Source organism: Octopus sinensis, linkage group LG6, assembly GCF_006345805.1.
Source record: "Octopus sinensis linkage group LG6, ASM634580v1, whole genome shotgun sequence".
Classification (NCBI taxonomy): domain Eukaryota; kingdom Metazoa; phylum Mollusca; class Cephalopoda; order Octopoda; family Octopodidae; genus Octopus; species Octopus sinensis.
The window spans coordinates 73,330,935-73,394,633 of record NC_043002.1 but is presented as its reverse complement, the minus strand read 5'-3'; the positions used below and the strand labels follow the sequence as shown (position 1 = coordinate 73,394,633).

The 63,699-nt window shown below is 37.2% G+C and overlaps 1 protein-coding gene across 2 annotated transcripts; it reads right to left on the bottom strand.

The window, feature by feature from the left end:
• Positions 1–10,408: 10,408 nt before the first annotated feature.
• On the bottom strand, positions 10,409–31,148 carry LOC115213052. Of its 2 annotated transcripts, XM_029781957.2 has the most exons (7): positions 30,995–31,148; positions 28,232–28,276; positions 24,022–24,036; positions 23,480–23,685; positions 14,332–14,532; positions 13,108–13,329; positions 10,409–10,757 (listed from the first exon to the last, which is right to left on the bottom strand). In XM_029781957.2, exons 1-7 carry the CDS (start codon positions 31,065–31,067, stop codon positions 10,566–10,568), a joined length of 954 nt encoding a protein of 317 aa, XP_029637817.1. In that variant the 5' UTR covers positions 31,068–31,148; the 3' UTR covers positions 10,409–10,565. The 2 variants fall into 2 exon arrangements, with proteins under 2 accessions (XP_029637817.1, XP_029637818.1); XM_029781958.2 differs by lacking the exon at positions 24,022–24,036.
• Between the last annotated feature and the right edge of the window lie 32,551 nt (positions 31,149–63,699).

Below are 63,699 nucleotides of genomic sequence, written 5' to 3'. Positions count from 1 at the left end.
TCTCCAGATTAGGCACCGTTTTCCTGTACCTTGAACCATATGTTTTATAATATACTGCATAATATTGCGTATTGAACACAACATTGCAAATACTGAAACTTACAAAAAACAAAACAGAAATTTAGTTGGTATAACAAAACATATATTGGTTATGAATTAAAAACACACCTGTCAGTTTAAACAACTTTTGTCCTTCTAAACCTCTTGTGCAGAGTATGATCTTTTTTTATACCCCAGCAGTAGTCTGCCAACATGCCAGGGTTCCATTTTCCTTTGAATCATCGCTCCATCACTGAAATATCCTGATGGAATCTTTCGCCATGTTTATCACTCACATCACCAAGATTTCCTGCAAAAAAATCCAAATGAGAGTGAAGCACGTGAACTTTTAAAGACATGTTACATCCCATATCATGATAATGACTCAGCAGATCATTCACAACTTGCACATACGATGATTGCCCAGGAATTTATCGCAAACTTTCTTGAATGACTCAAAGGCAAGCTTCTCTTTTCTTTTCTGATGTGTGATGAAGGTTTCATCAAGTGTGTGTGTGTGTTTGTGTCTGTATTTGTCCCTCCAGCATCGCTTGACAACCGATGCTGGTGTGCTTACGTCCCCGTAACTTAGCGGTTCGACAAAAGAGGTAACGATAGAATAAGTACTAGGCTTACAAAGAATAAGTCCTGGGGTCGATGACTGAAACGAATAAAAAAAATAACCTATGGATATGGTAAGGTGGCCCCATAAATATATTGTAGTACTAATTATTTTACTGCATATAACGTTGAAAAGTTAACTAGAAGTAGATACATAGAGAAAAAGTAAAATATATAAAATAATATGTTTGGACATATTTCGACTTTATTGTGACCTCATCAACGAAACATAACCTTTATCGCAGTTGCCGACGTTTTGGTGATAAATGCATGGCGTCGGAAATCAGAATCCTTTAGGTTTTATAAAATCATGAGACTCCAAGTTACCATTAGTATTATCTATGTTAAATAAAATATATTTTAAGAAATAATTAAATCTAAGTTTCATTACCTGATGTCTTACCTTAATGAATGTGCAACAAATTGTTTACCTGTAAATTGCGATCCATGTGTTTAAATATTTCTTTGGTCAGATTACTTTGGTCAGGTTAAAGCTAGAGCACTCTTGAAAGGAACATTCGTTTTCAGAGCATCTTTGGATTTTGTATTTTGCAAGAATTTTTTACCTTCGTTAACAACGTCCGAAATTTCCTTTAGTTGTCGAAGACTAGAAAACGCTGTTGCTTGTGTTTGAGCATCTGGTTATGAATAAGAAATTAAATTACAAATAAAATTTGTCTTACAGATATATTTGGTTATAATATTACTACTTACATAACTACACGTAGAAAGCTAGAAATACTGGTTGCAATACACAAACATTTACTCGAGAGAAAATGTCAACTCAACTGACATTGGTACAAGTACCTTTAGTAACAATTTTAACATCCTTGAGTTATATATATATATAAATATATGCGTGCGCGCATGCACGCGTGTAGACACAGATAGATAGATAATGGATAAATAAGTGTGTGTCTGCATGCATTTATATATTTTTATGCATAAAATCATTTAATAATCCATCAAACAGAAAAACAGACACTCGTGTATTTGTCAATAGAATAGGTGTATCAATTATCTATTCAATACAATATCATAAACCAATTTCAACCGATTTTACCAACAGGTTTCTTACATTAGACATTTGGAGACTCGGTATTCATCAGAAAAAAAATATATAGAGTGGGCTTTTTGCTCCTGGAGGTCAGAAAGTATCACATCCGCTTTCTAGGTGTCGTGCAAAACCGGCACGAAAACGAAAATTAATAATAAAAATGTGAATGAAAACACAGAAGAAACTATTGAAACAGCGGATGTGATACTTTCTAACCTCCAGTGGTAAAGAGCCCGCGGCATACTTTTCCAATCATATTTTTTGATAAATGGTGAAACTTTCGTTCATGATACCAATTGGTAAAATCGACCGAAACGGTTCTGTAGCATAGTATTATATATATATTATATGTAGCGTATCTGATATCCTCACTATTTGAGAGATATATTAGAAATGATCTCGTGTTATATAACAACCATCTTCGGCTATTTTGACCCTGGTGTGTCCACTGCCCTGACTGTTTGACAGTGGCGCAGTTTGTCTCTTGACTTATTTCGCGCCAGTGTGTAAGCCAACCAATCACGGCCTTCGGATAAGGTCCCATGACACAGTCTTTTGGGGGTTTCACTGAAACCCACCTCAGGTTATAAAAAGGCCCCAGAATTCACGATATCTCGTCTTAGGTTCCAGTCCTTTTCAGGACTAACCTCTGACCACAGAGCGACTCAACCATGTTCCAGCAACACCAGTCTTAGGTGCCAGTCCTTCTCAGGACTAACCTCTGACCATAAAGCGACCAACGTTCCTAACATACACCAGTAACACAGAACGTTCTCCACCTCCGTCGCCTTCATCTCGACGACGTCTTTCTCTGCCGTCACCAACACCATCGTCGTCCTTCAACTTCACGTCGTCTTCATCTCCAGCAACACCAATACGTTCACAGCACTCGCTCAGGTTTAGCTTTCTCGCTGTTGTGATTTTCACCGAGGTTAACAGTTTCAGCACTACCTGCAAGAATTCTTGTATCAAGAGACCTGGCACAGCATTGAAGCCCCAACCGCTACAAGACATGTGTTCAACCGGTATTCTGCACTTGTGACCCCAACATCCTGTTACAGAACTATTACTATTGTGTAACCTTATTACGAACTGGTAAATTAACTCCATCTTGTCTAAAACACTCTGAGAGACTCTTTCCTATGCTCTGCATTGTATTTTGCTTTGCCTGCATACACCTTGCTTGTACTTCTGTCGCACACACAAACACACAGACACAAACACTTGTTGCACGCACTTATGTTCACTCTTACGACGAACACACAGACACACATGTGCACGCACCCAGACACTCCACTCTGCTAGCACCTATACTTTATTGTATTGTACACATCTGTAAATAAAGTCTTCTCTTTCAAACAGTAGAACGGTTTTCGTCCTCATAATTCCTTTTGGCACTTATTCTTTATACCATGTAATTTTGGCTTATTCTTTTAGTGAGGCAACCGTGCGGCGTTTAAAGGAGACACTCTGTCACCAACTCCTTACCTATGGTCGTTTTTTCCTATATATATATCCGTGTGTGTATATATATGTATGTATGTGTGTATGTATGTATATATGTATATATGTATGTATGCATGCATGTACGTATGTCGAGAATGGCACTTCTTTTATATGTGTTTTGTTAATGACACGAAAACACGTGATATTTATTAGTGATTTTTTTCATATTTTCGTATCAGTCTTTTGTAGTTTGTTCATAAATCCATATTCGACCTTTCCAGCCCTTCACAGTACCCTTACAAAGAAATGAATATGGATTTGGGGGTCTGCGTTGCTCTCACATAGCAATAGTGTGTTAAAATAAACACACAAACAACAAAACAAATAAACGCTTGACTTATGACGATGTCAACAAAAAAGTTCGACCGGTGTTAAGATTTCAAGTAACCCCCACATTTCATGCTCCATCCCGGTAATCTGATTACCGGAAGTGGGGGCTGAACCCGATTTCAAATTATCCCCGCGCTGTTCACATTACCTCCTTAATGATTTTGCTAAAATAATAGAACTGATATTTTTTATAATATTAAACACGGTTTACATTCAAAATTGTAAACTAATCTTACAATACGTAAATAAGACAAAACTATTTGATTTTTATCTGCATTTTATGATGCCCTGAAAAAACATGTCGAATATCAGAGATTCTGTGTATGCAATTTTTTTTTTACATTTTTCTACAGATATGTAGCAGATATGTTGTTTATAGTGGACTGAGTTGAGTTGACAGAATGTAACGATAAGAGATTGATTTGAGGAACGATATGTGCTTTACATTGAAACCAAAATTTATTTCTACACTTTAAATTGGTAACAAAATGTATTTATATACATTAAAACATTACTACAGTATTTTTTTTAGCTTGGAGCTTGGGTATCTTGATTTTCGTAATTTGTTTTTCGTTTTTTACTTGTTGGTGGCTGCTCAATATATCGAGTGAGGTTGGTTGCACTTACTTTGTTTCTAGCACTTTATTGTTATTTGAAAGTCGATGGGTATTTTTGCCATCAAACTTCTGCAACAGTGTAAGGACCTGTGCGGCGTTCCATAAAATGTCCTTCTTTTCTGTCCTCTCGAATTAGGTTTTTGAGCAGAACTTTATTTCCAATACTGATCTGCTGTTGCTCGTATTTTCTATCGCATTGTTCTTTTTGAATGGGCTCAGCTATTCTAATATTGGAGACAACTCGAGAAATCATACTATCCCGGATAGCTGTCATAACATCAATTTTTCTGGATACAGCTTGATCATTTCCAAAATTGTCGCGATTTTTGGCAGTTGGGATGTGTTGTAGTTCAACTGGAAGTGTAGCTTGCTTGTTGTATAAAATTTGAAACGGGATAAAATATGTTGAAGAATTTTTGGCTGTTCGACACGTATTCATCCCAGTTGCCACGCTCCTCAAAGGATTTGATGAAATCATCTTTTATAGTCCAGTTCTGTTGCTCCATGAGACCATTTGCTTGAGGATGATAAGCACTTGTTATGTTCTGCTGTGTTCGTGTTCCTGTCAGAGTATTTAGTTCTGTAGACACTCTGTTTAGGAATTCTCTTCCTTGGTTATTTATCTGGATTTTTTTTACAGCCATGCCGACAAATAACATCGTCAAATGGAAACTTTCCCACACATTCCGCTGTGTGATCTTTCAAAGGTCGAGCCTCATGCCATTTGGTAAGGTGATCCATTGCAACAACAATGTAACAATAACCATTATCTGTTTTCGGCAATTTGGTGATATCGACACCAATTTGAGCCATCGCTTCATTTGGCACAGGAATGGGATGAAGCTCTCCAACATTAATTTTGTGAACATGATTCATTTTTGACACCGATCACAAGACAAAACGAACTCTTTTGTGTCTTTTCTCACACTTTTCCAACAAAACCTCTCTAAAAGTTTACCCCTTGTTCTGTCGACACCAAGATGACTTCACAAGCGGCGGACAGTACCACTGTCTCCACAGCCCATGTGGATACTTGAAATAATACTCTTCTGTTCATCCGGATTGCGAATGGCCAAGACTTCTCTGCATTCATTTTTAGAATTTCTTATTCTCTCTCTCTCTGCTCAGTGGCACTAGTAAAGTTGACCACTCCGTGTAGCATAATGCTTATAGAGCCTACATAGGTTTGCCTCTTCGTTTTGGGACATGTAAGGTCTATATTTGTTGTTAACAACACAGTCAAATATCAAATCAATGTTGTCAGTTTTGTCCTATGTACTAGGTACCAGTGACATCGCAACTCATTTCTACAGCTGAGTGAACTGGAGCAACGTGAAATAAAGTGTCTTGCTCAAGAACACAACACATAGCCCAGTCCGAGAATCGAACTAATTACTTCACGATTTGGAATTTCTAAAAGTTTCTAGATAGTGTAAACTTTAGTAATTACTTTCTCTAAGTAAAAGCTGCATTTACCAAACAAACTAATTAGCACTTTCCTTCATTATAATATAATGCCTTGTGAGTGAATTTGGTAGACGGAAACTGAAAGAAGCCTGTCGTATATATATATATATATAATATATATATATATATATATATATATATATATATATATATATATATATATATATGTGTGTGGTGTGTGTGTGTGTGTTGTGTGTCTGTGTTTGTCCCCCTAGCATTGCTTGACAACCGATGCTGGTGTGTTTACGTCCCCGTCACTTAGCGGTTCGGCAAAAGAGACCGATAGAATAAGTACTGGGCTTACAAAGAATAAGTCCCGGGGTCGAGTTGCTCGACTAAAGGCGGTGCTCCAGCATGGCCGCAGTCAAATGACTGAAACAAGTAAAAGAGTAAAAGAGTATATGCATACATACATATATAATTTATTCAATATACACACACACGCGCACACACACATATATAGGTATGTATGCGTGTATGTATATGTGTGTATATGTATGTATACACACATAGTTGTGTGTATATGTATATGTCACAGGCGCACGTACACCTACCCACATGCACACAGAGCCTCTCTCACCTATCCGACACATTACCGTCACACATCTATACATACACATAGGCACATTATACATATACGCGCACATGTTTTCGGAAATGTGGGTGGTTCTTCATGATCTCTTTTACTCTTTTACTTGTTTCAGTCATTTGACTGTGGCCATGTTGGGACTTCACTCACAAGGATTTGGTCGGCCCGAGGCTATAGTAGAAGACACTTGCCCAAGGTGCCACGTAGTGGGACTGAACCCGGAGCAATGTGGTTGGTAAGCAAGCTACTTACCACACAGCTACTCCTACGCCCGATCTGTTTATCAGTTTGTATTATAGTATTTATGAATGTCCTTTTATTCATTTTAATGTCTTCATTCCTTCGAAACATACATTATTTTTAATAATATACATGGCTTTTCGTTTCTCTACGAGCAACTCTTTATGCTCTTAAAATACAATAAATGGTTTTTCTGTTAATGTTGAATCAAAATTATCCATCCAGCTGATACACGATTTCTATAGTTTACACCGTTGGCGAGGGAATCAGTTATTGTAAGAACATATGTTTTGCACATTGTTTTACAATCTTAAGTCCAATATAATAAGGTATGTCTATAGAATATGTAGTGAATACTTCTTGTATGTATTCCCACGTAAAAATGATTAAATTGTGAATTATTTACTAAGAATATGATATAAAGCTGTATGGAAAAGTTCTTTTACTAGTTTGGAATTAAATAGAAATTTCTTTTCTCGACGTAACTCGTGCAGCGTATTGTCCTTTCATGTTCGAATGTACACGAACATGTAAAATATGACTGCATATCTACATTTCATTCAATGCTGTTTAATGCACATCCGATTAATTTATTCAGCTTGACAAAAGTACTGTTTGCTGTCCTAAGAACGACCAGCTCTTAGCAGCCACGAATGACAGTTCGGTAAACGTAGCTGATGAAGCGTAACAATGCAGAAACTCTTGTGTCCTACGGTCCGCTGACGTTATTCAAGCCCTACTGGTGTGACGTCATTCATGGCCTAATAGTGTGCTTATATCCACATTGTCTACAAGATATTCTTCTCGCGAGACAATTCGTGCAGCATGTTGTCCTTCCATGTCTGAGTGTCATACTGTGAAGTATGAAGTACAGCTATAGAGAAATTTATTTATTTTAACGTTTCAAAGACAATAATAAAATATGTGATAAACGAAATTACAGAAAACTGTTGCGATGAAACTTAGATAAAAAGGGGAAAAGGCAATTGTAGTGAAACTTGGGTAAAAACAAAACCAAAAACATAATGAAAATTTTATTGTAAAAAAAATGTCTAGCGTACATTTGTTTTTGAACATCTGACAAGAAATTGATAAAATGAGTATATATTTCTTTATAGCCCACGAGGGGCTAAACACAGGGGGGACAAACAAAGACAGACAAAGGGATTAAGTCGATTACATCGATCCCAGTGCGTAACTGGTACTTTATTTATCGACCCCGAAAGGATGAAAGGCGGAATTTGAACTCAGAACGTAACAGATAAGCATTTCGCCCGGCTCGCTAACGTTTCTGCCAGCTTGCCGCCTTAAATTGATAAAATGAGTATAGTTTGACAAACTAAAACGATGTTTCCTTTGGATGTAGAGCACGAAACAGCTTAGATGTTTGACATAAAGGTTTAGTTACTAAATGTAAGGTTTCTAGTTCGATTCCTACTTTTAGACTTTGCATCATCCCTATGAAACCATGAAAAGTTGGCAAAGTTTGAGTTACTTTGTATGAAAAAGACAAAGACATCTAATGATGTGCATTATTGTTCCTATTTCGTGTAGTATTGTTTTAAATAATTTCCTTGCGTATCTTTCTTTTACCTGTTTCAGTCATTGGACTGTGGCCATGCTGGAGCTCCGCTTTGAGGGGTTTTAGTCGAACAGATCAACTCCAGTACTTATTTTTTAAAGCGTGGTGGTTATCATAACGGTCTCTTTTGCAGAACAATTAAATTAAGGAGATGTAAACTAACGTACCTCGGTTGTCAAGCGATTGTGGAAGGGGACAAACTCAAAGACACACGCAGATACACTCGATATACCCGAAAGACTTCTACACAGTTTCCGTCTACCAAATTCACTAATAAGGCTTTGGTCACCCTGGGGCTATAGTAGAAGACCCAAGGTGCCTATCTATCTATCTATCTATCTATCTATCTATCTATCTATCTATCTATCTATCTATCTATCTATCTATCTATCTATCTATCTATTCTATTCTATTCTTATCTATTCTATTCTAGTCTATCTGTCTGTCATTTTGTTTGTCTAATTAACTATCATATCCACTTTCCCCTCTGCCGATGTATATACATCTGTTTACTTTCATAATACCGATGAGCATTTAAACTTAATAACAAAAACAAAAAGAATAATGTCAGTGCTCTAGCATGGCCAAAGACTTTGGATTGGAACACGTAAAATATAAAAGTATAACAGCCACAACTATTTGCTACCATTTGTCACTTGAATCTAAACATCTGTCGATATATCTTTTAATTTATTGATCTTCGTGGCATTGTTTCATTATACTAAACTAGCAGTATCGCCCGGCGTTGCTCGGGTTGTAAGGGAAATAACTATATAAGCATTTTTAGAGAGTTATAGCCAAAAAATAGAAAAAAAATGCATTAAAAATTGAAAAAAAATTAAGGTAATTTTTTCTTTAAATCGTTGACACATCGTAGATATTTTTAGAGAGTTACTTCCCTTATATAAAAGCGAAAAAAATGCATTAAAATGGAAAAATATGATGGTAAATTTTTTTAAATCGTAGACTCATCGTAGACGCGCGCTAATACCCAGAAGGGCTCGATATGAATCACGACTATAAGATACCCGCTTTTGGTTAAACTGCACCGCAAAATGTGGGAGTAGTTACGAATCTAAATCGTAGGAGACAGACACACAACTTCACTCTTATATAAAGATGCTTTTTTTTTCAGTCATAGAGTTAGATTTATGAAGGTCTTCAGTAGAAAATCCTTCGAATTCTGACTCGCTGCTTGATATAATGAAATTCGTATCCATTTTTTGTCAGAATTACAAATTTTGTAAACACAATAGGAACAAATTTCGGAAAAAAATCTCCCATAATTCACGGAATTAAAATTACACTTCGATTTTTGTACAAAACTGTATTTGAAGTGTTTACGAAGTATAATACGTATTTTCACGAATGTACTAAAGAGATTTACTCTGATATTCTCATTTAAATATGAATAGGTAAATTCGGGCGGTTTGGTAACGAAAGGGTTAAACGGATGCATACATTTATTAATAACTATATATAAGTGTCGTCTGTTTATACATAGACACTGTTTCATACTTTCAGTTTAGTCATCCTCAAATCACTCTGTCGCTATTTACTCTCTTCCAAGAACATTTTTCACTCACTCTTATCTCCTAGCTTGCCATACATTTTACTCATGTATCTATCAGCGTGATAGACAGAAACAAATATTACATGGCCATCGCCATCGCCATCGCATTCTATTGTCTACCTGTCAACACACAGACAGTGAATTAGTTTCACTTTATTCGTTGCACACTGTGTGTGTGCGTGTGCGTGTGGTGTAAACCACATTAAGAAAAGCATTTCACATACACACCAGAATGTGAGTTTTCTGTAAATTTTGCTTAATTGGAGTTTAAATTTTAAAAACTGGACCTGGCATGACCCGATGCATTCTACTCTTAAAAATGCTAGGTAAATTGTAATTGAAGAAATCCTATATTGTAGATTTCTATAAGTGACAAAGGGAGGCAGATAAAATCTGCCTTTTATAATAAGAGATATTTCGACAATGCCTGTTATTTGAACTCATTATTGTAGAATATAGAGACTCTCTCTCTCTCTCTCTCTCTCTCTCTCTCTCTCTCTCTCTCTCTCTCACTCTCTCTCTCTCTCACTCTCTCTCTCTCCCTCTCTGTACATATACATTTCTACATTAGAGTTATTACCTTCCTTGGCGTAAGCGTAACACATGGACAAAATTGACAAGAACGGTGATGATGATAATAATGAAAACAACTCAGCACAAACGGTTATAGATAAATTTATTTATTTATTTATTGCCCACATGGGACTGAACATAGAGGAGACAAGCAAGGATAGGAAAAGAGATTAAGTCTATTACATCGACTCCAGTGCATAACTGGTACTTATATAATCGACGCCGAAAGGATGAAAGGAAAAGTCGACCTCGGCGGAATTTGAACTCAAAACGTAAAACGTAAAGACAGACGAAATACCGCTAAGCATTTCGCCCTGCGTGCTTACCATTCTGCCAGCTTGCCGGCTCGCAGTCCTTTATAGATAGATTTATTACAAGGGACCAAGGGAGTCCAGTGCAGAAGTAATAAACCTATTAAAATAATTGGGATCAATTTCCGCTATGATGCCTCCACTTGGAGCAAATTTATACATTTCAAATTTTCCAGAAATGCCACTGCTTGTGTTTTCGATAAATAGTATACGTTCGGTGTGTTTGTACGCAGCCAGCTTGATACGATACATCTAGAATAAGATCAATAAAAACCCCAGAGAATTTATATAGTGAAATACAAAATTAAAAGGACATCTACAACGCTCATTTGATAAAAGGTGAATAACTGTTCTTTTTCCATGCTAGTATTATATGAGGAATGCAAAATAAGACTATTACGTTCTACAAGAATTTAGATTTTATGGGGAAAAATCTGAATAAATCGACAAAATGCAACAGATAATTTGAAAATAATTTGCAATTGATGCGTTCTATCATATTTTCACACTGTCGTTATCTATCCTCAAGATTATTCCTTATCGAGCAGCTCTCTGGTTCAAAATGTACTGGTTGTGGTATTGTATAATATTTTCAGGCACAGGATATTTGTCACCTCAATACACTTGTCTGTGTGTTTCTATATTTAAGTAGGAACGAAATAGAATAGAATTGATGGTTTGTTACAGTGAGTCAACTGAGATCATTTCGGCAAGTCATTTACTACTATAAATCATTTATTTATTTTCGGGAAATCAATTACGTAACAAGACGCAGGCGTGGCTGTGTGGTAAGAAGCCTGCTTCCCAACCACATGGTTCAAGGTTCAGACCTAGAGCATGATACCTTGGACAAGTGTCTTCTCCTATTGGCTCGGGCCGACCAAAGCCTTGTGAGTGGATTTAGTAAACGGAAACTGAAAGAAGCCCGTCCTATCTATCTATCTATATCTATCTATCTATATATATATATATAATATATATATATATATATATATATATATATATATATGCATGTGTGTTTCTGTGTTCGCTCCCCCATCCCCGTTTGACAACCAGTGTTGGTGTTTACGTCCCTGTAACGTAGCAGTTCGGCAAAAAGAACCGATAGAATAAGTACTAGGCTTTAAAAAATAAGTCCTGGGCGGAGGGGGTGATTTGTTCGACTAAAACCCTTTGAGGCGGTGTTCCATCATGGCCGCAGAAACATGTAATTAAAAACCACAAGAAAATGAGTACCGCGGTGTTCTGGCAAGGTTATTTTCATAGGGGTTTGACCCATAGGGGTTTAACTATGCAAACCGTGAATTTAAATTTCATCTCAATAAAATATGATTTTCAAGAAGGAAAAAGCTTATATAAAATGGAAGATTTCTGGGAAAAGCAACTGAATGATATTAGCACTAAAATACACAAAGTCTAATGGATCCCTTTATGCGTAGCTTCCTATTTTAAACTTCTAAAATTACTTCTAAATTTTACTTAAAATAACACATTTCTTCGACTATGGAATGTCAGGGGGGAAATGCTTGTTTTTACTTTCTCGTGCCTTTAACTTCATTAAAATTTATTATTTCATTTCAAATAAAAATACATTTAGAATTAATTTATTTAAATTCACAGCCTTTGTGATAAAATATCCTTGACCTGTGTTATTTTAAGGTTTAAAACAAGTGTGGTTCGTTTTAGTTTACAGTACTATTATTCCTCGCGTAAAAGTAATATTTCCAGTGGCAATAGTTGCTTGGCTTGTGGCCTACTGATCTTGAATCTTCTAAAATTATCAGTCATAACCCAACAGACCATGAGACTTCTAAATTTAGAAATCTGTCCTATCGGATTTCGTTAAGATTACGATAATTGTAAAATGTATTTAAACAGTAAGATGGATGATTGCTGAATGAGTGAGAAGAGTAGTCATTCGCTTTCAATTCATTATCTATTTTATTGTTGAAAGCTTTAATGAGACGCGACGGTCCCCAAAAAAGAAAAGAAAGTAACGTAGGAAAATTCTGTGTATAGTAGTAGAATGTCCGTTATGAGAAGCAAGGTTATTTTCGTGAAAGTTGTGAGAGTGCTACTATTAGTGTAGGCAGTTCTTTCACTACACAGCATTTCAACAGTTGTAACTGTGGAGTCTCCGCGGAATGTAAGAATTTACCGGCCATTACACTTTACTACAGACATCGTTAAGCTCTTGATGTCCAAACTCTCTGCCTCTCAATCTCTGACTTTTCTCTTCAAATTTTGTCTCTTTTTATATACTTCAGAAAAAACAACCTGACTGAGCAGATCTATTGACGCTATCACTCGAAAATCCGGGACACGTTTACGTAGTTTCATTGGTCAGATTTTTGCTGGTGTCATTACTCAATCTGTCAAAATTCCGCTAGTTGTTTAAAAAGAATTTTCCGATAGAAAAATCAAAAGGTCTGGTATTCGAATCAGCGTGTAGATCTATATGTTTATCAGAAACATCAAATTGGAAACGCCTATAATAATTAGTGTTAGTATCATAAAATGAAGCAATGAAAAGATTTTTGTTCTTTTTTAAAACATTTGGGGTGGGGCGTTGAATATCTTAGAAAGAAAGTTTTTAAAATACCTGAAAATAGGGTTTTTTTGGTTCAGGATATCGCAAAATTCCAAAGTTTACTACTTCACGAGTTATATATTGGTTGACATAAAAAAAGGTTTCAAAACTCCGGATGGCTGCACCAGTAGTACTAACAAGATTTTTAAAATCCTCTAAGTTGATTTCAGCTGCTTCATAAACATCTTTGTCACCGAGTAAATCTCCCTTATACCAGGATTCAATTCTCCTCGCCTAAATGATAATAAAAATAGATTAGCATTGAAATAAATAATTTGTTTTAATAAAACATTTTAAACTACGTATTCTGGTTATGTGCGTGTGTGTATGTGTACTATGTTTTTTTTTAATGTTATACATACATATAAAACATATTTCCTTTGGCTAGATTTGAACGAAGTTTCCGTTATATAAAGTCACTTAGTTCTTCATTTCTCTGTGTTCTGATTCCATCGAAAGACATTCTATAATGGTGATAGCCTACCTTCCAGCATTCTAATTCGGCTATATTTCATTCTCCAGTTATCAATACCAACACCATCATTTTATTTTTACAATAACAACAAACTCATTTTAATTGTAATGTGTAGGTTTGCTGAGATCATTCTTGATATTATAAGTCTTGTCTCTTAGATTTCTTTAAATTTCAACACATGTTTTCATTAATACTTTATCCTTTAAAAGTAGATTATTTCAATACGAAAGCTATACGACTATCTTAACCACAAGTTCGCAAATGCATTTGTTAATTTTTTTTCTATTTTTTCTACTACTATTAAAAGTAGCTTCTGGTCCCTTAAGTTAGCTATCTGAATACCCTCCCTCTCAGACACGTCACACAAAAAAAAATTACTGAATATTTCCTCTCCAGAATTTTAAATAACTGTCATTTTTTACTCCTATAAGATTTCTCGCTGACGTCGACCCACAGTGAGCATCAACGACATTAGATTCAACACTGCAAAGGTTTTCAAAATCATAGGCAGCAGCTCTTTCTCCACTGGTTAACTAATTATAAATCAAATTCACTGGAATCAACGAATTTTTTACTAAATAAATTGTATAAAAAATGTCTCCAGAAAATAACTTCAATTGTGTTGTCTATATAAATATTCAATTTCCTTTTTATCGCAATGCAAGATTACAAATCAATTTTCAAATACGTTTTTTCTAGCATTTTTCTGCAAAGAAAGAAAACAATTTTCCTGCTCTAGTTTTATTAAAAATGAATCTTACCGTATTCGACAATGTTCGCCCATCAGAAATCCCACTATACGAAGACGATAATGATTTCGATCTTCTGATAATACCACCACTAGGTATCTGGATAAACTTGTTTTGTTTCATGGCGCCCACATAATCTTCAAACTTTAGATTATGAGCACCCTTTTGTTGGATCAGTTTTTCGATTATGGATTTGGTAGTTCCAATCAACACCTAATCAATATAAAGAAAGTTATTAAAAATAACTATTGCCTGAACTGTTGATGTTAATTGTATCGCTTAGTTTACTAGCACCTTTTGACCTGTGCGTGCATTTAGAGTTCAAGTTGTCTTAAGCGTCCGGACATGGCTTCTTCATGCAGCCCTTCCATTACCCCTTTCCTTGTGGAGTGTCACTGTTTATCAAAATGTGCAGGTGAAAAAAGTTTGCATGTGAAAGGCCCATTGCTAGACAGGCTTCGAGAATAACAACAAGGAGATTACTCTATTAGCGGGTTCAAAATATCGTGTCTTCATTTTCTCCAGTTCATCATTGGTGTCCGAGTTAGTGCAGACCACAAACTTCCAAGTAATTTATTTAATGATCAAAATAATGGTTAACGACAAAGCAAAGCCAACATTTGCATTTACCACTCCTCTTTTTCATATAGAAGGTAATATCATGTATTAGGTTGAAACGCAAATTTTATCATAGTATTTAAATTATATTTTAGCTGAATTTCCACATACTTAATAATTGATGTAATAATGTTCTACTTATTTCAGACAGAAAACATTCTTGAAGCATAGGCGCCCTCAATTATGAGCATGACAAAAAAAGGACCGTCGCTTACTTTTCTTACATGAGTTCAAGCTTGGGAACAATGCCTCCCAATATTAACAGAGCATAGGGAGAGGGGTCCACAAGTGATCACACAATACGAAGGTGGTTTCAGAAATTCCGTAGTGGTGATGAGAGCCTTGAATACGAAGAAGGTTGAGGACGGTCATACAGCCTTGACAATGAACAATTGAAAGCAATTGTTGAACAAAACCCACATCAAAGTGTCAGAGAAATGTCTCAAGCACTTGGTGTTGGTATTGCAACGGTCTCACGCAATCTGCAGAAGATTGGTTTGCTGGAAAAGCTCGATAAATGAGTACCGCATGAGCTCAATGAAAATGAAAAGTTCGGCGTTTTGAAGTGTGCTCAATGCTCTTTCTGCAAAACACCAATGATCATGTTCTTGACCGAATAGTCACTTATGACGAAAAATGGATCCTTTATTATAACCATAATCGATCAGGTCAATGGCTTGATCGTGATGAGTCCCCCAGACATTTCCCAAAGCCAAAGTTGCATCGTCAAAAGATTATGGTGACAATCTACAATTGGTGTTGTCCTGGAAGCCAATCAGAGCATTACAGCAGAAGTTTACTGCAATCAACTCGCTGAAATGGATGCTTACTTGCAAAAAAAAATGACACCTGCATTGGTGAATCGGCGTGGCCCAATTCTGCTCCACGATAATGCAAAGCTACATGTTGCAAGAATGAAGCTGCAGAAACTCACAGACTTGGGATACGAGACTTTACCACATCCTCCATATTTTCCTGATCTTTCACCCAATGACTACCATTTTTTAAAGCATTTAAACACGTTTTTAAGAGATAAAACTTTCAGGTCCAAACCAGAGGTGGAATCGGCTTTCAAAGATTTCTTAGCATCAAAGCCAATAAGTTTTTATCAACGAGGCATAAATAATCTCGTTGATCGATGGCAGAGATGCATAGATGTCCACGGCTCATACTTTGACTAATCAAAACAGTTCTATTGTTAATTTTTCCAGAATAAAATTATGCTTCTGAAATCGGTCAATATTTTCGGAACAACATTATAATTGAAATAAATAATGCAAATCAGTCGGTATGCCAAGATCTGTGAAATTTGGTCCAAACTGAAATCTATCGACACATTTTTTTATCAACACAGAAACCACGCAACCTAAGCCTCTCTCGAACACAACCTCACGTCCTTAATCTACACTCCATTTCTGTTGCCCAGGATACAATCTATATTCTAGACGCTTTGCATAATGCGGTTTACATGTGTGAAAAATCCACTTTCCTTATCACTCACCTCTCTCACCTGGATATCGACATCAATACTTTCCAGTTTCTCTGACTCAAAGCCTTTCTTTCCTAGCCTTGAAAATTAATCCGATGGTCTCTACCACACCTTCAACTTCTCTATCAGCTTCAGCTATTTGACTAAGCCCTTCCCGTAGTGAATACTACAACTACTACTACAACTACTACTACTACTACTACTACTACTACTACTACTACTACTACCACCACCACCACCACCACCACCACCACCACCACTACTACTACTAGTACTACTACCACCACCACCACCACCACCAACAACAACAACACTACTACTACTACTACTACTACTACTACTACTACTACTACTACCACTACTACTACTACTATAAAAGAATTATATACGAGTTCTGATCAATAAGTATCTGGACTATTGCCATAGTAGCGAAGCTAAAGCACGGAGAGTAAAGCCGCTCTGCACAGATTGACTTTCAGCTCTGCTAAGTTTTAACGTTCGAGCTAAATTTCGCTGTTCACAGCAGTGCTTGGTAAGAAGGGTGTACAACTTGTGATAATCGCACTGACTTTGACAGAGAAAGTTGTCATGGCGATACCTCGTTACAGACCTATGCAGTGTTGAAGAAAGTGTATGGAGAGGAGTGTATAAGCCGCACATAAGTGTACGAGTGTTTCAGGAGTTTCCAAGATGGCCGAAAAATGTCGATATTGACGAACGTTTTGGGAGACGCGCAAGCAGCAGAAGTGAGAAAAACATCGTAGATGTGTGTGCAGCTGTGAGGGGAAATCGTCGAGTCACCATTCGTGAATTATCAGAGACTGTGCAGATTAGTTACGGTTTCGTTCAGTCCATTATCACTGAAGATTTGGGTATGATACGCGTATCTACTAAGTTTCTGCACTAACAGCTTTCAGCTGATCAAGAAGACACTCGGGTTTCAGTTGCACATGATCTCCTTGATTGTGTCGAGAACGATGAAATCTTTTTGAAAACTTTGTGTAGGCCTCTGAGCAGGTATTGCCAAGCTTTTGGCAAAATTTGATGCAGATTCTCTACGCAACTTCCTTTGTTATGGTCAATGCGACGATCACACGCTACACACCTTTCTCCCAAGCACTGCTGCCAGCTGTAGAATAGAGCTAGAACATTAAAATTTAGTGCGCATGCACAGCAGAGTTCAAGGTCAATATGTGTCAAGCAGCTTCACTCTTCCTACTTTAGCTTTGTTACAATGACAACAGTCCGGATACTTATTGATCAGACTACGAATATAAGTATATAATATATCTACTACAAGAGCAATAACCCATTTCATTGTTTATGTTCGATTATCTTAAATATTGATTTTTTTGTGTGTTTAATTTCTAATTTTTGCAGATAATATCCCTTTATTTGACATATGAGTAGAACTCATGTCTGGAAACCTTGTGACATACTTAGATTGGTGAAAAAAATCGATATTAGGGCCCTTCCAATGGATCTTTCTATCTACTACATATTACTAATATTTTATTTAAACAAACCAAGGGAAATAACCCATACCACCTGCAGTTTTTACCGAAGCGATTAATATTTGATTCTCACGATCAGCTCACCTAATTCTGCATTTCACTATTCACAGTTTTGAACTGTTAAACATTATTATTGCACTTCCTTAATTTGAATCTTAAGCCGTAAAGATTTCATTCATACATTTCTATACATACATACTTTTTTGAATGTCCATCACTCCGATAATTCTGCATTTTTACGGTTACACTTTTTCCATGACAGTAGATAAATTTTTAATTCCACCATGTATTTGTAGTGACTACATGCAGGCATAGCGTGAATTTGATCCTCGATTGCCAAATTTCACTTAACAATTCAACAGCGCTTTTCTCACGGTAAAACAATAGTTTTTTTTCTGTGAATGATAGCAGTTATACATTTCCCATGTGCCTTCGCTAAGCACAATAATGTCTTTGTCACTTGACCTTCTAACCTCTTCTAGGCCACCAGGGGCTGAACTGGGGATAATAGACCTCCAACGAAATCATTTGTTCTCAACAATATGTCTAGCCTTCTGGCTGCTTTTAGATAGTTATAAAAACAAGAACTCTGTAAGCTAAAGGTAGTTACTGAGAGCGACCATCAGTGAGTGTGAACGTTATTATTGCACTTTGTTCAAACACTGACGACCTCTCTTGCCAACCTCCAATAACCTCTCTCGCCAACCTCCGAAAAGCTCTCTGACCAACCTCCGAAAACCTCTCTCGCCAACCTCCAACAAACTCTCCCTCCTCCAGCTGACAGCTTTTTGTACTTTTTCGTAACAGAAAATACACCTTTTGTGGCAGTTATAACGACATTGTTTTCTTATATCAGAGTAATAAGGCGTTTCAACAGAACCATCTTTACCCCCGGGAATTACCGGGTACTCCAGCTAGTATATATATATATATATTCTTTTATTCTTTTACTTGTTTCAGTCATTTGACTGTGGCCATGCTAGAGCACCGTCTTTAGTCGTAGAAATCAACCTCAGGACTTATTCTTTGTGAGTCTAGTGTTTATTCTATCAGAGTCTTTTTGCCAAACCGCTATGTTACAGGGACGTAAACACACCAACATCGGTTGTCAAGTGATTGTGAGGGGACAAATACTGATAGACAGACAGACACAGACACACACTCACACACACAGACACACACAGACAAACATATATACGACGGGCTTCTTTCAGTTTCTGTCTACCAAATTCACTCGTATGGCTTTGGTCGATTCGAGGCAATAGTAGAAGATGCTTGCCCAAGGTGCTACGCAGTGGGATTGAACCTGGTTGGGAAAGCGCTTCTTACCACCTCATTAAATTAATAAAAGAAGGGTATTCTTTACAAATGAATTGATTTAAATAACATTCTGGTAATTAATAGTATAAATAACGCCAAGCAGATAACTATCTAATTACGAATGTCTTATTGAAACCTTCAGTCTAAATTAACCATTTCCAGTTAGAAGATGACAACGAAATGTGTTACTTTATAACAATAATAAGGAGTTTATCACCTTTCATGATTCCCAGTTACACGAGTGGCTGTGTGGTAAGTAGCTTGCTTACCAACCACATGGTTTTGGGTTCAGTCCCACTGCATGGTACCTTGGGCAAGTGTTTTCTATTATAGCCTCGGGCCGACCAAAGCCTTGTGAGTGGATTTGGTAGACGGAAACTGAAAGAAGCCCGTCGTATATATGTATGTATATATTTGTGTATGTGTGTGTATATGTTTGTGTGTCTGTGTTTGTCCCCCCAACATCGCTTGACAACCGATGCTGGTGTGTTTACGTCCCCGTAACTCAGCGGTTCGGCAAAAAAGACCGATAGAATAAGTACCAGGCTTACAAAGAATAAGTCCTGGGGTCGATTTGCTCGACTAAAGGCGGTGCTCCAGCATGGCCACGGTCACATGACTGAAACAAGTAAAAGAGTAAAAGAGAGTTTAGCTGATACGCTGGCGTAGAAGCCAAATTGTTTGACAATTAGAACAATATATCTGACAGTTTCTACTCTTAGCTGTATCCCTCATGGTGTGTTCAGTAATTCCATCACTGTTAATACCTCGCCCATAATTTCTTCACAACGTAATTACATAGTCAATACATAGTCGATCAAGTCATCATCATACCATATACACCGTTGCTAAATTTATCGTACCACCTTTTAGCTTAAGAGTATATACATCTCTAAAACAATATTAATTTTTCTTTTATTCACAATGTATTGGGTTGTCAGGAAAGTTTCTGCCTATTTTTAAATGAAAGAAAAAGGTCAATTAATACTTGCCATTACATTTTTAATCAACCAAATATGAACCATTTTGTTGCACAATGCGTCTCCATCTTTCCTTTAACTTGAAATAACCCTCTTCCCAGAATTGAGGTGGTTTCATGGCAAGGAATTCATCAAGGTATCTTTTTATGTCATCCAAGGAATTGAAATTTTTACCATTAAGACTATTCTTCAGAGACCTGAATAAGTGGAAATCCGAGGGAGCAATATCTGGTGAATATGGAGGGTGAGGTAACACATCCCAACCGAGCTGCAACAATTTTTGTCAAGCTCCCAAAGCATCAAGTGCCGAAAATGAACTTTTTTATCTTTCATTTTAAAGGGTTACAAGATCAACACGGGTCATAAGAACATAAGTCTTCTTCCACGAAAAAATAGCTTAAACTGTGATCTAAATGGAGGTGTAGTCAAATCCTATTTCATGGACTTAACCATATTTTAAAATAAGTCGAAAGGTAAGCTACTATAAATCGGCACGAACTTTCCTGACAACCCAATAAATAAACACATATCCTTTCATGAGCATTTAAAAATAATTCTGCTTCTTATTTTGTTCATTGGCAGCATATGCAAGAGTTTAATATTTTTCTGAACATTTAAACTGTCAGGGAAAAAATGGCAGATTTAGTTATCTCCACTGTAGTATTAGGGAAAATGTAATTGTTATAAAACGAAAGGAATGAATAATGAAGTATTATGTCCTTTCGGCATTTTCAAGCAATCGTAAAAAAGAGTCATTCACTTCCTATGTGCATGACAATAAATTATCTTATCAACATTAGTTACTACAAAAATATAACAGTTGCAGCCTTACTTCATTGTTTATGCATTCGATTTAATGAGGAAATAATGATATTAATAGCTTCAGGGTAAATAAACACTCCGCCTTTCATTAACAATGTAATATAGATTCAAAGGTAAAGCTTAACACATATTACTACTTACATGAAAAAGTTGAAAGAGTATTGTAATTTGCTTGAAGCATTGCAATATGTGTAAATGAGATGAATGTGTGTAAAAATCTTCGAGCAATAATTGTGAGAAGTTAAGCAAAATATGTGAGGTGATGTCAGTGATATGGTATTATATAAGCTGTTCGATGATCCATCAATAAAATCACACACGTGCGCACACGCACACACCCACAAACACACGCCTCCCCACCCCCAAGTACCTACACACCCACACCCATACTCACACACATCCACAAACACACACATCCACAAACACGCACATCCACACTCACACAACACACTCACACACACACAAATACACACACTCACAAACATACTCACATACACACACACACACACTCACACATATACTCATACGCATACTCATACACACACACACTCACATACTCACACACACGCCCACAAACACACGCCCACAAACACACACACACACTCACACACAACCCACTCACAAACACACAAACACACACACTCACACACACACACACACACACACACACACTCACACACATACTCACACACATACTCACACAGACACTCACTCACATACATACTCACACACACACACACAACACAAACCAAACGCACACACACACCACACACACACACACACACCACACACACACACACACACACACGAAAATACAGTCATAAATTCATCTAATTTCAAAATGGAGGAAGGAAGAAACATTCTAAAAAGTCAAAATATACATATTTTGCTAATTCTTCATAAACACTTCCTAGTGTTTCGTGAAATTGATGAATTCTCGCAGTTATACATGTATACAACATGTGAGATCTAGAATATCTGCACCAGCAATATGCTGGTCGATTATTGCTTAGTTTTCAAGATATTTCCTTTTCCAAGATTTCTAAATATTTCCAGATCATCGGATAGAATTTCTGTTCCTGTTTTTTGTTTTTTTTGTTAATAAAATTCAATATATATACACTGCAAATAAAAGATAAACTCTAAATATCATTTAAAAATACATTTACTCAGGCTAAGAAATTACTGACGATGTAAAAAATGGCCTTGATGAAATTACGGGAGTTGAATTATTTATTCACTATTAATTCACCGCGATAAATTTACAACAAATTGTTTCACAGGCACATTAACAAACTAAATAGGATTCTCTAAAGCATCGCCGTCTTTATATTCATTGGATCGGATCATCCAATCACTGCCTAACCAGAGCAATACACTTTATGTCATACAATACCTATTTCTTTATTACCCACAAGGGGCTAAACATAAAGGTGACAAACAAGGACAGACATGGGTATTAAGTCGATTACATCGACCCCAGTGCGTAACTGGTACTTAATTTATCGACCCCGAAAAAATGAAAAGCAGACGAAAAAATGAAAGGCAGACGAAATACCGCTAAGCATTTCGCCCGGCGCGCTAACGAGTCTGCCAGCTCGCCGCCTTCACTCAGATGTTCCAGAGACAACTACAGGATGTTCTACCGTACAATATCATCGCAGAGTTTATGCTAAGTTGCGCTGAAGCCCTTTGATTAAAGAACACAATCTATCATCCAAAAAAGCAGTCGTTCACCATCTCCAACGTGAAAGCTTTTTATCTACCAAACATAATACTGCATTGCTACATGATTTCTGTTGAAGAAACAAACGATGAGTTTGTCCATAGTACAACCTGCAAGCATTCTCGCCTTCCAAATTGCAGCAGAAAGTTCTGATCCTTTTTTTTTTTTTGAGAACCTTTAACACTATGGACACTTTCCACATACCATCTCGCAACCATGATAGCTCTCTTAAAAGTACTCTCACCGAAAATAATCTCCATATTTCGCTGGCTTTGCTTTCAACACCATACACTAACCTTCTGTTTGTCTACAATCTTACTAGTAAATGGAGTGTCCCATGAATATCATTCAACTATTAATTTTTATATTAATAGAACCAGATAAATGTCTTGTTTCTTACCCATTTCTAATATGCAAACCTTGTAAAAGCAAGTTTTAAAAGGTATAGACAATTTGTAATCAAAATAAAATGTAAAGATTTTTTTATCATTATCGAAAAGCATAAATATATTATTTAATTAAAAAAAAACATTATCCACATAAAATAACAAACAATATATACTTTAGAATTAATATCTTTACAATATATAACAGTAAAAAGTTAACTAGGAATACGCATTATTCGGCATTTATGGAGATGTGGAAACGTTAGAGAATGTGCAGATTATAGAAATTCAGAGAAATTGTTTACCTGTACATTGCGATCCATATCTTGAAATACTTTTTTAGTCAGATTACCAAGACTTGGGGCTAGACCACACTTAAAAGGAACATTCTGCGAAGCTAGTAAAGTCTTTGGATCTGTATTCTTTAGGTAATTTCTAGCGTCTCTAACAACCTCTGAAACGGTCTTTAGTCCATTGATAGGTTCAACAAAACCGCTTTGTGGTTTAACGTCTGGTGGTGAGAAAGAACTTTATTATATATAGAATTATTGTTAAAACAGATGATAAAAGAGACTGCGTAGTTTCAGGTAAATTTGCTCAACTTGGATACTATTAGTTAAATGCATATACATGTATGTTTCGGCTGATATATTTCTCTCTCTCTCTCTCTCTCTCTCTCTATATATATATATATATATATATATATATAAGTAAATATATGGCACAACGAAGTACCGATATTTACTGGAAATAGCGAACGTAATAATACGACGCTAATGTATAGCTTCACCGCGTATGTACTAGCAAAAATGCGTGAGTGCAACAAACTTGAAAAAAATTGTCTTACCTCCAGGGAGAACATCTGAAAGATAGAGTGAGAGAGAGAGAGAGAAGTGTATGTGTTTGTTGATGCTTACATCCTATGTTTCCATTCCGTATTAGTGTATTATTTCTTAAATGTTTTATAAATATAGTCAAGAGGGGGCTTCAACGAGTTGAGCGAACCCTATTTTTCAGCAGCTTCTGAGATCTACTCTAATGTACGCAATAAAACATTATTTTCTATATGGAAATAACATATTGTTCTTTTTACTAAGGCAGTGTTTCTCAACCATTTTTTCCCTCATCTACGGACCCCTTTGATTCCTAATTTACTCGGGTGGACCCTCATAGCCATTCGATTTTTAAAAAGTCCATTTTTAGAACTAAATATATTTTGAAATTGTATAAAAAAAATAGTTAAAATATCTTTGTGTATTGTAGAAGTATAACCAATCTATTATACATAGATTTTGACAACAAAATCTTACATGGACCCCTAAGGGCCATAAAGATCCCGGCTGAGAACCGCTACATTAAGGCCTTATACATGACATTCATACATGCACGCACACTTTTTTTCATATATGTTTAGCGTCAAGGCGGCGAGCTGGCAGAAACGTTAGCATGCCGGTATTTCGTCTGCCGTTACGTTCTGAGTTGAAATTCCGCCGAGGTCGACTTTGCCTTTCATCCTTTCGGGGCCGATAAATTAAGTACCAGTTACGCATTGGGGTTGATCTAATCGACTTAATCCCTTTGTCTGTCCTTGTTTGTCCCCTCTATGTTTAGCCCCTGGTGGGCAGTAAAGAAATAAGAAACGTTAGCACTCCGGGCGAAATGCTTAGCGGTATTTCGTCTGTTTTTACGTTCTGTGTTCAAATTCCGCCGAGGTCGACTTTGCCTTTCATCCTTTCGGAATCGATAAAATTAGTACCAGTTACGTACTGGGGGTTGATCTAATCGACTGGCCCCCTCCCCTCAAAATTTCGAGCCTTGTGCCAAGAGTAGAAAAGATTATATTTTTAGCGCCATCGCTACTAATATCACTACTAAAATTTTCCATTCCACCAATAACTACCATCTCCGACAATATCAGTAATACCAAACCGTTAGTATTTGCTTATCATTAGTACTTTGGTGCGAGCATGTAGGTGTGTGTGGAGGTGAGGGAATGCCATTTTTAAGGCTTTTCTGGTTGACCCAACCATGGGCTCCTTTTTCTTATTGGAAGCTCCGACCTCGTTTTATATGCTTTTCTAGGGAGCGGTTTTTTACAAAAAAGAAACAAAAAAAAAAGACGATCACAAGCTTTTGTCTTTCAATGAATGTAATTCTCTTCTCTATCCTACCGTTGCTTTAATTCCCATTATCATCACTACCAGTTATACTTTATCCTTTCGTTATTAATTTTATTATTTTTCTACCTTAGAAAAGGCTATAAATTCATGTTTTTATTCTTAATTTTTCTCATCGTCATCACCAACAAAACCACCACCACCATCATGATGTCATCATCACCAGTATCATTGCTACTATTAATATACCCTACCAAACCAATAACTATAAATTCGCGCGTTTATTTTCAGTCTTAATTTATTTTCCTCGTTATCATCATGACTAATACCATTACCAGCCATTTACTATTTAGTTGTTCCTCTTCTGTATTTCTGTTTTCTTTTCGTTTTTGTATTTGCTTTACAATATTCTTGATGGGAACTCGTGTGTTGAAACAGATTTTCTTGTATATAGGGAGGGCCATTATGCCAATGATATACACACGCACTGGTTCTATTTAACTTCTTTTATTTTCATCAGTCAATTCGTCAACATTTAACCAGTTAACTAATCGACAGTTTGATTAATCATTCGGAGGAACTAAAACTAAAAGAGAAACGAATCAATCCGCTAGTTTTTTTTTTTTAAATCGCTTCGCCGACGCTTGCGACCTCATCAATGACATACTGTCTCACCTCTAGGTCCACTTCAGGTTTGTTTTCATATATTTTACATTGTTAGTATCAATATTAATATAGTTTAGGCTGCAAATGTCTTAAACCCAAGTCCACTAGTATCGTTGACCAGTCCCTGATGCGTTCCATAGAACAGAACTGAATTCTCTTGTTGAAATCACAGCTTCAATAAAAGACTTTCACACTCAGTGTGTGTATGTGTGTTTATATATGGCAAAAATGAGTATTAGCTGGCAGAATCGTTAGCACGCTGGGCGAAATGCTTAGCGGCATTTCGTCTGCCGCTACGTTCTGTGTTCAAATTCTGCCGAGGTCGACTTTGCCTTTCATCCTTTCGGGGTCGATTAAATAAGTACCAGTGACGCACTGGGGTCGATATAATCGACTTAATATGTTTGTCTGTCCTTGTTTGTCTTCTCTGTGCTTAGCCCCTTGTGGGTAGTAAAGAAATAGGTATTTCGTCTGCCGTTACGTTCGGAGTTCAAATTCCACCGAGGTCGACTTTGCCTTTCATCCTTTCGGGATCGATAAATTAAGTACCAATTACGCACTGGGGTCGATGTAATCGACTTAATCCCTTTGTCTGTCCTTGTTTGTCCCCTCTATGTTTAGCCCCTTGTGGGCAATAAAGAAATAAGTATCAGTATTTCAAAGGACCAGCCTTGTTACATCCTGTGTCACCCCCGGAAATAAGGTATTGTGCATCGAGAATTCATCCCCCAGACCGTCAATCGAGAGTTCTACTGTGACGTTTTGAGGCATTTGCGGGAGGAAATTTGGCGAAAGCGACCGAATCTGTGGAACCTGAAGAATTGAATTCTTCACGACGACAATGCTCCCTGTCGCCGAGTTCTCCTCACTGGTGAGTTTCTCGCCCAAAACAGCATGGTAACACTTCCGTAGCCCCTATTTACCAGATTTAGCACCTGCGGACTTCTATCTCTTCCCCGAGATGAAAATGCTGTTCAAAGATCGTTGTTTTAACCCCGTCGTCGAAATCCAGAGCGAATCACAGGGCTTTGGCTCGTTTACGGAAAACGACTTCCAGGCCGGATTCCAAAAGTAGCAGGAATGCTGGGAGTGTTGTTGCGCAAGGTAACTATTTCGAAGGGAAGGATGTTAAAACTTAGGTAAAGAGTTATTTTTTATTAAACTCTTTGATACTATCGTGTGTGTGTATGTATGAAAGCTTAGTATGCCCTCTCTCTCACGGCATTTGATGCGCTGTGTTCTTGAGCAAAACACAGAACTCCAGCTCACTCAACCGGCAAAAATAAGTAATCCTGCGACAGACTGGTATCCCGTCCAGTGGGGGAAATATGTACATCACAGAATAAGAAAAACTTATGGCTCAGGGAGAGCCTTTTATCCATTTTTCTAACCCTTTAATCCGGACATTCTCAATGTAGTAACATCCTCGATGCAATGACTTTCCTTGTTCTCTAAAGTGTGGCCCACGGAAGGCGTTACAATTCCTTTCACATAAGCCCCCCTCTCCTTTACCATTGTTGTCCCCCCCCCCGCGTCAGAATATCTGTATTGAATACAACGGGTGCCGTGTGTCGCGCATACGACTTAGCCATCGCAGATACACACACGGCAAGTTTCATCGTTTATCCATCAATATCAAATTTGCTGCAGTTTCTTCATGTGTGTTAACTAGTTGTGCGTTTTATGGAGACGTGGTTCTCCGGTAATTCGAGTAAACTAGAAAACGAATGTTTTGAGAGGAACCTCAACTTTTTCAATTTCTTTTCTTTTCTTTTATCTGATGTCTACAACAACATTCTGTGAAACCATATCATTTGTTTCAAATATTTTGCCATAAGTTTGGGGATTTCACATTACATTCGAATCTACATTGCACTTGGTAAATACAGTATTCCATCATTGTCACACTGCACTTTATGCGAAGAATATCTTCATATTAGAATGTGCTGCTTGGTTTTCAGCAAATCGGAAGTATGGTATATCTAGAACCTAGTTGTTTTTCTACCAGATTGCCGTTGAAATGTATTATTCTTTTCTTCTCTCGGCACAAGGCTCGAAATTTTGGGGAAGGTGGAAAGTCGATTACATCGACCCCAGTGCGTAACTGGTACTTATTTAATCGACCCCGAAAGGATGAAAGGCAAAGTCGACTTCGGCGGAATTTGAACTCAGAACGTAGCGGCAGACGAAATACCGCTAAGCATTTCGCCCGGTGTGCTAACGTTTCTACCATTATGAAACCTTTCTCCTTAAGTGTATTGTAGAAAAACTTACCTGCAGACAAGATTTTCATCATCTCATCGAGGCGTAGGACAGACGCTGAAGCAAGTAAAATAAAATCTTGTTTAATCAGTTTATACAATTACATTCAGAGTTATTAAAACAGATAGAGAATATCGAATCATTTATTCTAAATATGTTGCTTTCAGCAATCGTTTAAGCCTATTCTGTACATGTATGCAGGTTTCTTTCTTCAGGATCTTCTGCAGTGTAATAATAACAACGGAGTTTAACTATGTCTTTTTACGATATTTAACGGCGTATAAGACGCATCTTCGCATAAGACACACCTTTATTTTCCAATGATATTGTTGGAGGGGGAAACAAAGTATTTAGCATGTTTCATAATACATTTATTGCAAGATATTTTAAAGTGATTTTTTAGAGGAAAATTTATGGTTCTGTGCAAGTAAATACAATATACTGGAATAAAGTATGAAAACATAAATTTACCGTAAATGAACTACGTTACAGGAGTACCGTATTTAAACTTTATTGCCTAACACTTCAGCTGTATAGATGTTTCTATTTTGGGCAAGAAAGTAGTCATACAGGATGGATAGATTTGTATTTCTGGCTGTGATGTTTCATGTAACAATGATCAACCACCTGGGTGGAGTACCACATAAATGCTAACATGCCGTAAGCAATTTTTCGTAAGTTTGTACTAACAGATTGTGATATTATGGCTTGTTTTTAAATATATTATTATTACTAGGCGTAGGAGTGGCTGTATGATAAGTAGCTTGCTAAAGAATCACATGGTTCCGGGTTCAGTATCACTGCATGGCACCTTGGCAAGTGTCTTCTACTATAGCCTCGGGCCGACCAAAGCTTTGTAAGTGGATTGGTAGGCGGAAGCTGAAAGAAGCCCGTCGTATATATGTATATATATAATATATATATATATAATATATATATATATATATATATATATATATATATATATATATATATGTATATATGTATGTATGTATGTATGTATGTATGTATGTATGTATGTATGTATGTATGTATGCATGCATGTATGTATGTATGTATGTATGTATGTATGTATGTGTTTGTGTGTCTGTATTTGTCCCCACCAACATCGCTTGACAACCGATGCGGGTGTGTTTACGTCCCCGTAACTTAGCGGTTCGGCAAAAGAGACCGATAAAATAAGTACTAGGCTTTCAAAGAATAAGTCCTGGGGTCGATTCGCTCGACTAAAGGCAGCGCTCCAGCATGACCACAGTCATATGACTGAAACAAATAAAAGAGTAAAGAGAGTAATCGATAACGCACCGGGCAAAAATGCTCAGCGGCATTTCGTCCGTCTTTACATTCCGAGTTCAAATGTCGCCGTGGTTGACTTGCTATCGAAACGATGAATCGTTTCGATAAAACACCAATTGAAATCTGGGATTGATGCAATTGACTAACCCCTACTCCCAAAATTGATGGCCTTGTACCAAAATCAATACTCTTTTACTCTTTTACTCGTTTCAGTTATCTGACTATGGCCATGCTGGAGAACCGCCTTTAGTCGAGCAAATCGACCCCAGGACTTATTGTTTGTAAGCCTAGTACTTATTCTATCGGTCTCTTTTGCCGAACCGCTAAGTTACGGGGACGTAAACACACCAGCATCTATCAAGCGATGTTAGGGGGACAAACACAGACACACAAACATATACACACACATAAATATATATATATATACATATATACGACGGGCTTCTTTCAGTTTCCGTCTACCAAATCCACTCACGAGGCTTTGGTCGACCCGAGGCTATAGTAGAAGACACATGCCCAAGGTGCCACGCAGTGGGACAGAATCCGGAACCATGTGGTTGGTAAACAAGCTACATACCACACAGCCACTCCTGCGCCTGCATATAGTAACAATATGCTAATATCTAATATAGGTGTCTTTGAGATATGTTGTTAAATTCCTTGAATGTACGGAACTATTGACTTTTGTCTTTGACACAAAGATATTACAGATTGTTGTTATTTAGTCTCAGGATGGCCTTGATCGAACAGACCAGTGATCAAAAGTGACCAGGCCGTCCTGACAGTCCGGGGATTATATTGTTGAATGTCATTATTTCTTTTTCGAGAGAGAAGAGAGAGAGAGAGAGAGAGAGAGAGAGAGAGAAGAGAGAGAGAGAGAGAGAGAGAGAGGAGAGAGAGAGGGAAGAAACAGAGAGAGAAAGAAAGAAAGAAAGAAAGAAAGAAAGAAAGAAATCAAGAGAGAGAGAGAGAGAGAGAGAGAAATGTGTGGGGGATGGAGTGTTATTTGATTTGAAAAGTGTTTGTCTGCTATTTCTGGCAGCTTTCATGACCAGGTAGAGGCTCGTTTTGGCTCGTAAAGTCTGAGATTTTTGCGATAGATATATAGTCGATCGAACTGATTGTAGTCCATCAACCCTGTAGGTATTAAACGTAAAGTTAGCCTCAGAAGAGTTCAAGCTCAAAACGAAACTAAACACTGCAAGGCATTTAGTTTGGAATTTAACTGTGCATGTGACATCACCACGACCACCCTAAGTCAATAAAATCATTTTCACGCAATTACAAAACCGAAATATATCTAAAACATAAAAAAAAACTAAAACATTTTAAGTGAGTTGTTTAGATTAATGCATTAGCAACGATTTGTATTTAATGTCTTGGCTACGATATCATTCATATTAGCATTTTACAAGATATCAAAAGATAGGCTATGATCAATAATATTCGTTATGCAGTTTATATACATGATATACCTACCGTAGATAGTTGGAAGGCACACGAATGCGCCGAAAAGACAGAAGATTCCTGTGAATTGCATGGTTGTACACATATCCTTCCACTTGGGCAGCCAATTCGAATGGGATCATCCTTATATACAGAAAGAGACAGATTGTTGAATTCACAAAGTTGCTATACCATTTGTATTTAAGCGAAATTCAATTTTTAGTGCAACAATAGGAAGCGATAAAGAAACTTTTTTTCTTTAGAAAGACTAAGATCAATATATTCTGAATGTATCGATCTTAGTCTTTCCAACTGCGCAGTATATGTTTTGCTGAGGAAGCATCTTTTTTTTTTTTTTTTTTTTTTTTGCCTTTCTCAATTCGTTTTAAGGATTACGTTCACTCAAATTTCGATTGACTATATTTTACAAAATGTTCGATTAACTGACCTTTTTGGGGAGTTATCGTCCTTGTTTGTTGATTGCGGGTTTTTTTTTTTTTTTTTCCAAACATCCAACAGGGAGTTTTGCTTGAATAATCTTTGTTGATCGAGGCTTTTCAATTCACTGTGCGTCATTTAGCTGTACTTTGTACAAAGGAAGCTCCCTTGGTGTATTTCATCTTAACCATATTGTTAATATAAATAATCGACGTTCGTATACCTTTTTTGTTTTTGTATTGATATATCAATCATTCACTTTCACAATGTAATATTATGATTCACTGATGAGGTCTAATAAGACCGAAACATGCCCGTTGCTTTCACCAGTTGGCTTGAAAGACTTGATCCATTTCAATCCCGCTTTGTCGATTCTGTATAAAAATTTCATTAACTGATCATATTGGATTTACCTCTTTTTAGATTTTAAACAATCCTAATGTAGTTATGGGTTACTAATTGCTTGAATAATCTCAATCGATTGAAGTGCTTCAGTTCACTATATTGCATATGTGAGACTATTTAAAATTCGTATATTTGTACCCGATTTTCAGATTTCAGATATTTTTCCGTTTACTATACCGGTTAACCGTAAATGTTTATGTATATGTATAAATATACATACACGTGTGCGCGCACCTCTTTTACTCTTTTCCTCTTTTACTTGTTTCAGTCATTTGACTACGGCCATGCTGGAGCACCGCCTTTAGTCAAGCAAATCTACCCCAGTACTTATTCTTTGTAAGCCTAGTACTTATTCTATCGTTCTCTTTTGCCGAACCGCTAAGTTACGGGGATGAAAGGCAAAGTCGACCCCGGCAGAATTTGAACTCTGAACGTAAAGACAGTCGAAATACCGCTAAGCATTTCACCCGACGTGCTAACGTTTCTTATTTCTTTATTGCCCTCAAGGAGCTAAACATTGAGGGGACAAACGAGGATAGACAAACGGATTAAGTTGATTATATCGACCCCAGTGCGTAACTGGTACTTATTTAATCGACCGCGAAAAGATGAAAGGCAAAGTCGACCTCGGCGGATTAAATAAGTACCGGTTATGCACTGGGGTCGATGTAATCGACTTAATCCCTTTGTCTGTCCTTGTTTGCCCACTCTTTGTTTAGCCCCTTGTGGGCAATAAAGATATAAGAATACTGGAGGGCTCCACTGCCACAGGCTTGACCATAAATCTGTTAGAGACCGGTCGACACTTTGCCCTTCTTGCCTTGACGAACAGTAAACCTTGGGTTGACAACCGGACACGTTGTTTCAAATTAAAGCAGAAAGTCAGCAATTTTCTCGATTGTGCCAATTCCATTACTTCACTGGTACTTTGTTCTTTGGAACTCAGAGGGATGAAAGCTAAAGTAGACTTTTGTAAGATTTGAACTCAGAAGGAATGTGCTAGAACAAATGCGGCAAAGCAGTTTTTCAAGCGCTCAAGCAAGTGTGGAACACATTGTAAATTCATGTCGAATGTTCTGTGGCATGAAAAAGAAGTTTAAAAGAAAATAACTGAATGGGAATGAAAAGGTGCAGGTATGGATGTGTGGTAAGAAGCTTGCTTCTCTACCACATGGTTCCGGGTTCAGTCCTATTGCATGGCACCTTGGGAAAGCATCTTCTACCATAGCTTCGTGCCGTCATATATATATATATATATATATATATATATATATATATACATTTATTTAATTATATATATATATATTTATTTATTTATTTATTTAATTATATATATATATATATGGATGTAAATATCTATGTGACTGTCTTTGTGTCTGTCTTCCCAACCGGTGTTGATGTGTTTAGGCCCTCATAAGTTATCGGTTTGGTAAAAGACAGATAGAATAAGTACTTGACTTTATGAAAAATAAGAACAGGGGTCGATTTCTTCGACGAAAACCTTTGGAAGCGGTGCTCCAGCATGGCCCCAGTCAAATTAAATAAAATGGAATTGCTTCTGATCTTTTAGTTATTTCCCTTTAGTAAGACCCTTTTTTTCTTGTTTGTTCCGATTTTGGAAGCTTATGCTAGAGTTACCTCCCCTGAAAAGCAGAAAACCGTTTAAAATTTAATAGGAAGTTTCTACGCTAGAAACAGCGGCAAAACTTTCCTCAAATGACACTCTACCGTCTTCAAATAGAAAATAATATGCTTAGGGGAAGAATCACTGTGGGTCAGTGAAGGTTAGCACAGGATCCAGGAGGTGTACACAGTATGACAATACTGATGTCAAGAGGGAAAGAGTATTGTAGAGAGTGTACTGTAAGGGGATAAGAGACAGCTACAGTAAAGCAGTAATTTAAATTAATTTAAATGAAATTAATTAATAATAAGGAATCATCTTTTGGTAATTCACTGCGAGAGATTGCATCATGCCATTGCTTTAACATTACACCAATTAATCTAAATAACTTATTGCCTCTGGATGTGTGTGTGTGTGTGTGTGTGTGTGTGTGTGTGTGATGTGTGTGTGTGTGTGCGTGTGTGTGTGTGTGTGTGTGTGTGTGCGTGCGTGCGCGCGTGTGTGTGTTTGTGTGTGTGTGTGTTGCTAAGATGTACTATATCAAACGCAAGGGACGGGTTAGGACTTTATATCCGCGAGTTCCACAAATACTGCTGTTGGTATGTGCGGCCTCACCTGGAATTTGCATCACCGGTCTGGAACCTCTATCTTGCCCAGGGTATTAATCGTCTGGAAACCGTACAGCGACGTGCAACCAAGAGAATACCCTCCATCAGGCATTTGCCATATTCTGAACGCCTTACTTCCCTGGGCATGGACACATTGAAACTCCGACGTATGGCAGCTAACTTGGCAGACACCCATAAAATTATTAATCATCTTACTAACAATAACTCTGAGCACCTTTTCAAACTCCACCCGTCCAACACCCGTGGACGTGTTTACAAAGTCAGAAAACGGCACAGCTACCATGACTTTCCGAAACATTTTTTCATGCTAAGAGTTGCTGAAGTATGGAACAAACTGCCGGCATCAGTTTTTTTGTTGTCAGAGCATTGCATCCTTTAAAACTCCCATGCTTCCCGAGATTCGCCAACACTACACCTGATTTTCTCCCCTCCAACCACACGCAAGCTGACTCATACACTGTCCACTTTCCAGACATTGCTGACAAACGTGTTTTGGAAGTAGACAATTTTTAGTTGTAACTGGAATCAGTGGGGCTACACCGATAGGAGAGAGAAAAAAAAACGGTATCGTAATCTTCTCATTCTTAGGCAGAAATTCTGTAATCTGACATGCGACCAGCAGCGATATTTTCTACTGTATTAGCCTGAAGTAAATCGGATACAGACCCCAAAATTGCAAGCTGCAAAGTACAGCCTGCTCTTCAGTAGACATTGACGACGTGAATGCTACTCTTAAACTGTTGCGAGTCAACACCTTCTAGAAAGACATGAGCAGGGTGGAGATTCTAGAAGATCTTCAGACTGGAAATAAGGCGGTGTAAGGGTTGCGCGTAAGATGGGTGATTGGAGGAAGAGAGACGAATGAGTCGGCACTGACTGAGTGAAGGATGAGGCTCAATGCGAAGATCCTTCAATAATTTGGGCACTCTCTTGTCTCCTTTTAAAAATTGTAATCCTTACTTTGGATTGATCCAAGCCTTTTGGCATAGACTAGTCGGTTAGTAAAAAAAAACAAAACCTTCTCTACTTAAGGCTTTTAACATCTCAAGTAGAATTTCCTCCTCCTCAAAGGCTTTGTTACATTAGAGCGCTTCAATCGCACCTGTTATTTCAGCTTCCTTAAGGTTAGTCTTCGCCCACAGAAGCACCTTGTGTCCACCAGAAATGTGATTGGATTTAGATCAGCAAAGTATTCTCTCCATTTCCAAAGAATGCTATTCCCTGCAGAGAGTCTTAGCCGACTTTTTAATGGCAAGTTTAGAAGAAAATTTCTTATTACGAAGTCAGCGGATGGTCAGCCAGAATAATCCATTGGCCAATCTAAATCCAGGGCTCATTCTATCCCCAATGTCCACCCATGACTTAGCCTTGAACGTTTTTACTGTCTCTGCAGCAACTTTTCGCGCCTCATTGTCTCGCATGCGCAAAAGGTAAGACTTGTTTCCAAACCAAGCTTTGTAAGTCTTCTTCTTTATTCGAATGGCGTGTTTACCTTTCTAGTTAAACCAGGGTGTTCTTTTACGACTTGGCGCCACGCAGAATTGCTTTCGTCCACAACATTATTTAGCTGAAGAAGAAACTACCGAACAAAACAATTTCCATTCCGTTTCGGCGGCCTCAGTTTGTTCAGGATGTTCTCTGAATTTGGATGCAATATTTGTCCGCATATTTGTTTCAGATCCCATCATCTGTTGGGGTTTTCCACTTTATCCTGTAATATGCACTGAACTTTACAGTTTTGTGAGTTTTCCCTGCTGTAGATAGTCTAAGGTTGCTGACAACTAGGTGGCGATCAGTTGATAGCTTAGTCCCCCTCTTTAAACTGCACAGCCAGAAAATTTATGAAGCAAGGATTTTATAAGCTTCTTTACGGAGTTCAAATTCCGTCGAGGTCGACTTTGCTTTTCATCCTTTCGATGTCAATAAATTAAGTACCAGTTGTATACTGAGGTCGATCTAATCGATTGGCTCCAAAAATTTCGAGCCTTATGCCTTGAAAAGAAAAGGATATTATGTCAATGTAGATAAAATGTTAATTCGTTATTTATTTGAGTAACTCACGCATTCTTCAGACAATATAGGGCAATATGGGACCAATAGATTGTTTACATTTTGTGTGATTGGCTGTCCATATACACTAAAAAAGCTTATAAAATCCTTACTTTATAATTTTTTTGCTTATGCAGTATAAACCTAACAAACTTTCAATATATTAAACTAAAATGAGCCAGTGAGGAACTACCAATGTAGTCGCGAAATTTGTTCATTTCATGCCTGTATCAGCCTTAGAATACTATGTATCATCCTTTAAGGGGTTTCAGGCCTAAGTTCCACGAAAACGAATAATCATAGCTAACACTCCGCCGATGGCGTTAACCCAAAACAACGAGATCGAAATATATTCGGTATTTAAACTTAGATTATATTTGTATATCTCTCTACCAACAGTTTGTCCTATTGTTTCAAGTGTTTATATTGATTTATTTACCAATTTCTATATCGGAATGAATATTTTTGTCTTTGCACAGAATGTTCGGGGGTTTTGTCACTGAAGATAACGAGTCAGGTCGAAACACCAGTGTCTAACGACCTGCCGACAACATTGTGAACGGGTTCCGTATTTTTGAACACAATTCTCAATGAGAAGTTTGTCTGGGGACGTCCTACGTTTGTATATTCATTATAAATGTCATAAACATCCTTGCTTTTCCTTCTGTTTATGGTTTCGTACGACCGAATGCCATATATTCTGGTTCCACACGAATGCAATGTAATCCCTTTTTAACTGTTCTTGAGTATATTGCATATTCGTTATGTAGTGGCCGTTTGTTTTAGGATTCAAACTTCATTCAATAACCAGACTTTTACGTTAGACATCCTTCATTAGAACTCCTTCATTTATCGATTTCCTGCTGGTTAATGAAAATTCAGAAGCTGGATTTTAAACCATACAATTGTAAACAGTGGAAATATAATAGTTGAATATTAATTTGTGTTCTTATTTTGTTACACCACAGCTGCTTTGTGTAATAATGTTTATTAAATGATTTATTATTATTTAAGAAACACACAAAAGCCGTTCGATTCACTTCAACATTTAAGTTTAATTTATCAAAATATTTTCGTCGCATTAAGACCGCGACCTGTTCACTGACAAAAATCCGTGATGCAGCACGGATTTTTGTCAGTGAACAGGTCGCGGTCTTAAAGCGACGAAAATATTTTGACAAATTAAACTTAAATGTTGAAGTGAATCGAACGGCTTTTGTGTGTTTCTTAAATGGCTTAAAAACACCTTCCACGCTGCAATTGTTTTCGTTTCAGCACACGATCTCAGATCAAATCACTTGCTATGCAAGTATATCTCCGTAATTTATTATTATTGCTAGCCATTAAATGAAATAACTTCTTATTGAAAACCAGGGAAAATGTTTACTCACTTGGATTTATATCATACTTTTGTAAATAAACCAATCGATATTTTTTGCGTGAGAGTACTCGTAAGCAAACATCTAGTGAACACACGTTCTTTTGAGAGATATTATATTTGAATAATGAGAGTTAAAAATGTGAAGGAACATATGTTCTTAACGGTAATTGATTCACTAGCCAATTGTATAAACTATGAAAATCACGTATCAGTTGGATATAGTGTTGGTTAAAATTAATAGATAAAACATCTATTGTGTTGCAACAACTGCTACATACACTGGGGGTAAATGTCAAGAATGTGCATCATGAAAAAAATAAGATGTGTTTGGAAGAAAATTTCCAGCAAAAACAAAACAAAAGAAGCACGAATGAAAACATTAGCATAAAACAATAAACAAATCATAAAATCCTCACACATTTACGAATATGTGTTGCGTGTATGTGTAGTCTAAATAAGAGTGCGTTTAGTTGTGTATGTATGTGTGTGTATGTGGACAAATGGGCTGCTTCGGCTCAGTGTTTAAGATGCATCTCTGTTTGCTAACTAAAGTGTTGATCTTTCACACTATGTCAGTGGCTTTGTGTAGTGTGTGACTGGAATAAAGATATGCTGTCAATGTATAGATATTATGTCAATGTAGATTAAGGCGGCGAGCTGGCAGAATCGTTAGCACGCCGGGCGAAATGCGTATCCGTATTTCGTCTGCCGTTACGTTCTGAGTTCAAATTCCGCCGAGGTCCACTTTGCCTTTCATCCTTTCGGGATCGATAAATTAAGTACCAGTTACGCACTGGGGTCGATATAATCAATTTAATCCGTTTGTCTGCCTTGTTTGTCCTCTCTGCGTTTAGCCCCTTGTGGGCAGTAAAGAAATAGGTATTTCGCTTGCCGCTACGAATTTGAACTCAGAACATAACGGCAGACGGAAACAGCTAAGCATTTCGCCCAACGTGCTAACGTTTCTGCCAGCTCGCCGCCTCCAGTATTCTTGGTCCCCAACTCCCTGCTATCAGGGCAAAGATGGCTATCCGCAAATGCAAGTCTCATGAGTCGGAGTGGCCGTTCCAGGGCGAATTCCCTGACCATTCGCTGAAGCAACGCCTTTACCATTTTATCCGATGGGATCATAAGACGGTCTGACAAGTCTCTTTAGATGCAGCTGATGTATCTGAAAACAAGACCATCATGAACAATAGTCTATGCAAAAGATTACCTCTAGAAAGAATACAAAAATAAAGGTAGCAACGAGTGACCATGACATTTTGTTCTCATGCCTACACATATACGTAAAGTACTTACAAAAAAAAAATCTTGAATAGAAACTATCCACAACATAAATATCATTTGTTATATTAATTCTCTTTGAATACACACATAAATACTCTCTCTCTCTCTCTCTCTCTCTCTCCTCTCTCTCTCTCTCACACACACACACACACACACACACACACACACACACCACACACACACACACACACACACATATGCTGAGGCACACACGCATATACATTAGAAAATAAGATACTAACAGGTAGGCGTAGGAGTGGCTGTGTGGTAAGCAGTTTGCTTATGAACCACATAGTTCCGGGTTCAGTCCCACTGCGCGGCACCTTGGGCAAGTGTCTTCTACTATAGCCTCGGGCCGACCATAGCCTTGTGAGGGGATTTGGTAAACGGAAACTGAAAGAAGCCCGTCGTATATATGTATATATATATATATATATATATATATATATATATATATATATATATATATATATATATATGTGTGTGTGTGTATTTTTGTGTTTAAGTCTGTGTTTGTCATCCCCCCCACCACGAACATCGCTTGACAACCGATGGTGGTAACTTAGCTGTTCGGCAAAAGAGACCGATAGAATAAGTACCAGGCTTACAAAGAATAAGTCCAGGAGTCGATTTGTCTCGACTAAAGGCGGTGCTCCTGCATGGCCACAGTCAAACGACTGAAACAAGTAAAGAGAGTATCATATTTTACTGAAACGGCATAACTTGAATATGTACGTAAGTTTAAAGACTTTAAATCGTTTCCAATTTATTAAAAACGATTTAAATCCTTCAAACTTATGTACATATTCAAGTTCTGCCTTTTCGGTAAAACATGATCTTGGTAGCTTATTTTCTATTGTATATGTGTGAGCGCTTTTAAAGGGGCGGCACACACTCTAGCTACGCTAGTGTGTGTGTGCGCGCGCGAACGTGCATGTGTGTGTGGGGGCGTGTGTGTGTATATATATATATATATATAAATACATATATATATATATAATATATATATATATATATATATATAATATATATATATATAATATATATATATATGTATGTATGTATGTATGTATGTATGTATGTATGTATGTATGTATGTATGTATGTAAGGGCGGCGAGCTGGCAGAAACATTAGCACGCCGGGCGAAATGCGTAGCCGTATTTCGTCTGCCGTTATGTTCTGAGTTCAAATTCCGCCGAGGTCGACTGTGCCTTTCATCCTTTCCAGGGTCGATGAATTAAGTACCAGTTACGCACTGGGGTCGATATAATCGACTTACTCTGTGTGTCTGTCCTTGTTTGTCCCCTCTGTGTTTAGCCCCTTGTGGGTAGTAAAGGAAATATGTATTAATATATATATATACACACACGCGCATATACAGAGAGAGAGAAAGACAGATAGATACATGCATGCATACACACACACACACACACACACACACACACACACACACAGAGTATCGGAGCGTCTATCTGGCTTTCAGCGATACTGTGCAATATCATGCAATACACTATATGTTGTTTTGAATAAACAAACCCTGCTTCGTAGTTGGTCAATTTGCATATGGAATTTTAAAAATTCTTCTAATCTTTATTTTTCCAAGTGGATCATCCTGTGTTTTACAAGTGTATTATTTTGTACTTTAGCCTTAACCTTTTCGTTTAATTTTCTTAATAATCATTATACTATTTGCATGGATTAATAAATATACAGATTCTGCTTTAGAAGTGTATTAATTTGAATGAGTTAAATAGAATTTATATCGACCCCGAAAGGATGAAAGGCAAAGTCGATCTCGGCGAAATTTGAACTCAGAACGTGACGGCAGACGAAATACGGCTACGCGTTTCGCCCGGCATGCTAACGTTTCTGCCAGCTCGCCGCCTTTCTAATTTAAAGAAAGGTGTAATTTTAGGTGTAAGGGAGGTAACTGCTATAAGCATTTACTTATAAGGGGAAGTAACTTGAAAAACTTTTTTCCAGTTGTCATACTTCTTTATCAATTGTAATACTTCAATAAAAATATATCTAAAATCTTTTCAGTTTGAAATATGTATTTGTATTCTGTTGTGTCAGGGGAGAGTCATTTTTTTTGTGCCTTATAATTTAACACACTAACTGAGTATATTAAATTATAAGGCACAAAAAGTGTGTTAAATTATAAGGTACAAAAAGAAAATGACTCTTCCCAGACACAACAGAATATGCTTCAACACACGAACTCAAATAAAGAATCTTGCAAACCAAATCCAAAATCGAAATATATATTTGTAAGTTAGAAGCAAAAACACAAAGAAAAAATAATTGCTTATTAAAAATTTTTTATACTTACTGCTTTTTATTACTGACCTGTGCTGGGTCACTCTTTTCTGGGGATTTTATTTGATTATATGAACCCATTCTTCATCTGGTTATTTATTCACATTTCGTAGTAAAGCTGACCCAGTTTTAAAGAAACCTATCTATCTATCTACTTATCTATCTATCTATCTATCTATCTAGCTATCTATCTATCTATCTATCTATCTATCTATCTATCTATCTATCTATCTATCTATCTATCTATAACATAAGACTAAATCTCCTGGTGTCAGGAGATTTATGCTAATCCATCATAAGGAGCTGAAACATAGCAATCAAGATACAAGGAAACAACAAAAGCTTGAGCAAAACCATAGCTTGAAAAATAAAATTTTATTATTGCAGAGAAGCCTTTCTGATTTTCGAAGCCACGGAATATAAATCAGGGAAATCCAAATATTAATTTGAACATGTTGTTACGAACGCCGTAGACTGGGGTACTCGGCCTGAGAAATTATCACGTGAAAACGTTAAATGCTACAACAAAAAAAAAGAAAAGAAAAGAAAAAAGTGTAGATTATATCGATAGTTGAAATTTCGTAAACACCGGCTGATGGGACAAAAATAAATAAATATATAAAATAAAACAAACCTCAGCAGGAAAATATAAAACAGAAATTAAAAGAACAAAGAGAGTTTGAAAGCACAATGCTCCAAACTACACCAGCTTAATCAAAAATTTATGATTAAAGCTGAAAAATTAAAATATGACTTTATATATTATGTTTAACAGTCATTTTTGTATTTGACTTGCGGAATTCTTAATGTGAACTCGTGTGTTGAAACATATTTTGTTGTACCTCGGAAGGGTTACTATGTCAATAATAAACACACACACACAAATGCTATTTCACTTCTTTATTTTATTTTTTTACTTTATTCATACATTTTTTATAAAAGAAAAAGAACCACTGCGTTTGTTTATTATGGGTGCAATGACCCTTTATATATACAGCAAAAAGCTTAGTAGAATGTTTGCCATAAATCATAACCAGTTGATCGTATCTTTGATGCTAAAAAACAATCTTTGGGAAAGACGCCTCATCAAAAGAATAAGTTCAAAAATATGGTTTATCTGTATAGAAAAGTAGTAACGAATTTGACAAGCAAGCCGCATGATGTGTAGGAAAATGGTCTAAAGAAAATGACAAATAGAAATTCCCCAAGACCACATCTTTTAACAATATATTGTTGAAAAATCTGTAGCACTATGTGGAAAGAATGTTGGCGGTGCTTTAGATGTGTAGCAAATAATGAAAATTTTCCTCACACCTTTTTATACAGTGAAGAAAATAGGATATTGGATTAATGAGAAGAGAAGTTTTCCGTTGTCCATCGTGTTTTTTTTGTTGTTTTTTTTCTGTTAAAAGTGTACATGGAACACTAAGGTTCTAGGAAAAGAAAAGAAAATAACGTTGGAAAGTTTTGTTCATGGAAGAAGTATGGTTGCTAAAAGTTTGCTCCTTCTCGAGCCACGCCTGGTTCATTAGGGCCGGTTTCCCGGTTTCCTTGGCGTATAGGTTCCCCACCTGGACGGGACGCCGGTCCGTCGCAGGTGAGCTGCAAGATGCAAGAGTGAGAGAAAGTTGTGGCGAAAGAGTCAGCAGAAGTTCGTCATTACTTTCTGCCGGAGCCGTGTGGAGCTTAGGTGCTTCACTCATAAATACAGACATCGCCCGGTCTGAGATTCGAACCCGCGATCCCTCGGCCGCGAGTGCGCTGCTCTAACCACTAGGCCATGTGCCTACACTGGTTGTTAAGAGAGGAGTAAGAATATGCATGTGAAAGTGATGAATATGGTAGAATTAGTGCAGACAGTTCTTTTTACAACACAGAATTTTGACAGTCGTAACTGTCGAGATACTGTCAAATGCGAAAATTTGTCGGTTGTTACGCTAAGCTGCTCGAGTCTGCCTGTCAAGCTCTTGTCTTTTCTATTCTCCAAACCTACTTTCTTTTATTGAACTCCTGAACAAAATCTGACTAGACAGATCAGTGGTGGTGTCATCACTCGAAAATACGTGACATGTTTATATATAATTTCAGAGACCTGAAAATTCCTATTTGCATTTATGAAAATTTTCGCTACTGGAAAACAAACAGTTCGGGTTCAAATTGAAGTATAGGCACGCTATATTATTCAGACACCCATCAAAGAGTTGGTTACTTGACAACGAACGAAATTAAGATGTAAGTGTAGCAGGTTGTGCTAATGATGTTGACATGTGGAAAAATGACTGATAAACAGGCGTAGGAGTGGCTGTGTGGTAAGTAGCTTGCTTATCAACCACATGGTTCCGGGTTCAGTCCCACTGCGAGTCACCGTGGGCAAGTGTCTTCTACTATAGCCTCGGGACAACCAAAGCCTTGTGAGTGGATTTGGTAGATGGAAACTGAAAGAAGCCCGTCGTATATATGTATATATATATATATGTGTGTGTGTGTGTGTGTATGTGTGTGTGTGTGTGTGTGTGTGTGTGTTTGTGTGTGTGTGTTTGCCCACCCCCAACATCGCTTGACAACCGATGCTGGTGTATTTACGTCCCTGTAACTTAGCGGTTCAGCAAAAGAGACCGATAGAATAAGTACTAGGCTAACAAAGAATAAGTCCTGGGGTCGATTTGCTCGACTAAAGGCGGTGCTCCAGCATGGCCGTAGTCAAATGACTGAAACAAGTAAAAGAGTAAAAGAGTAAACCGCGAATATGAGAACACAAATGTGGTTTTGATTATCCACACAAAGATGAATGTAATGCAAGGCCAAAAATAAGCATCTTAGAAGAGAGAATCTGAACGGTTGTATACGTGAATGCGAGTACATATTCAAGTGATTCTGAATATAGAGCGGTATCAAGCTGCGTTGACAACTCCAAACACATTCAAGTGAGTTTATTTAATATGGTGCAGTTGCCAATTTTCATTGTTAGGTGCTGAAAAGGAACCGTATTTTCTCAATCAATTGTATAACAAGAAGATTTCTGGTGATTGGTGTATAGGCGCAGGAGTGGCTATGTGGTAAGTAGCTTGCTTACCAACCACATGGCTCCGGGTTCAGCCCTGTGAGTGGATTTGGTAGACGGAAACTGAAAGAAGCCCGTCGTATATATATGTATATATATATATATATATATATATATATATGTGTGTGTGTGTGTGTGTGTGTGTGTTTGTGTGTGTGTTTGTCCCCCTAGCATTGCTTGACAGCCGATGCTGGTGTGTTCATGTCCCCGTAACTTAGCAGTTCGACAAAAGAGACCGATAGAATAAATACTGGGCTTACAAAGAATAAGTCCCGGGGTCGATTTGCTCGACTAAAGGCGGTGCTCCAGCATAGCCGCAGTCAAGTGACCGAAACAAGTAAAAGAGTAAAAGAGTTGTTTGGTAGGTGTTTTGAAGGAAGTGCAGAAACCAAGTGTGTCAGACACCGTGACCATGAGTAATTGCTGTGGATAATGTAAGTATGGAAAGCTTCAAAATACACGCTAGATGCGCTGAGCCGAGTAAACTTCCTTCTACGAACACCATAAGCCGAGCGAATATGTACAGAGGGAGGAAGATAAATGGTTGGAAGTAAGAGCACAGAAAATGTAGTCAATGTCCCTTATCGAAAATGTGAGGAGGTTATGGTAATTTGGTCTAATTATAATAACAGACAAAAATGAAATAGCAGAATCTGAACTGTCGCTTTGTGTAACCTCCAACAGAAACGATGTCGGAAGTCATGGCTTAAGATTGACCCAGACGTAACCAAAGTGTTGCGTACTGACCATACTTTTCTTACTTTGCAAAACAGCTAAATTACACACCTAGCTCAAATAAGGTTAGTCCATAGTACTCCGTAAAGAGCACAGGGCTGGTTCCCCGTTTCTCTGGCATATATTATATATATATATATATATATATATATATATATATATATATATATATACTCTTTACTCTTTACTCTTTTACTTGTTTCAGTCATTTGACTGCAGCCATGCGGGAGCACTGCCTTTAGTCGAACAAATCGACCCCAGGACTTATTCTTTGGAAGCCTAGTACTTATTCTATTGGTCCCTTTTGCCGACCCGCTAGGTTACGGGGACATAAACACACCAGCATCGGTTGTCAAGCGATGTTGGGGGGACAAACACACACACACACACACACACACACACATATATATATATATATATTATGATATGTAGAAAAATACAAACTGAGACAAGAACGCATAAGAACTTAGAAGACGATACAACAAACACAGACAGGACATTCGAAGCCCTCAGTCTTCAGTCAAGAACCGGATCATCGTAGTAATTTCGGCTGATATATATATATACATATACATATATACGACGGGCTTCTTTCAGTTTCCGTCTACCAAATTCACTCACAGGTATTTGGTCGGCCCGAGGCTATAGTAGAAGACACATGCCCAAGGTGCCACACAGTGGGACTGAACCCGGAACCATGTGGTTGGTAAGCAAGCTACTTACCACACATCCACTCCTGCGCCTATATATACATACATACATACATACATACATACATACATACATACATACATACATATATATTATACCTCCCTAGACAGGGAGCCGGTCCGTCGCAGGGTTGCTCATTTTTACCAACTTAATGGACTGGAACAGCGTGAAGTGAAGTGTTTTGGTCAAGAACGCAACGCATCGCTCGGTCTAGGAATCGAAACCACAATTTTTACAATCATAAATCCAACGCCCCAATCACTAAGGCATGCACTGCCACTGGCGAAGATATACTATCCAATAACATTATTTACATTATTTACATTTGACAGATATTAGCCCTCATCTTGTTTGTTGTTAACACAGCCTTCATCGGGTGTCTTGGGGAAATTTCGAAACTGGATTCTCATTCCTAAGGTAGTTTTCGATGTTGTTGTTGTTATTATTATTATTATTATTATTATTATTATTATTATTATTATTATTATTATTATTATTATTATTATTATTATTATTATTATTATTATTATTAATATTATTATTATTATTATTATTATTATTATTATTATTATTATCATTATTATTATTATTCAGTGAGAGAGCAGTGCAATCCATCAAAGTGACACTGGGGTAAAATATACGAAGCCCAGTATACCCATCATGACTACCCGCCTGATAAGGGTACACTAGGCACATACATCACAACCATATGTGCGCGACATGGTGATCTCATATCAAAATAAACAGCACATGACCTTGCAGGTAGGGCCCAATTAGAATTTTCTTCTAGTCGAGTAGCCCATCCCGCTCAAAAGGTCTCTGAATAAGGATCGTTTAAGGATGTTGAACAAACCACCCATGTTTCCAAAGGTGAATTATTCAAACTCCAAAGAATCCCTCTCAACACATGGCTATGATGCTCCCCCACTACTTCTGCTCGTGATCAGAGATGCACATATCGTCAGCCACTAAGGGACATGGTCAACTGGTTAAGGTCAAACAACTGACAAGCAAATCTGTGGTATTGAGCAGAATATTTGCTGTAGCCCATCTTTTATACCAAGACAAAACAATGTACATGATAACACTTCCAATCAGTTAAGATCAGAAGCCATGAGAGCCACTGCTTGGTACTGCATCAGGGCATTTATTATTATTATTATATTATTATTATTATTATTATTATTATTATTATTATTATTATTATTATTATTATTCAGTGAGAGAGCAGTGCATGCCATCAAAGTGATACTGGGGTAAATTATATGAAGCCCAGTATACCCATCATGACTACCCGTCTGATAAGGGTACACCAGGCACAAGCATCACAACCATATGTGCGCGACATGGTGATCTCATGTCAAGATAAACAGCGCATGACCTTGCAAGTGGGGCCCCAGTTAAAATTTTCTTCTAGTCGAGTAGCCCATCCCGCTCAAAAGGTCTCTGAATAAGGATCGTTTAAGGATGTTGAACACACCACCCATGTTTCCAAAGGTGAATTATCCAAACTTCTAAGAATTCTTCTCCACACTCGGTTATGAAGCTCCCCCACTACTTCTGCTCGTGATCAGAGATGCACATATCGTCAGCCACTAAGGGACATGGTCAACTGGTTAAGGTCAAACAACTGACAAGCAAATCTGTGGTATTGAGCAGAATATTTGCTGTAGCCCATCTTTTATACCAAGACAAAACAATGTACATGATAACACTTCCAATCAGTTAAGATCAGAAGCCATGAGAGCCACTGCTTGGTACTGCATCAGGGCATTTATTATTATTATTATTATTATTATTATTATTATTATTATTATTATTATTATTATTATTCAGTGAGAGAGCAGTGCATGCCATCAAAGTGATACTGGGGTAAATTATATGAAGCCCAGTATACCCATCATGACTACCCGTCTGATAAGGGTACACCAGGCACAAGCATCACAACCATATGTGCGCGACATGGTGATCTCATGTCAAGATAAACAGCGCATGACCTTGCAAGTGGGGCCCCAGTTAAAATTTTCTTCTAGTCGAGTAGCCCATCCCGCTCAAAAGGTCTCTGAATAAGGATCGTTTAAGGATGTTGAACACACCACCCATGTTTCCAAAGGTGAATTATCCAAACTTCTAAGAATTCTTCTCCACACTCGGTTATGAAGCTCCCCCACTACTTCTGCTCGTGATCAGAGATGCACATATCGTCAGCCACTAAGGGACATGGTCAACTGGTTAAGGTCAAACAACTGACAAGGAAATCTGTGGTATTGAGCAGAATATTTGCTGTAGCCCATCTTTTATACCAAGGCAAAACAATGTACATGATAACACTTCCAATCAGTTAAGATCAGAAGCCATGAGAGCCAATGTCTGGTACTGCATCAGGGTTATTATTATTATTATTATTATTACTTTTTTTTTTCTTCTTTCAAATTTGCTTCCATTTCTTGCCGAGTGTCTTCCCGACTCCTAGGGCAAAGAAACTCATAGTATACATTGGTAGGCCATTAAACCAAACTCAATAGTTCGTTCATTTTTTTTTTTTTTTAAGTTAAATTAAAATACATGAGCAGCAACAGTTCTCACATCGACAATGCTCTTCTCAATACGTGTGATGTACCAGTTAAGACAATCTTTTGCACTTCTTGCAGGGATGGTAAGCCAGGGATCATTCTCATATAATTTTCGGTTCCCTTCTTGATCATTCCTAGTGCTCCTATTATTATTATTATTATTATTATTATTATTATTATTATTATTATTATTATCATCATCATTATTCAGGTCACTGCCTGGAATCGAACTCGGAATATTGGGGTTAGTAGCCCACGCTCTTAACCACTACGCCATATGCAATATTATGTATACGATAAGGACGAGGAGTCCCAATTTGTTTTAACAATGTCTACCTTTCATCCTCTCGGGATCGATAAATTAAGTACTAGTTGCGTACTGGGTCTAGAGTAGAAAAGATATATTATCGAAAGTTTTGTGGTTCTTTATCGTTTCTTCTTCTATCGTGCAGATGATTAGTTGATATTCTATCTATCTATCTATCTATCTATCTATCTATCTATCTATCTATCTATCTATCTATCTATCTATCTATATATCTATCTATCTATCTATCTATCGATCTATCTATCTATCTTTTTGCATGACACTATTGCCCAAGGTTCCCGTGGTCTTTTCCGTAGGCTTTTCTATCCACGAACAAACCTAATCTGTTTTCCCTTTTAACATTGACATTTGCCTGTGATACACGATCCCCATTGATCGTCCCCGCTTTTTTTTTCTTTCACGATCCCTTTTGATCGGAATTCGACCTTTTTTTTTCTTTCCTTCTCTTCTTCCCAAAAAGAAAAGCTCTACCTTGTATTTTGTCCCTTCTGTGTTCAGCACTGCGTGGCCAATAAAGAAATCTATCTATCTATCTATCTATCTATCTATCTATCTATCTATCTATCTATCTATCTATCTATCTATCTATCTATCTATCTATCTATCTATCTATCTATCTTTTTGCATGACACTATTGCCCAAGGTTCCCGTGGTCTTTTCCGTAGGCTTTTCTATCCACGAACAAACCTAATCTGTTTTCCCTTTTAACATTGACATTTGCCTGTGATACACGATCCACCAACAACGTTACAGCACCTGAGCAATCTGAGAGTAAGAAAAGAGTACAAAGATGTATAGGGCAGTAGAAGCGCGTGGCGATGTGGTCAGGCCGTTGCACACACGATCGTAAGATTGTAGGTTTGATTCACGGACTGGGCGATGCGTTATGTTCTTGAGCAAAACGCTCCATTTCATGTCCCAGGCCATTCAACTGTAAATAAATTCCACGACGGACTGGCGTCTTGTTCAGGAAGAATATTGTGCTCTCGGTCACTTATACGCCATGGAAACCGGGTAAGAGCCGTATGGGCTCCAGGGCTCGAGACAGAAATTTCTAGGAGATGATGATGATGATCATGATGACGATGATGATGGCTGGCTGGCTGGATAGATAGATAGATAGATAGATAGATAGATAGATAAATAGATAGATAGATAGATAGATAGATAGATAGATAGATAGATAGATAGATTTCTTTATTGGCCACGCAGTGCTGAACACAGAAGGGACAAAATACAAGGTAGAGCTTTTCTTTTTGGGAAGAAGAGAAGGAAAGAAAAAAAAAGGTCGAATTCCGATCAAAAGGGATCGTGAAAGAAAAAAAAGCGGGGACGATCAATGGGGATCGTGTATCACAGGCAAATGTCAATGTTAAAAGGGAAAACAGATTAGGTTTGTTCGTGGATAGAAAAGACTACGGAAAAGACCACGGGAACCTTGGGCAATAGTGTCATGCAAAAAGATAGATTGATAGATAGATAGATAGATAGATAGATAGATAGATAGATAGATAGATAGATAGATAGATAGATAGATAGATAGATAGATAGATAGATAGATAGATAGATAGATAGAATATCAACTAATCATCTGCATGATAGAAGAAGAAGCGATAAAGAACCACAAATCTTTCGATAATATATCTTTTCTACTCTAGACCCAGTACGCAACTAGTACTTAATTTATCGATCCCGAAAGGATGAAAGGCAAGGTAGACCTCGGCAGAATTTGAACTCAAAACGTAAAGACATACGAAATACCTATTTCTTTACTACCCACTAGGGGCTAAATACAGAGAAGACGAACGAGGACAGACAAACGGATTAAGTGCGTAACTGGTACTTAACTTATCGACCCTGAAAGGATGAAAAGCAAAGTCGACCTCGGTGGAATTTGAACTCAGAACGTAACTGCAGACGAAATACGGCTACGCATTTCGCCCGACGTGCTGACGTTTCCTTCGATGGTATATCAACTATGTGAATGGATTATCAAAGCATTTACAATCAGCCCAAATTCCACACCCAATTGTAAGTGCTATTCAACACTTAACCAACGTTTAGTGCTTCAATTTATTACTTAGATATGATAACAAACGAATGAAACCTGATACTATGCATTATCTAAGAGATAGCCTATAGGGCGTTATTTGCACTTTACTCTATCGGTAAACTCGTTATCTTATATGCTCACAAAGCATTGTGCTTATAGAAAACTAGCAGTATCGCCCGGCGTTGCTCAGGTTTGTAAGGGAAATAACTATAAAGCATTTTTAGAGAGTTATAGCCAAAAAATAGCAAAAAAATGGAAAAAAAATGATGGTAAATTTTTTTTGAGAGTTAAAAAAGGTGGAGTTGCGTCCCCTAGACGGTCTGTGGTTTGGGTTTCTGATTCTCGACCCCATGTCGAATTTATCGATTTTTTTCAGAACTAGGGGAACTTTTCAAAATTTTCGCTGCGTTAGTTTTGAATTATGACATTGGGCTATGTGTGTGTCAAGTTTCATCAGAATCGGTTGAAAGCCGTGGTCAGAGTGAGGGTACGAGAAAACAGACACACAGAAAAAGCACAGACAAACTGCCGTTTATATAGAGAGAGATTTATAACCTGAACCAATATTCTGTACTGGAGTTCCACCAAAAGTAAACTTACTGCACTGAGTTACATGTGAAGATGAGACTGACTATGAAACTAATAAACCCATCACGTTCATGTTGCGTGAGTTCATAAGAGCCTAGTGTTCCTATCAATAATTTCGTATCAGCTTTCCTGTGTTTCCCTTCTCTGAGCTTTGTATCGTCAAGCATCATTTGTCAGTTAAGCATTGGTGTCGATGTTATGTACTAAATCCGGCCTCTCTGAATTGTTGACCATGTGCCTAAATCAGAAGCAAAACTAAGCTGAAAGGAGTGGCCAACTAAAGCAACCATAATATTGGTTTCAAATTTTGGTACGAGGCCAGCAAGTTCTGGGGAGCCGACCCCAGTACTCAACTGGTACTTATTTTATCGACCCCTGAAAGGATGAAAGGTAAAATCTACCTCAGCGGAAATTGAACTCAGATCATAAAGACGGACGAAATACTGCTAAGCATTTTGTCCCACGTGGTAACGATTCTCTCAGCTCACTGCCTTAAAGGCAACCATAATATTAGATTAAGAAGTAAGGCGGTGAGCTGGCAGAGTCGTTAGCGGCATTTCGTCTTTCTTTATGTTCTGAGTTCAAATTCTGCTGCGGTAGACTTTGCCATTCACCCTTTCGGGGCCGATAGAATAAGTTCCAGTTGAACTCCGGGTTCGATGTAATCAACTTATACCCTCCCCCGATATTACTGGCCTTGTGCCAAAATTTGAAAACAATATCAGATTGAAATGTATGTGAGTTGAAAACGTTTAAAGTAATCTCTTATTCATGTATGGCTGTTTAAGATGTTTACGAATAAATGCAAATAAAACGAACAAGGCCAACGTAGACACACAAGAATGAAAATTTATCAATTTGGAAGATGGGATGGGGTATCAGGGTACACATCTTTGATCATCGCTCGATACGATCATTTCCACAAATTAGACTATCCAAAATTGTACTAGTGTATTTTGGGGCTTTGAGGTGAATCTCTTCATTATTGTTGATAGATTGCGAACGTAAGGTCGCATTGACAGCATTGTAATCCTCCGAATAATGCAATGCGCTGGGTTTCTTCATGCACAGTTATAGCATACTAGCTTAAAAGCCGTACTCCGTGCGGACTTTTGAGCTAGCTCCTACAGAGGGCTGATTGGGCCTGCAGCCTAGAACTAAAGGGAGCTAAATAGCCTGACTATAATACGTCTATAATGACTTCATGTCCTGGTGGTGCTTGACCAGAGGTTAAGGATGGATGAGAATTAATTCTGTAATGCAATTATTCTATTGTTCCAGTCCCAAGTTGAATTCCAATTGTTCGCCGATTTCTCCCAAAGTTCTGATCTCGACGTAAAATTAACGAAGCGAATGTCATTTATCTCCCGCTTGATCTCTGATGTCATCTGACAAGCGCCAACCAAGATGATGTGAATCAGCCAAGCTTTACCGGCTAGAAATAACAACCAAAATGCTTTTAAGTCAGATCCCAATACTGGATATTCAAGAACCAAATGAAAGGCAGATTATCAATCCCAGGATCATTCTGATTCCAAAAAGGTATAATATGTCTATGTAGAGAAAATGTAGAGTAAGCTGCAGGGGTTCCGGACAGACAGAATTTCACATTTATTATTATAGACATAGATTAGTCTTAGTTTCCCTATAACAGTAGGAAACCGGACACCTTCCCAGAGTACTCACACCTTAAGATGACACTTCCCTAAAGTGGTCTTTATTTAAATTCTATCTTTTTGGGACTCCTGGTACTCGTGTCTCGTCCGTTTTTCTCAATATATATATATTATCAACATTGTTCTCTTACATTAGATCGAATAAGTCAGTGATCAGCTTTTGTCGTAATATTCTATCGAAAATCTCAAACATTCTGTGAACGTGGTCACCTTTTCATAAAGGTCTTTCACTCACTTTGCTGGGGGGGGGGGGGGGTGCTCCATTCTTTTTCTTCCCCCTCCCCCATCTTTCATTTCTTGGTGGTTTCCCACCCTTCTGTAATCTCCAATCCATCCTTAAGACAATCGAGTGGCGCTGCTAATCGTTAACTTGTCCTATGCTGGCAGCATAAACACTCGATTTCTTCGCCGTCGTCAACTGTTTGAAAAATGTGTTTAAACATTCGAATGAGTGGTTTTAAGGTTGGCGCTGATTGGTGACGTATACTTAGTTCTGATGGTGTTATCACCTATAAGTTTGTGTGTGTGTGTGTGTGTGTGTGTGTGTGTGTTATTTGCTTTAGTTTTACCTACTCCACTTCATATTTCATTAATTATAATTTCGTGTCTGAATATATGTTTAGCTGGGAGTAACTGGTTAAAATAAACTCAATAAGGTCGGTTGAAGCTAAGCAATAGTGTTGTGGATTTCCTGTTGGTTATATCTAAGGTTGTGGTTGATAACTTCCAGCATGACGTCGATTTACGTCTGTTTTCTCAATTTATTTTGAGTACTCTATAACTAAGTAAAATTTATTTTCATGGCGGCATTTACCAACTAACTCGGTTTTATTTAATCTTCTTTTTTTTTTAATATAAAATGTCTAGTGACTTGGTCAAGACGAGATATTTTCTTTCGTTGCATAGGTTACAAAGAAGGCTGTCATTAATGTATGCATTGCTAAATACTAAAATTGATAATGGTTTAGAAATTGGGTGTGAATCACTTTCACGGGGGAAATTGATTAATCACAATCCCAATGGGTTCAATTGCATACAAAAGCTCCTCCAAATTCATTATCCTGAAGTTAATGTGACGTCTCCAGCAATTCAAACTTCAATAGCTCGACATTTCATCTGTTTAATCCTTTTGATACTAACTTACCTGACACCGCCCTTGTTTCCACGATGCAAAACTATCCATTTTCAAGTATCTAGAAATTTAAGCACTCTGTAACTATTTCTGTGAAAATGTTTTGTTGTGTTAAAGGTGGTGAGCTGACAATCATTAGCAGGCAGGGCAAAATGCTAAGCGGCATTTCGTCCGTCTTGGCGTTCTGAGTTCAAATACCCCCGAGGTTGACTTTGCCTTTCATCCTTTTGTGGTGGACAAAGTAAGTACCAGTTGAGTACAGGGGTTGATGTAATCGACTTTTCCCTTCCCCCGAAATTGGTAATCTTGTGCCAAAATTTGGAACCAATATTTTGTTGTTTTCTTCCAAACATTTACTTAATGCCGGAGAAGATAGTTAGTTCAGTAAATATTGGGTTGTGCGGAAAGTTCGTGCCGATTTTTAAAGGAAAGAAAAAGGTCAATAAATACTTGCCATTACCTTTTTAATCAACCAAGTATGAACCATTTTGTTGTAGAATGCGTCTCTATCTTTCCTTTAACTTGAAAATACCCTCTTCTCAGAATTGAGGTGGTTTCATGGCAAAGAATTCATCAAGGTATCTTTTTACGTCATCCAAGGAATTGAAATTTTTACCATTAAGGCTATTCTGCAGAGACCTGAATAAGTGGAAATCCGAAGAAGTAATATCTGGTGAATATGGAGGTGGGGTAAAACATCCCAGCCGAGCTGCAGCAATTTTTGTCTGGTTCCCAAAGCATCAGGTGCCGAAAATGAACTTTCTTATCTTCCATTTTAAAGGGTTACAAAATTAACACAGGTTATAGGACATAAACCTTCTTCCACGAAAAGATAGCTTAAACTGTGCTCTAAATGGAAGTGTAGTCAAATCCTATTTTATGGACTCAACCACGTTCTAAAATAAGTCGAAAGTTAAACTACTATAAATCGGCACGAACTTTCCGGACAACCCAATACTTTCAAATACTAGATCAATTTAACAAATCGAAACCTACAGATAGTATTTCTTTAGAAATACGTTTACAAAAAGATTAAAAAAAAGAATGTTATTAAATTTTAATTTTTGTGTGCATGTTTGGTTTAAGGCTGGCATCGACTGTATGAACATTTATAATTCTGAGTTAGTTTACTCCAAGTAATTCTGCGTTCACCTAAGGAGAGAGATTTTTTTTAGAAATAAAAGTAACAGTGGAATAAGAAGCAACACATCAAAGGCTTTCCAGAATCGACCTGGAGCTATACATCAACAACAAACAGTGTTGCAATGAAGATAGTCCTTTCCTAAAGAAATCTTAGAGAATTTCAACCAAAGACTTTAAATTAAATAATGTTTCCATCTTATTTGCATTATGAAAACCATACAAAGACAAAAGAGAATGCCTGAACTTGCTGATCAGAACCTTTACAAATAACTCTGAAGTTTGCATAAAATTAGCGAAAAAGCTTTAATAATCTTTAGATACTATGTCCAAGTATTGACGCTCTATAAAAAATTTTTTTAATAATTTATTTAATTAAAAGTATTTGGAAGTAATGTGACTCATTTTTATCTAATAGATTTGTCAGATGCCGGTTAAATGCTGTGACCAAAGATAGACAGCATTATGAAGAATATTTGCGAAGATAAATATGCTATTTCGATACATATTCCACAAATGTAATAATGACATCATCGGAAAATGAATGACATCACTACAAGGAAAATAGTCTCAACTGGACCTGTGACAGATATACATCATTCGTGACACTTGGAAGAACACGCTTTTTCGCAATACTGGAGAGAGAGAGAGAGAGAGAGAGAGAGAGAGAGAGAGAGAGAGAGAGAGAGAGAGAGAGAGAGAGCGAGAGAGAGGGGAAGAGGAGAGAGAGAGAGAGAGAGAGAGAGCAATGAAATATGTTATTAATAAAACAGATTACAAGCTAGAAGCAACCATATTGCTGGGTGTGTAATCCACATCATCATTAGTTGTTTCTTAAAAGTTATTTCTTCCATCTCGAAGAACATTACCTTTGTTTAAAAAGGTAACGAAATTAAATACTTAACTTGCAACATCAAATATATTTCAGTTTCATTTCATTATTGTTTTCACGTCTCAGTAGAAATTTACTAATTAAAGAGAACTTGTTTCATGATAAAGCGTGTTTTCACTTCGAAGTAACCACGCCTGCTTCATCATTCGTTATGATGTCACCTGAATTTAATTGCATAACATGGGTTTTAAGTGGCAGGATTCTAAGCACCCACTTTATAATAATAATAATAATAATAATAATAATAAATAATAATAATAATAATAATAATAATAATAATAATAATAATGATTATTATTATTATTATTATTATTATTATTATTATTATTATTATCATTATTATTTTATATATATATTCATATATATAAATATATATATATATATATATATATTTAGATCTCCAACTACACCAGACTAGTTTTGTTGGCATACTGTATTTTCAAGAATGTAGACGCGCTCCATTGCTGCTATGGATTTCAGAAAGTGACATCATTATTTATCTCTCGCAAGCTTTAATCCTAAATCATAGAGCTGACTCTAGTGAGATCTCGGAAGACTGAGATATTGGGCCGAAATAACACACAATAAGGCTGTGTGGTTAAGAAGTTCACTTCGTAACTATGTAGTTCTGAGTTCGATTCCACTGCGATGCACCTAGAAGTATGTGTCTTATACGATAACCTCGAGTTACACAATACCTTGAGAGTAGATTTCAGTCGATGGAATTGTGTGGAAACCCAACGTATGTCTGTCTGCTTATCTATCTGTTCATTTGTCTCTATCTGTGTGTGATTATGCGTGCGCGCATGCTGCTTACATCTTTCGCTGCTGTACTTCGACAACATCAGCGATGGATATAAGCATCATCGATAAACCGATAGACCCGTGGATATCCCCCTGTCCCATTCACCGCCAGAAAAGCACCAAATCAGTGATAGGCCTACTGGAAGCCTATAATTTATGACGCTATTGGTCACAAATGGTAAAGGCAAGGAGCTGGCAGAATCGTTAGCAACGCCGGGCACAATCTTTAGCGGCATTTCGTCCGTCTTCATGTTCTGAGTTCAAAGGTCTTTCATCATCGCGGGATCGATAAAATGAATATCAGTTGAGCAGTGGGATCGATCTAATCGGCTTGCGCCCCTACTCTACCCCGCCGGAAATTTCTGGCGTTGTGCCAAAATTTGAATCCAATATAAAATGAATAGTAATTGTAAAGAATTCATGAACACCATTTCTGGCTTATTGGAACCATATAGGAAAGATTAGCATTGTTAAGAAGCAAATCTGTGAAACGTCCCACATTTCTTCGAGCCAACACTGGAATCTTTGGAGGTTTCTTGACCTGCTAAAAACTGAAACTAAGTCTCTCTTAAACCGCACAATAATATTCGCACAATATTAAAGATAGAAGGACGCATTTACATAATGCAATTCTAGATACAATATGCCTGAAACAAAGAAGGGCTGGAATGGTTCTGATCAGAGCTCTACTTAGTAATAACTGACCCGATGTTCGTCAATAAGCAATAACAACAAAAACACCTAAGTATTTTTTATTTCTTTATTGCCCACAGGAGGCTAAACATACTGGGGACAAACAAGGGGATTAAGTCGATTACATTGATCCCAGTGCCTAACTGAAACTTATTTAATCGAAGGCGACGAGCTGGTAGAAACGTTAACGCATCGGGAGAAACACTTAGCGGTATTGCATCTGCCGCTACGTTCAAATTCCGCCGAGGTCGACTTTGCCTTTCATCCTTTCGGGGTCGATTAAATAAGTACCAGTTACGCACTGGGGTCGATATAATCGACTTAATCCGTTTGTCTGTCCTTGTTTGTCCTCCCTCTCTATGTTTAGCCCCTTGTGGGTAGTAAAGAAATAGGTACTTATTTAATCGACCCCGAAAGGCTGAAAGGCAAAGTCGACCTCGGCGGAATTTGAACTCGGAACGTAACGGCAGCCGAAATACTGCTAAGCATTTTGCCCAGCGTGTTAACGTTTCTGCCAGAGTGCCGCCTTAGCGAAAAAAACAAAAGAAGTAACCTCCTTTTCTAAGCATTGCAAGTGTAGGCATGGCTGTGTGGTTAAGAACCTCGCTTAGTATCTACATAGTTTTGAGTTCAGTCCCACTATGCGTCCCCGAATGGCACTATGCGGTACCTTGGGCAAATGTCTTTTACTATAGCCCCGGGCCGACCAAAACCTCATGAATGAATTTGATAGACACCCGGTGTGGGATCTTTGTGGTTTTCCTCAGTTTACAATCATCTTTAAAAAAATTTTTTTAATGTATCATATAGATGTAATTTTTGACGCTGAATCCAAATTTCTTATTCATTTATACCAGAAAAAAATTGCAAAAATGTTACAGGTGTCCAAAGTTTGATAATTTTCAGAATGTTCAACCAATCAGAGGACAGGGCGTTCGCTGCCTCTTCTATCATTAGGATGTGGGGCATCGGTATGTCAGAACATTAAGCTAGCTACAGTAAACAAACCAACAGGAGTTGCTAGAAATATCAGTCAAAACATTAAAATATACACGAGCAAAGTTAACCTTAAAACATTCGCGAGCAAATTAAATATTTAAAAGCTACAAACAAACCAACAGGAGTTGCTAGAAATAATAGTCAAAACATTGTTTTAAACAGACATTTATTAGTTTAAAACATTCAAGAACGAAAGTTTGCAATACATCCTAGGATTTTATAAAATAAATTATCTTTCTCATATTTCCTTCTCCACACAAATTCACAAAGATAAGAGTCAACCTTTGGACGGTGTTTTCCACACCGGCGTTTGTTTCCTACACTCCTTTCCGCATGCGCAACATTTTTGGTTGCTATGGAAACAGAGTGTAAAATACTTGCTTGTGATAGGCTAAAATACCCAAATTTTGAAAATTTTAATGGCTAATAACAGTTTAATTATAGATTTATTGGGAAAATGAATTTCATTTTCATAATTAGTATACAAAACTTAATCCATATACCAAATTTGAAAACAATTGAAGCAGAATTGTAAACAGTGACGAAAACCACAAAGTGTGTTTAGCTCCGAAACACTACCGTAGCTAGGTTGGTGGCGGGGAGTATAGGGGCACTCCGCCCGGGGCAGCACTTTGGGGTCTGCTGTAGGCAATATGTGTGTGTGTGCGTGTGTTTTATGTGGTGTCCAGGGGCGACAAACGGAAGGACCGCCCCGGGCGGCACACACCCTAGCTACGCTGGTGCTCCGAAAGGTTCTGAAATGGTGCGTCTTTGAGAAAAAATGGTAATTGATTTTCGAAATCTGCGTTTCAACGAGAAGGTCGTCTGTAAATAATAATAAAAAATATAATTTACTACGAAAACTTTCAAAGCAACAACTCTTCCACTCTCTATCTATCACCACCAATCTCTCTCTCTCTCTCTCTCTCTCTAGTGTATATATATATATATATATATATATGTATATATATTCGAGCAAAACGCCCCCCGTCCAATGGACGGTGCTGAATTGTCAAACATTTAAGCCAAATTTTCTCAAAACAACTTGTCCGACCGTCCCACAAAACCTCCCCTTTGAGAAACACTGATTTAACCTAAATTTGAGACACCAGCAAAAGAAGAAATAAAGATAGACTTTTTTCTATTTCACGAAAAAGGATTTTACAAATGCACGTTCCCACGGCTTTATCGATCGCATTCTCACCTGGAATCGATTTTTGTAATTATTTCAAGACTTATACACGCCCTGATACCGTCGGTATCTACATATCAAATTTGAGTGCAATCGGATGGAGGATGCCCGAGATCCTAGAAGACACAACAGACAGACAGAACGGATTTTATATAATCAATATATATATTTACCACACACACACACTCCCTCTCAGTCTCTCTCTCTCTCTCTCTCTCTCTCTCGCACTCTCTCAGTCTCTCTCTCTCTCTCTCTCTCTCTCTTCTTTCTGTATATGTATTAACTTTCGCGCATTGCTTTCATTTTGTTTACAACCTCGTCTTCTAATGTTTATTTTCATATTATGAGAGCTATAACACACAAATCCTGTTTTCTGATTGGATAAAAAAAAAAATTTAAACCTCTGTAACATTCTCCCAAATTTTTCTGGGATAAATGAGTCACAAACTCGGATTTGTCGTGTAAAAGTACATTAATATACCAAATTTGAAAATTTCCACTCAATTTAAAAATTTCAAAATCTGTGACTGCAACATAAAAGATCTCTCTCTCTCATTTTTCGCTTTTCTCAAACTCTTTCCGTCTCTCTACATTTTTACCACACCATCTCTCGCTCTCTATAAAAGTATATCGCTCCCGCTGTGTGTGTTGTGTGTGTGTGTGTTGTGTGAGTGAGTGTGAGTGTGTGTGTTGTGTCAGTGTAAGTGTGCCTGCCTGCGTGTGTAAAGAATTTCATTAGGGTGACAGAGTGACTTAAAAACAATGTAATTTATTTTAATAGCATACTTTTCAGCTGTTTTTCTTATACACATGTACAAGCGTGTGTGTGTGCGCGCGCACACACACACACACGCAGGTAGGCAGGCAGAACCGCACACACACACACACAAATACAGACGGACGGACGCGATTGATGAGGGGTAGGTGCAAAATTTATTGATGCTTAATTCGCAGCAATGGATCACCGCATCACCGTTCCATAAAATCTGTTTATGGGCAGAAAAATATTAAAAAACAGCAATACATGTAAAAGTGACAAATAAACGAAGAAGGTACCACGTGGTCGTGGGATGTGCTAGACACAACAGCTAAATTTCCATTAAAACACATATCTTTCCGTCTGAAAATCATTTTGAAATTATAAGTAGAAACAAATTTCAGATTCGGACTGTTCATATTTTAAACCTATGATTTTAAAAAAAGATTCGGGGAAAAGCCAATATTTTAGGATTTATGGAGAGCAGGGGATTGATGAAAAAATTAGAAAAGATTTCACTATTACTCTTTTACTTGTTTCAGGCATTTGACTGCGGCCATGCTGGAGCACCGCCTTTAGTCGAGCAAATCGACCCCAGGACTTCTTTGTAAGCCTAGTACTTATTCTATCGGTGTCTTTTTCCGAACCGCTAAGTTACGGAGACGTAAACACACCAGCATCGGTTGTGAAGCGATGTTGGGGGGGGGGGACAAACACAGACACACAAACATATACACATACGAAAGTCCGTTTCCATGTTTGTTTTTATGTTTTCGTTTCTCGTTGAGTTCTACGTCTATTTGTGGTGTCCTGTACTCATATATATATATATATATATATTATATAATATATATATAATATATATATATATATATATATAATATATATATATATATACATATATATATAATATATATTTATATTTATATATATATATATATATATATATATATATACTATATATATATATATATTTATATTTATATATATATATATATATAATATATATATTATATATATATATATATATATATATATATATCTTATTATAAAAGGCAGATTTTATCTGCCTCCCCTTGGGAGTTATACAAATCTACAATATAGGATTTCTTCAATTACAATTTACCTACCATTTTTAACAGTACAATGCATCGCGTCATGCCAGGTCCAGTTTTTAAAATTTAAACTCCAATTAAGCAAAATTTACAGAAAACTCACATTCTGGTGTGTGTGTCAAATGCTTTTCTTAGTCTGGTTTACACCACACGCAAACGCACACACACAGTGTGCGACGAATAAAATGAAAGTAAATGTAATATTTGTTTCTGTCTATCACGCTGATAGATACATGAGTAAAATGTATGGGAAGCTAACAGATAACAGTGAGTGAAAATGTTCTTGGAAGAGAGTAAATTAGCGACAGAGTGATTTGAGGAAGACTAAACTGAAAGTATGAAACAGTGTTTATGTATAAACAGACGACACTTATATAAACCCTTTCGTTACCAAACCGCCCGAATTTACCTATTCATATTTAAATGAGAATATCAGAGTAAATCTCTTTAGTACATTCGTGAAAACACGTATTATACTTCGTAAACACTTCAAATACAGTTTTGTACAAAAATCGAAGTGTAATTTTAATTCCGTGAATTATGGGAGATTTTTTTCCGAAATTTGTTCCTATTGTGTTTTCAAAATTTGTAATTCTGACAAAAAATGGATACGAATTTCATTATATCAAGCAGCGAGTCAGAATTCGAAGGATTTTCTACTGAAGACCTTCATAAATCTAACTCTATGACTGACAAAAAAAAACCATCTTTATATAAGAGTGAAGTTGTGTGTCTGTCCCCTTCGATTTAGATTCGTAACTACTCCCACATTTTGCCGTGCAGTTTAACCAAAAGCGGGTATCTTATAGTCGTGATTCATATCGAGCCCTTCTGGGTATTAGCGCGCGTCTACGATGAGTCTACGATTTAAAAAAAAATTTACCATCATATTTTTCCATTTTAATGCATTTTTTCGCTTTTATATAAGGGAAGTAACTCTCTAAAAATATCTAGGATGTGTCAACGATTTAAAAAAAAAATTTACCTTCATTTTTTTTCAATTTTTAATGCATTTTTTTGCTATTTTTTGCTATAACTCTCTAAAAATGCTTATATAGTTATTTCCCTTACAACCCGAGCAACGCCGGGCGATACTGCTAGTATATATATATATACATGTAGATGTAGGTACATACATATATGTATGTATGTATGCATATATTTTATTTATTAAATTATTGTATGACTGAGCGCCCTCGCGTCGTTTCGTTTCGTTTCTTTTCTTTTCTCCAAGTAAGTTTTTATATATAATTATGACGCGAACTCTGTAACCCTTTGCTTGACCTTTCCTTCCTGTCTGTCTTCCTCTTTGCCTGTCTCTCTCCTTCTTATTTTTCACCCTTTCTGGTTTCCTTTCCTCTCTATCTATCTCTCTCACTCCTCCTCATCTCTCTCACTGCCGAGTCGACTACCAACTTCCTTTCACTCGCAGTTTTCTACAAGTCAACACGACTTTTTCTTGCGCTCTGATTTTTTCCATCGTCTAGGCTTAAAAAAAGGCCCTCAATATTGGTTTCATTGTCCTGTTTTTATTCTTTATGTGTACTGTATTTTTTGTATTTGTATTTTTATTTGTATTGCTTTTACGTCCTGTTCTTGTCACATTTTTTTCTTTCCTTGTTTTTACCCCTCTGCAAAGGAATTTTATTTAATTCTTTTGCAGGAAGGATTGATTCGGCGGGTCGTGTTCTGTCCTTACCATCGAAACACGCATTGAGTACAAGCAGGGACAGCTGATGAAGGGGAATATTCCTTGTATTGTTTGTCTTGTACTCTGTTTTTTCGTTGTTAAAAAAGTCCGTTTCCATGTTTGTTTTTATGTTTTCGTTTCTCGTTGAGTTCTATGTCTATTTGTGGTGTCCTGTACTCATATATATATATATTATATATATATATATAATATATATATATATATATATATATATATATATATATATGTATGTATGTATGTATATATACATGTAGATGTAGGTACGTACAAATATGTATGCATATATTTTATTTATTAAAATATTATATATATATATATATATATATATATATATATATATATATATATACATATATACGACGGGCTTCTTTCAGTTTCCGTCTACCAAATCCATTCACAAGGCTTTGATCGGCCCGAGGCTAAAGTAGAAGACATGTACCCA

Bases quoted from the DNA above. Each gene is read 5' to 3' on its own strand.
- LOC115213052 (XM_029781957.2), bottom strand. From the start codon at position 31,067: ATGTGTACAACCATGCAATTCACAGGAATCTTCTGTCTTTTCGGCGCA. The intron at 28,277-30,994 runs GTAGGTATATCA...TACTTGCTTCAG, and splicing joins GTGCCTTCCAACTATCTACG to CGTCTGTCCTACGCCTCGAT. The intron at 14,533-23,479 runs GTAAACAATTTC...TATATTGATTAG, and splicing joins ATATGGATCGCAATGTACAG to GTGTTGATTGGAACTACCAA.